The 56,700-nt window shown below is 45.9% G+C and overlaps 1 protein-coding gene across 3 annotated transcripts; it reads left to right on the top strand.

Annotated features, from left to right (window-relative positions):
- Positions 1 to 513: 513 nt before the first annotated feature.
- NIPAL3 (NIPA like domain containing 3) lies at positions 514 to 47,716 on the top strand. Of its 3 annotated transcripts, none has more exons than XM_058553237.1 (12): positions 514 to 577; positions 3,843 to 4,188; positions 20,436 to 20,504; positions 22,132 to 22,303; positions 25,137 to 25,196; positions 28,652 to 28,797; positions 31,620 to 31,716; positions 34,101 to 34,236; positions 36,148 to 36,236; positions 37,722 to 37,785; positions 39,543 to 39,637; positions 43,852 to 47,716. In XM_058553237.1, the coding sequence occupies exons 2-12, from the start codon at positions 4,096 to 4,098 to the stop codon at positions 44,049 to 44,051; spliced, it is 1,221 nt and encodes a 406-aa protein (XP_058409220.1). In that variant the 5' UTR covers positions 514 to 577; positions 3,843 to 4,095; the 3' UTR covers positions 44,052 to 47,716. The 3 variants fall into 3 exon arrangements, with proteins under 3 accessions (XP_058409220.1, XP_058409221.1, XP_058409222.1); XM_058553238.1 differs by having other exon boundaries at positions 516 to 602; XM_058553239.1 differs by lacking the exon at positions 3,843 to 4,188 and having other exon boundaries at positions 522 to 602.
- The last annotated feature ends 8,984 nt before the right edge of the window (positions 47,717 to 56,700 follow it).

A 56,700-nucleotide genomic window follows, 5' to 3' on the forward strand; every position in this document is an offset into this window, starting at 1 on the left:
TTACGGGAAGGCAGACAATAAGAGATATATATGGCCCCGAGGCTTTTGCGGGAACCAGATCTTGAAGAATGTGAAGGATTTGAATACACGGTGAGAGCGTGCAGGAGCAAAGCCCGGGAGACGGCCCTAAGGATAGGAGGAAGGACACCTGGCAGGCTGCCCCCCCGTCGGACAGGTGGAGACAAGCAGTCACCTGAGCTCTCCAGCACAGCCGGAGAGGGGAAGCGCGGTTCGTTCCCACGCTCTTCCCGTGGCCGCTAGAGGGGACCCGCTCCAGGTGAGCGCAACGCTCCGGCCGGGCGCAGCCTCCGCAGGTCTCTCCCCCTTCGCTTCAAGCAAGCTTTGCGGCGCAGCCAACGCCCGGGGGCTGTCCCGCCCACCCCCCTCGCCGCAGCCACTGGCCTGCGCGAAGTGCCCGCCAGCTTCTGACTGGCAGGCGGCCTAACAAATTAAGTCGCAGCCTTTGAAAGCAAAACACTACAGCGTCCAGGCAGCTCTCAGTTCGGAAGGAATTAAGGAGGCTGTGCCTCCGGGTTGCGCGAAGAGTCCGAGTCATTTCTCGGGAATCTCTGATAAGGTGGGCCTTGGCGGAAACGCTGCCGGTGAGTAGTGATTAAGACGGAGGGAGGGGGGCCTTGAATTCAGCCTTCGTTTCGGGAAAAGCGAAAGCATTTGTAATCACCTAACGTGTCCTAGTAGAAATACTCTTCCTTCCTGCTGTCACCAGCCTTGTCGGTTTGGGTCTCGTCGCCTCAGAATGTTTTTCCCATTTTTGCCTCGAAGGTGAGAGGAGAGGGGGCGTAGGTTTGCCTTTATAAAGGTGATGCCAGGCTTTATCAAATCAGGAAGTGAAATGGAGTAACGTTGCCAGAATTATTCTTCTACACGATAAGAAGAATATTCTGGCGATAGCGGATGGTGGAGTCAGCAGGTGGATGCGGCGAGGCGTTCTTGACCTGTGCTGGCCGCTGGAAGTTGTAGTTTCCAGCCCAATGGGAGGAGACTGAAGAGTGTAAGCCTTAGTGAGCCAAAGCCCAGGAAAGGGAAAGCTCTTTGCACGTTACTGGCGCTCACCAGCCTTAGGAGGAATCGTCAGGTGGTGGGAAAGGGCCTGTTTTATTTTTTCAAATAAAGCCGAATTCTGATACGGATCCTACTCTTAGCAGCCATGAGCTATGGTTCTCTCATCTGTAAAACCTGCTCTGTGGGTTGGTGAAATAATTCATTGAGATAAGGGGTGGGGGGTGGAGTGGAAGCAAGCCCCTCGTGAATTGTTTTTGCGTCCTTGAGTCAGTAGATCCTGTGCCCACTGATGCCTGTGAGGGCCTCAGAATTAATGGGCGGCTGGCAACACAGAGTTGGCTACTTGCCTCTTGGGCATATGTTAGTCATGGAAAAGTGCTTTGAAGTCAGGAAAAGAGAGTCACTAGGCAAAAAATGTGTGCCTTGTAAGGGAGGACAGCTTGCAAAGAGTTCTTCCAAGGCCTTTAGTCCAAACTCCCACCCAGCTGAAGGAGAATCTTCTGTTTTTGATGTCTCAGAGGCCTGGGGGTTCCTGAGGCAGAGAGGAAAGCTGCTTTTTTAAAGCGAATTAAATGACAACCACCACCCAAAACAGAAACCCACCTGGACAAACCAGCTGGGGTCCAAAGAAGGTTAGGAGGCCTGGATTCCCATCACCCACTTGGCGTGTCTCCAAGGCCCACATGCTTTCTGTGACATCCTGTGGGTGGGGCTGAGTATATCTGTTATATCTCTGGCTTTGTGGTTGATTAGGCGTGAGTAAGCCTTTCCGTTCTTGACTGTGAAGTGGCCACAGTGCACCAGGTGCACTGCCTTTAGCCAGTCAGTAGGTACGTATGGAGGTCACTGTGCCAGGTTCTAAGCTAGATCTCCAGAGGGAGCAAGTGAACAGCGGATTCAGCAAACACTTGCCCAGTTTGTGCTCCACGCCCCCTTCAGCTCCAGGTTGAAAGCCCCCCAGGGAGCCCTAGGCCACTCTTCCTTTCTAAGGCTATTATGTTAAAAATGTTAAAACAGGGATACACAAATTTAACACAATGGTGCTTTTCACACACACATAAAAGTATAGTGAAGAATAATTATGTTTTTCACAAAGTTGCAGACAGATATTCATAGGGCTTTACAGGGAGCTCTGGTTATGGGATGTGAGTTATAAAGTTGTCTGATGAGTGTACCTCCTGTATGTATATATGGAATGTGTAACCTCATCTGGAGGCAGCAGCAATAATTTAATTTCGAGGCTCTTTGAAAAAGTGAGATCTGGACCAAATGGTCTTCATGGCTGCCCCGGTGCTTCACCCTGTGTCTGGTATCTCCTAGATGCCCGACACAGTGTTAGCCCTATTTGAAATATGACTGTGCTCTTCACACTGGGAACCAGAATACCTGGGCCTAGGGCTAGATAACAGAAGGAACTGGAAGCTACAGGAAAGGCAGGAGGCAGCCTTCTGAAGCCTCAAGGCATAGCAGAGACTGTGTCTGTTTGGCACATAGCAAGCCCTCAAGAAATATTTGTTGCCTTAATGCATGAGAGAAAGAAAGGAATATTCAGGGGCTGGCCCAGTGGTGTAGTGGTTAAAGTTTGCGTGCTCCGCTTTGGCGGCCCAAGGTTCACACGCTCCGATCCCAGGCACAGACCTGTGCACCGCTCATCAAGCCATGCTGTGGCGGTGTCCCGTATATAAAGTAGAGGAAGATGGGTGTGGATGTTAGCCCAGGGCCAATCTTCTTCAGCAAAAAGAGGAGGATTGGCAACAGATGTTAGGTCAGGGCTTATCTTCCTCACCAAAAAGAAAGGACTATCCATGGGTAAATTAAATAATTAAACTGGTAAGAATAAAATTAATACTAATAATAGCTGCCATTCATGTAGCACTCTTTCTGTGAGAATTGCATCAAATTCTCACAACAACCCTGTGAGAGGAATATGTGTGTTTTGCAGCAGAAGAAACTAGCTGGAAAGTTAAATGACTTGGCCAAGGTAAAAGAGGTAACACATGACAGATCAAAAAGAATGTAAAGTATTTTTATTTTAAAATAAACATAGATTTTGCAGTAAAATCCAAATTTGTATGATTTTTTTTTTTTAGATATAAGAAGACCTCCAAGTTAGCACTTGTGGTAGGGTGTTTTGGCTATGTCTCCCAGAACACTAGGGGAGTTCTTTCTTTTTTTTCTCGATTTGGTAGAAAAGTTTAACATGCACTGAAAATATCAGTCCAATGAAGTTAACGGGAATTACCATGATTGCTGGTTTTACTTGAGGTCACATTATTACCCCCACTTTACAGATGAGGCGACTGAGTCTCCCAGAGGTGAAGTGATCTGGTCACACAGGTTTTCCACCTCCCAGTCCAGTGTTCCCTCACCTGTGCTAGGCTGACCCTTGGTAGCAGCCCAGATCTTCCATCTTCCATGGAGATAACTTTTCTTCTCATTCTTTCTTTCCTACATTGGAACCCAGATGGTTCCCTTTTCGTGGCAGTGGGATTTTTTTATTTGGAGTCCTGGAGAAGTAGATATAGGCAGTATTCTACTTCTTATGTAGAGGATCCTATGGAAAAAGTCAGATTTAAATTAGGATATGATGGGAGGAAGGAAGCAGAGGGGGAGAGGAAAGGGAACTTTTAAGGGCCAGGGAAAAAGTTTTGAGATAGATGAGCCTTATCTTTATTAAGGGGCATGATATAAATTTTTCACTGGCTTCACTTCTCATGGCGATTGTGTTTTGTCCTAACAGTGTTGTCTTCTCGGGTAACAAAGCTGGGCTCAGCGTTTCATTGTACATGCATTTTTAATGTTCCTTCCCATCACCCTAGAGCCGCACCAGAATCAGGAAACACACCCTTGTCTGTCTGCTTGGGAGAGACAGAAGTTGGCACTTCTGAGTGAAGATGAGGAAAAGGCTGTAAACCAGCCAAAGGAGGCTTGAAGTACTCTCTGGGTGTGAGAAAGCGATGGCTGGTGGAAGGAGCTGAACACCCCAAGGAAAGATGGCTTCCAGCTTCAGTCCCGCTTAGCAGCAGCTCCAGCTCCCGAGGCAGGCCTGGCAGGATGTGCCATTAGACCATCATGGACGGAGCCCACGGTGCAGCCCTGCAGCTGCAGCAGCTCCTGCCCACAAGCAGTGCCGACTCTGCCAGCGAGGGCTCCTTCTCCTACAAGGCAAGAGCTTTTTTTGGTTTTGGGTAACACAGTACAGCATTGGCTAACAGACATGTCCGGGGTCCGCATGCCTATTGCTGGCAGAAACAGACAGGCAGGAGAATGTGTAATCAAAAGAAAAGAAACACTCATTAAAATACATAAAAATAGAGAGGTAGAGAAATATTTTACAAGGATTGCATTCCCACTTAGAAGATTTGATTTTTTAAAAATCACCTACTCCATAACTCAGAGACAACCTTTATTCATATTTCAGTATATGAAATATATATATATATATATATATATATCCTTCCTGATTTTTCCTGGTAGTACAAATTTGTGATCAGATTGTACATAAAGTTTTGAATCTTGGTTGTTTCACTTAACCTTGTTTGTGGAATATTTCCAGTGTCATTGAGTAGTGATTGAAAGCATGCTTGTTGAATGATTGCCCGATAATCTGTTGAGCTGCTGTTTTACAATTTTCTGGACAGATCCCCTACTGTTGGATGTTCAGATTGTCTGTAATCTGGGGTGACTGTAAACCCTGCTGCAGTGAACATCCCAGAGTGCATGCTGCTTTGCCATCTCTAAGATGGGTAGCCCTGGGAGAGGCAGTCTCTCCCCAGTCAGCGAGGTTACTAATGCCAGAGCATCAGGAGTACAGAAAATAAGAACATAAAGTTAATACAGTTGGCCCTCTGATGAATGGATACCAAATAGACAAATACAGAATCTAAGAAAACACAGGACACTCACCCTGATGAGATTTCTAATAAGTTTCCATGTTAATCACATTTAATTCTGTAACTGAATTATGGAAATATTTTTGTGCCAGAGCAAAGATAAATAGGTGTGATTCTACCAAAGAGCTTAAAAACTGAGGTGGGAGACAGGCATGTGAGCAAAGAGCTATGAGCTGGCTGAAGTACCAGTGGGATAAAGGGAAGAAGACCTGGGTTCCAATCCCCTCTCTGCTCCTTCCCAGCTAAGTGACGTTGGACACATGGCTGAGCCGGTCAGAACTTGTTAGGGGTAGAATGGTGATAGTAACACCTCCCTCCATCCCTCATCCCTCCGTGTATTGTGGATCAGTGAAAAGGCACCTAGCCCAGGGCTAGGCATGCGAGAGGTGCTTGACTCAGAACTGTCTCTGGTTACAAAGAGAAACAGATGCAGGTGCACAGAGCAGAGGAAGGTGTAGTTAATTCTGCCTGGGAGTGGGGAAGGGATTTTTAAGAGGAAGCTATCTCCTTCCTCCTTGATTTTGGTTACAAGGAATAAAAACCCATTTCAGAGAAGCTGAGGCAAAAGGGAAAATTATTATAAGGTTACAGGGTAGCTCATGGAAACCAGGAGCAGACAGGGCAATGGGACTTGGAAGGTGCTGGAACTCTTACCACCACCCTCAAAAGAGAGAAGATCTGATTGGCCCAGCTTGGGTCAGGTGTCTACATTGGTCCAATCGGTGGTGGCCAGGGGGGTGGGGTCACCCAGCAAACATGGTTTCTGGGGCTTCATCACTGTGGGGAGCTCTCAGAGAAAAGTGGTCCTGTGGGCCTAGCAGGCTGCCCCAAAGTCATCTCTAACCGTTAGGGAAAACATTGAGAGGCTCCAAGTCCAACTTGATCAGTGGGATGAAGTCAGGAGCAAGCAGTCTGCCTTGAGTTGCAGCCCTGCCCTCTGCCCCGCCCAGCAGAGTGGATTCTGGTTGTTGGGGGAGGGTGGTCTGTGAAAGAGAGAGGACAGATGGAGCTGCCATCCCAGCAGGCCCCTGACCCTGGAGGCTCTGCCTCAGCCTGGAGGAGATAGGCCTCAAGTTCTTCTGTTTAGCAAACAGGCATTTCAGCTGAGTACCTGCTCTATGGATGCCTGTGCTGGGCGGGGGGCGGGAGCTGTGTAGATAATTGCGATATCTCTTCCCTGAAGGAGCATACAGTCTAGGAGGGAGGTGGGGGAAGCCGTTTCCATAAGTATTTACCCTTCAAGACAGAATTTGCGGCAGAAATAGTGATACAGCAGAGTGTTAAGAACATGGCCTTTGGAATCAAAATAGAGATACAGCAGAGTGTTAAGAACATGGCCTTTGGAATCGAAGACCTGGCTTCAAACCCCAGCTCTGTCGCTTTGTGGCATTACAACTTGGGGAAAGCCTTGTTACTCCTCTGCAGGTCGGTTTTAAATCCATCCTCTGGGGTGGTCATTAGAATGACCTAAATGTGCAGCCTAGGGAACCGAAGCTGCCGGCACCTCCCCTGTGTTCTGCCTGAGGAAATCCTGCCCAGCCTTCCAGCTCCAGCTCAGGTGTCACCTTTTCCACGAAGCCTTTGTCAGTCTTCCTGGCAGGAAAATACAGTCCTTTATCTGCACTTTTATAGCCAATTCAAAATTACTACAGTAATCATTATCGTCATCATAGCAGCTAACCTTTGTTGAGTGTTTACTGTATGACGGGGACTGTGCCAATCCTCACAAAAGCCCCGTAAGATAAGTACCATTATAACCCCTTTTACATGTGAGGAAAATGGCACAAAGAGGTTAATTCACTTGCCCAAGGCCACACTGTCAATAGCTAGTAAAACTGGGATTCGAATCAAGTCTGTGCACTGCCAAGGCCGTTGGTTTTATCCTCCACTTCCTGCTGCCTGCTTGTGCCAGGCACTCTACGAGGCCCCTCTCTCCCTGACACTGGTTATTAAGTGTTGAGTGGCTGTCATGGAGGAGGTAATGCCTCACCTGCTGGAGAAGGGAAGCGTCAGGGAGCTGGCCTGCAGCCAGTTACAGGTGTAGCAGAGCCTAGTTGACCATTCTCCTGCATCCTTTGTATTTGAATGTGAGTAGCCCTTGGAGCCAGCCAGCACGCAGTTTATGCTTAACTGTTGGCAGTCTGAAGCCCAGGGATTGGGGGAGGTCGGTTTAAATAGCAAGTGATGAGGGGCTGGCCCGGTGGCACAAGCAGTTAAGTGCACGCACTCAGCTGCGGCGGCCCGGGGTTCGCTGGTTCGGATCCCGGGCGCGCACCCACACACTGCTTGGCAGGCCATGCTGTGGCGGCGTCCCATATAAAGTGGAGGAAGATGGGCATGGATTTTAGCCCAGGGCCAGTCTTCCTCAGCAAAAAGAGGAGGATTGGCAGATGTTAGCTCAAGGCTGATCTTCCTCAAAAAATAAATAAATAAATAAATAAATAGCAAGTGAGGATTGGTCTTGTTACCATGGTATTTCAATAGGGACAGATGTGAAGCAGACCTGGGAGCTGGAGATCTGAGTTGAGGTTTCACTTGGATCCCAGTATCCAAACAAGGGTTCCTGCCTCTGTGACCTTTGGCTGCTTTTCTGGGCACAGTTTATTTTCTTTCGGAGTTGTAGCTGGTAAAGGATCAATGTTGGATCAGAGAATATCAGAGCCAGAAGGATCCTGAGAGCAGTTGCTTATAATAATGATAATAATAAAAATGAAAACTGTAAAAATAATAGTAAAAGCTAGATTTGTTTTAGTATTTATTATGTGTCAGGTGATGTTTCAACATGTGCCTTATTTCATACAACACGACAATTCTATGAGGGTTTCCGATCAGCTCCGCTTTTCGGAGGGGAAGCTGAGGGTCAGAGAGTTAAGGTAGTTCCCCTGAAGTCACACAGCAGTAAGTGGCAGAGGCAGGACCCCAGCACACATCTGCTGGTCTTCAAGGTCCACACAGGGAAGGTGGGGCAGTGAGAGAACTGACTGATTTTGTGCCTCCTCCCCTCGATATTTGGGTCTGTTGAAGCCACAGCTTGAAGCAGCTGAGTCTGAAATCCTGTTTCCTGCACGTAGTTTTGCCCTCACCCCACCTCCCTCGCGAGTAACACATCCCATTCAGGGGCTGCACTGTGAGTACAGTGACCAGAAGTCCTGGTTTGTGCCTCATGTCCATGCATGTTAATCGAGTCCCCTTTCTTTCTCAAAATGGCCCGATTTGGACTATATATGTCCCAAATATAAGGTTCCTGATGCTTGGGAGGCCTCACTACTCCCTCACCTGTAGTATATTAGGGACCAAAGTGTGGGGAGACCTGTGTTCAGGTCTGGCCCTGCCACTTGCTCACTCTGCGACTTGGGCCAAGTCTTGGGCCTTCGCAGGTCCCTGAGACTCTCCAGCAGGGGCAGCCCCCGCTGAGGTGTTAGCCTCCAAACGCCTCCCTCCTCCCTGCTCTTCCAACTCAGCTGACCCTACCCAGTGAAGTGGAGAGACAGTTGGGAACCCGCTGAGGTGTTGCCTCGGAAGAATCCTCCCCATCTGACATTGCGGGTGAAGGAGCTCAAGAACCAACGATGCCGCAGGTGAAGACGCTGGCCTGAGGCCGCCTCAGGGCAGTTCTCACAACCGGCCCCTCAGTGGGAACACCGTTTGTTTCAGTCTGTACCTTTTCTTAAGGGACAGAATCACTGATTCTGAGGTTGAATCCCTGTTCTGCCTTAGCCGTCCACGTGTCCTTATGAGCACTAACGCTTTAAATAACTTCCGTGAGAACATGTAGGGTGGGTGGTCCAGAGGCGGAAGTTGCCCCGGCACCGCCTGTCACTTCCCCTCCTGCCCGCAGACCTGGCCACCCCCATTTTACAGTTTGCCAGCTCTGAGGTTTGGAGGAGGAACTCCACGTCAGGAGTCCTGCTGGTTGTCGCCCCAACTCTGCATCGTCCTTTGCCAGACGCTTGAGGGCGGCTAATAGGTGTGTGTTCAAACTGTGTAACCCCTGGGCTGGTGGGAACGTCTTTGTTTGACTTTAAATGCTCGTAAAATTGAGCCAATCACCACTTCACAGGGGTTTGGGGCGTAATCAGTGTTGATGAAGCCGTTTGAAACGGTTGGATGAAAGGGCGTTAGTTATATTGTGCTCTTACTAACCTGTCTGTCTGTAGCCAGTTATTATGCATGGAGATTAATATGCTTTTGGAAATGGCTCTTAAAAGAATCCTCAGCTGCCTGTGTCATTAGTGGGAATGTAGCACTTACAAGGTGGGGTTATTTTTTTCCTAATTTATTTTGCCACCTTTGAAGGACACCTCAGAGAAGTTAATGGGAGACAATGTGGAGGAGTAATTCCCATCAGGATACAGGAAGTCAGACCTCTAGCTTCAAATCCTCCGTCCTCACCTTGGGCAAGTTATTTCACTTCTCTCAGCCTTACTTTGTTCATCTATAAACTCCTTCCAACTTATGTGCTAAAAATAGGACTCATCATAATACCCACTTCTTAGGGCTATTTGTGGCCTAAAGGATACATAGAAAGGGCTTAGGGCCACGCCTGGTTTATATATAAATGCTCTGTAAATATCAGCCTTTATTATCATAGTCACCTTTTAATTGTGCTTTTTGGTTCTTAAATTGTGAGTTTTACAATTTTCATTTCTTGGTTTCACCCCTCACCACCCTCCTCCCTGAAATAGCATTGATTTGTCTGTATGGCCTAAGTGGCTTGTTTCCCTTCTTTGTCTCTTTCCTTCCACTTGGCGAGTTGTGAACAACACATTCTCAGGCAGCCTTGTGGATTTAGTCAGCATCTCATCAGAGGACAGCGTTGTCTCTCTGGGTAAAAATAGTATAGCAGCTACCAGTTACAGATTGAACCATAAGAAACTGCCACTTTTATAGGTCAAAGATGGTCACATATTGGCAGTCTCATATGTTTTACCTTAATGCTAAGTGCTTTCTCCAAATTATCTCAGGAAGTTCATACATCAGCCCTGAGGGAGGGGTGCTGTCATCCCAGCTAGCAGAGGAGTGTAGGGTTGGAAAACTTTTCCCTTCTTCCCTTCTAGGTTCTTTGACTGGTCTAATAATTAAATTGACGTAAGATAAATTAACAGGAGAAAAACAAATTTAATTTCATGTATATGGAGCCCCATTAAAAAAACATACGAGGGGCTGGCCCCGTGGTGTAGTGGTTAAGTTTGGTGCACTCTGCTTCAGCAGCCCAGGTTTGTGGGTTTGGATCCTGGGTGAGGACCTACACCTCTCATCAGCGATGCTAAGGCGGCAACCCACATACAAAATAGAGGAAGGTTGGCACAGATGTTAGCTCAGGGCAAATCTTCTCACCAAAAAAAAAAAAGAGAGACTCTCAGGCAGTCGGGCATTTGAGGCTTGTATACCATCCTGAGCTAAGGAGAAGAGAGTAGGGGTCTGGGGCTTCAAAGAGGAGAAAGATAATTCACAGGAAGATGAGAAGAGCAAATGTTTGGTAAACAGATGTTTGCCCTGCCATGCAGATAAGTCTTTCTGATATAAAAAGTTATATTGTCTCTTCCTGGTACAGGCCACCTATCCAAATTCTTTTAGACAGTTAAGGGAGAGGCAAGAAGCTTTTCCTGAGTCTGCTGAGTCTTAATTGCCCCCCGATCAAAACAATCCACTTGCCCTTTTGGGCTGGTGAATGCTGCTCCCACTCAGGAGAAGGAATGTAGGTTTAGCAAGGCACATCTCAGCCAGGCCGCCTGCCCTTGAACCTGCAGCTGTGTGACCCCCGTGTGTCCTCTGAACAGCCCTTGCTCGGGTCTTGGGTCTCTGCACAGCTCCTGGAGCCTGTTTCCAGCTCTCCTTTGTCTCCTGTAAAGATGATAAAGCAGCTTTCAGGTGCTGTTGGAGCCAGAATCCTTTTGTCTCCTACCTGCAGTTCCTGTAGAATGGCTGCCAGTTAACCCTTTTTAACAACTCCTCCTCCTCATTAGCACAGGTAGATGAGTCACTGGGCAGAGCACCTGCCTGGCCTGTGCCCTCTGAAGAAACACCGTGTTTCCTCACCCATTCTTTCAGACATCTAAAACGTAAAACTTTTCTTACAAGTTTAAATATTTGCAAAGTATGTAATTCCTGGTACATTTAAATACTGGTGTTTTTTTTAAAAAACTTACACACACTTAACTGAAGCCCCCGGAATATAAAGACCACTTGATGCCTACCATCGGCCTTCTGAGAAAGCTCTTCTTTTTTTTTTTCTCCTGGAATTTGTATTTCCTTCTCCTTTTGCCCACAGAATTTTATCCCAAAATTGTATCTATCTTTTAACACTTAAAAATGTTACAGACACCTGTCATACTTCTCTACAAGAAAGGCTGTAGAGTATGTAATCAAATTTCATTTTAAAAAATTTCCTTTGACATAAATCTCATAAGTATTGATTCAATCTAGAAGTTTCTTTTATGGATACAATTGAATTAAAGCAGTTGATTAATGCACTATAAATTTTGACAAAAATTTTAAGGAAAAAATAACATTGTATTAGAAATGAGTATGTGAATGAGAAGAATGGGGCTTTTCTTTTCAATATTCAAGACATATATTACTGGTTGCTAGAATGAGATAGAGTTTAGCATCAGTTCTGTTACAAGTTTTGGTTTTTATGGCTAGACATACTGAGAACCTCATTCATGTAAGAACTTGGAATAGAAGGAGTGTTGTTATAACAATATTACTAAATTCTTTCCACTCCTTCCAAGTTTTGTGCTAAAAAATCACATAGTGATAAGCTATTTTTATTGACCTATCAGCTAACAGTATGATTAGGGCCTCCTTCATTTTTGTTCAAAGCAAAGTACTAGACACACTTAATTTACAACAGGATTTGTTTTGTTTTCACAATTTCTGTGAAGTTTACCAAAAAGGCATTATCATCAATCATACTGGTGACTTTTTTCTCTTAGAGACACATTGGCTTAACGTGATATATCCAGAAAGGGTTGGGGAAATTGAAATAGTTCATTTTACTATACCTTTGCCTATATTGTATTGCAATACATATATTTAAAATTATAGCATATAATGCAAATATTTACTACAAATATTTGTGCCTATATTATAACTTATAAATTTAATTGTAATGCTTTGTCATGTGCTTGAGTATAGATATAACCTAGTCTAGTATAGTATACATGCTTGAGCTGCCGATATAACCTAACCAACAAAGCTAGTCCTTAATGTCCAACCATCAGTCAAATCAGACTCTGATTTCAGAATATCCCAAAAAGGGCCAAAGTGTCCCCTTTTGATGTCATGCCTTAACAGGAATATGTATGAGAGAGGGAAAGAAAGCAATTCTTTGAATGGGTATTTGTCACCAGAGAAACCTCCTGGGAAACAAAATTTCAGAATTCCCTGTGGTTTCCTGGTGGTTTTACAACTTGGGGCAATGTGCCAGAGTAAGAGTCTACAGGAGTGAAGGACAAGCCTTTCTTTGATGAAGTGGGAGAAAGCTATTGTGAAAGGTGAGACAGGGGAGCCATAGGGAGCTCGGAACAGCGTGGAAGGAAATGAGGATATGGTGGGCGAATCCCTTAAAACTGCCAGTGTCCGCAAACCCTTTGTAGAAGAAAGACTCTGCGGCCCCCAATCTGAAGAGTGTGGCCTTCTAGACCTTGCCACCTGGTTTCTGGTTTGGAAACGTAGTCCTAATCACGTCACTCAGAGCCTCCCTATTATCTCCAATCTCAAGACCAAACCCTTTGAGACAGAGAAGCCCTCTCCAATCTGGCCAGCCTGCCTTTTAAGCCTGCTTCCTGGACGCTCTGGTTTCCCCCCATCTTCCCTGGATGCCTGCCTCAGCCACACAGAAGCCCTCACCTCATGTCTCTCACAAGCTGTCACACACACACACACGTCCCCCTCTTATCTCTCAGTGCCTTGAGCCCTTTTCCCCTGGGTCTTATCCTTCCACGTCACCTTTCCATTCCTCAAAGGCACCTTGCTCATTCCCGCCTCGGGAGCTTCCCATGCGCTGTGGAATGGCTTTCTCCACCCACCCCCACACTCTAGGTCTGCAACCATTCCTCAAGACGTCTCCCCACACACTAGATCAGGGCCCTGTGCTTCTCCTCCGTAGCTCTGACTGCAGTGTGATTAAATAGTCAGTTGTTTAATATACACTACATGAGGACAGGGACAGGGCGTGGCGTGTTTACAGTCTGCATGGCTCGCATGAGGCACTGAATGAATGAATAAATATCTGGAATGCCATTCCTCCCTCCTCTGTATTTCCAGTGCTCTTGTACCCCTCTCTAATATATTGTAATATTTTAAGTGTCTGTATTCTGCACTAGCCCGAGAGCCATTGGGTCCAGAACCAATTCCCCAGTCCCTGATAATAGCTCCTATTTATTGAATACCTATCCTGTGTCAGGCACTATTCTAGAGCTTTATATATTACATAGTTTGACATAATAGTTAAAAGCATGGGCTCTAGTATCAGACTACCTGGGTTCTGATACAATCCTGCTTCAGCCACTTACCATCTACCTCTCACCCTCTGTGCCTCAGTTTCCTCACTGTAAAGTTTGGTAATAATAGTACCTACCGTATAGGGTTATTATGAAGGTTAAATGAGTTAATATATATGAAGCACTTAGAATAGTACTTGGCACGTAGTAAGTGCTCAGTAAATGTTGTTGTTTGTCATTATCATTGTCATCATCATTTCTAGTCCTTACAACAAGTCTGCTCTATCAGTTTCCAAAGGCTGAGCTCTCTCTGGTAGACCTGACTGCCTCCCACTAGCACATGCCTGGCACATAGAAGGTTCTCATGATGTCCTGTTATTGGCTGGTGGATGTTTCTAACTATGACAGCTAATATTTATTGAAAGCTCTGAGAAGTCCTGTAGTAGAGAAATCTGTTTCTCTGAACCCGCTGGCTTGTGCCAGGAACTGTGCTTTATCATTTCTGTGGGATTATCTCGTTTCATTCTTGCAGCCACCCTGGGGGTAAGTACTCTTAGTAACTATTTTATTGTTGAGGAAACAGATGCTCAGAGATATGACAAAGTCAGGCTGTCATGAGTGATGGAGGCTGGATTTAAGCTGAGGTCTACCTGACTCCAGAGCCTGGCCTCTGAATAACCACCCTCCCACCCACTTATTATTCTGGAGCAGTTCCTTAGGGGCATAGTGTCCTCCCAAAGTTTCCAAGAAATCCTGTCCCTTGCAGGTTGCCTTCTGCAGACCTCTTCAGTCCACAAATGTTGGTTGAGTGTGTTGGGTATGCTCACCCTCGGGCTGGGTGTCATGTGGAGGTTGGAAGAGGCGGCCAGGCATATTAAAAGAACTCAGATAATCACTAAGAAATTAACTCAAAAATATATAGTAAAAGAAGTGATAAGGGAATTAAAATGGTACAGTAGAAAATATATCTAACACAAAACAAGGCAGTGATGGAGGAACTGAGGAACACAAAGGGACATAAGACATATAGAAAACAAATAGCAAAATGGCAGAAAGCCTTCCTTATTGGTAATTCTATTAAATATAAATGAATTAAACTCCCCAATTAAAAGGGAGAAATTGGCAGAATAGATTTTTTTAATAATTTTATTTACTTATTTATTTTCCCCCAAAGCCCCAGTAGATAGTTGTATGTCATAGCTACACATCCTTCTAGTTGCTGTATGTGGGACGCGGCCTCAGCATGGCTGGAGAAGCAGTGCGTCGGTGCACGCCCGGGATCTGAACGCAGCGGAGCGCGTGCACTTAACTGCTAAGCCACGGGGCCGGCCCAGCAGAATAGATTTTTAAAAACATGATCTAAGTATATGCTATTTACAAGAGACTCGGTTTAGATTCAAAGACAAAAATAGATTGAAAGTAAAAAGATGTTCCATGCAAACAGTAACTAAAAGAGAGCTGGAGTGGCTATACTAACATCAGACAAAATGGACTTTAAGACAAAAATTGTTATGAGAGACAAAGAAGGACATTATATAATGACAAAAGAGTCAATCCATCAAGAAGATATAACAATTGTAAAATATATGCACCTGTAACTGAAATGAACAGCTTTATGAGGCAAAGATAAGTTTTAAAGAAAAGTGAGGCTTTGTTAAAAGGTTTGCAAACTGGGAAAGTACACCTCAATCTGCAAGTTGATAGGTGAGCCCCCCTTGGTCTTTGGGTGGCTGGTGTTTAAAGGCAAAAAGTGCAGAGTTTGCAAGGCTAAGGCTGAGTCCAGTTCTGATTGATTGCGCTTCCCAGCTACCATGTATCTTGTTCCCTGGGGCTTTCTAAATAGCCTAACTGTAGGAAAAGACTACTGCATTGTTCTCCAGCCATCTGGTGACAGTCAAGGTTAAAATGTAATTTTTTATTTCTGTCCAGAGTTCAGCTTTGAGGTGGTCATGGTAACCATCATGTTGACTCTGGCCTTGTTCTTATCTTTTTCTTTTATCACACCTAACAGAGCCCCAAAATACATGAAGCAAAAATTGACAGAATAGAAAAAAGAAATAGACAATTCAGCAGTAATAGTTGGAGACTTCCGTATCCCACTTTCAATAATGCGTAGAACAACTAGCAGAAGATCAGCAAAGAAATAGAAGACTTGAACGAGACTATAAACCAGCTAGACCTAACAGACATCTATAGAACATCCCACCCAACAATAGCAAAATACCCATTCTTTTCAAGTACACATGGAACATTCTCTGGGATAGAGCATATGTTAGACTACAAAAAAAATGTCAGTAAATCTGAAAGTTGAAATCATACACAATACGTTGTCTAATCACAATGGTATGAAATGAGAAATCAGTAACAAAAGGGAATTCACAAATATGTGGAAATTAAACAATATACTCCTAAATAGCCAATGGGTCAATGAAGAAAACACAAGAGAAATTAGAAAACACTTTGAGACAAGCTCATCCTAAAATTCATATGGAAATGCAAGGGACCCCAAGTGGCCAAAACAATCTTGGAAAAAGAACAAAATTGAAAGATTTCAATTTCTTGATTTCAAAAATTACTGCAAACGTACAATAATCAAAACAATGTGGTACTGACATAAGGACAGACATACAAATCAATATAGAGTCCAGATATAAACCTATACACCTATGTCAGTTGATTTTCAAAAAGGATGCTAAGACCTCTCCATGGGGAGAGAATGGTCTTTTCAACAAATGGTACTGGACCAACTGGATAGTCACATGTAAATGAATGAAGTTGGACTCCTTCCTCATATCATGTACAAAAATTAACTCAAAATGGATCAAAGACCTAAATGTAAGAGCTCAAACTATAAAACTCTTAGAAGGAAATATAGGTATAAATTTGTAACCTTGCATTAGGCAATAGTGTTTTGTTTTGTTTTGCTTTTTTAGTATCATCCAGGGTGCTTGGTTGAGACTAGGGCTAGAGAATCCAAGATGGCCTCACTCATGTCTGGAGCTGGAATGGCTTAATCAGCTAGCGGTTGGCTGAGAGAGCTGGGCCTCTCTCTTCTCTTGGTGTCGACCAGGCCCACTCATATATCTGGTCTCCATGTGGCCCCTCTCTCTCCCTATGGGTAGGCTGAACTTCTTTACATGTGGCTGGGTTCCCCTCTGAGCAAAAGTAGAAGCTATAAGGCCTAAGCTCAGAAGTCCCAGACCATCATTTCTGTCTCTATTGGTCACAAAGCCAACCGGGATTCAAGTGGTGGGGAGAAAGCCCCCTCCTCTTGATGGGAGTTGCGGTGTTTGCATACAGGGAGGGGAGAAATGGTTGGCAGCCATCGTTGCAATTTCTCACAAATGTTACCGTAACCCCAACTTTGGGACAGTATAGCTGTGAAAGTAAAATGGTAAAAGTCCTGCCTCTCCACTAGGCCTCCACTGATACCACCCCAGTGGGGAGGGGAAGGAGTGCTTCATTATTGCCAGATAGGAATAGAAGTACAGTCTCTACTGACGCTGTGAGGTGGGAGGAAGTGCCTCATCACTGGACACTGTCTCCCTACTTGGCCTTCTCTGATAGTCCCAGCAGGAGAGTTAAGGTGCCTTGTTACAGCCTCGAAAGGGTAGAAATCTTGGCTCCCTCTTGGCTTATGCTGGCATGGGTGAGGTGGGGTCATTTTATTTTCCTATGGTATTTGGAGTACAGCAATTATTATCTAGAAGTTTCCCATCTTGCTTATCTGCTCATCTCCTGCTCCTTTGACTAAAGAGAGTGGGCTTTTCTGGGGACTTTTTTTTGTCTGCGTCCATTGATATTTCCAGGTTGTCAGTTTCTTCAGCTCCGAGTGGGAGCTATATGAGGCAAAAAGAAAGCCCAGAGAACTCACCACCATGTCCTTCCTCAGGTCCCCAGGTCCCTAGTCTGTCTGGCTTCTTCTCTCTACCTTTCAGAGTCTTCTTATGTTTGCTTTCTAAATCACGTCCGGGCTTTTTAGTTGTACACAGCAGGAAGCATAGGAAAAAGTATGTCTACTCCATCTTGCTGGAAGCGGAAGTCCTGTAATTTACTTTTTAAATGGAAAGTTATAAGAGAATTTTATTGTACATAAACAGCATTGAAATATTTAAGAGAACTTGATTCCTTATATTCATAGGTGTAATTTATTAGACTTATAAGAATTACTTAGTTCCTTGATAAAGGTTTTGTTTCTAAAAAGCTAGATTCATGAGTTTGTTACTTTTATAGCAAATATAATTTTTAAACAAAAAACAAAATAATGCAGATAGCCATTTTTGTCTACAAAAGCCACCCCTCTAAGAAAAGAAAAGAAAAAATGACAACTTACGTTTACTAGGAGTTGGACTAATAATAAACATGTTCCCAAACTGTGTTCCATGAAGCACTGACTCCATTAGGCTTTTTGGTTGCAAGTAATAGAAACTAGCTCTTAAGCGAAAAAGACTGTGGGGCTGCTCCCAGAATCAAAAGAAGAGCTAGAGAAGCAGGCTTCAGGAAGGACGGGAACCAGGAAGAGTGCAGTGGTCTGGCTTGTCCAGGCCTGGCCTTGCGCAGGAGTGAGCCCGGCCTTTTTTCAGCCTTTGTGTTTCTCAGTCCAAGATCTGGATCCTAGAGAGAGAGTTTCTGACCTGCCTGGTTTGGACCAAGCTTGGGTCATGGGCCCGTCCTTGTCCAGGGGAGGATGGAGCACTGTGAATGACAGTCCCAACAAGACTGTCCAATGGGGAGTCTTCCACAGCACAATCAGGGTGCTATTACCAGAAGGAAAGGAAAGTGATTAAAATGTCAGGCAGGTAAGAAGCACAGACCCCTTTAGCTCTGAGATCCTGTGATCCTACAGGGAAGATATGGTGTCTCTTTAATTCTATTTAACTGAGAAGAGACAAAAATACATGAAACCACAGAGATGGAGAAGGACTGAGGGAGTGCAGCTCAGGCTGTGAGAGCCATCTTGGGAGGAAGTAGAAGCGGCTCCCTTGGGTCCCATGAGATGCCCCCAACGACCTCCCGTTAATGAGCTATTTTATCAAGTGAAGTCAGTCAAAGCCAGTTCCCCATCTGGCCTGATCATTCGCTTGGTTTCTGTTGGCAGTCTGGCCTGATCAGAGGCTTAGGTCAGGGCTGGAGAGGCCCGTAGAGGTTATCCGAGCCAGCACTTACATTTTCCAGACAGGGACTCACAATCCTGATGAGGGGAAGGGACTTGTCTAAGATAGTGCAGGGATGAGGCAGCAGAGCTGGAACTGGAACCCAGGACTCCTGGCTCCCAGCTCAGCGTCTTTCCTCTGTGCTGCAACGCTGCCTCTTACTGGGGGAGATGTCATGGACAGCCGTGGCGGTTTCCATCAGTAGGCCTCCCGCTCCCTCCTCCTGCCCTATCCCGCAGCCAGCTGCCCCTTCTCAGGAAGCGCCCTCAGCTGTCGAGGCCCTCAGCACTCCAGGAGAGGGAAGGGAGGGGGATGGAGGGTTGACTTCTTCTGTTATTCGTCGCTAATTATCTGTCCTTCCAGACAGACTGAAGGGCTGTGTTTTTATTGTTCACTGCTGATGCACTAGGGCCTGGCCCAGGCCCTGAAGAATGGGCAGGTTTCACAGGGAGGGCAGCTGGATGGGAGAAACCTCTTGAGCAAAGGGGGCATTGGGGGAAGCCTATCCTGGGAAGGGAGGATTCATATTTGACTAAAATAGAACATTTGTTTGGTGTTTAGTGGTGGAATAATGCTGCAGGGTGTTTTGGGGACATGATATGTGTGGTTTAAATGCTGAGCCAAGTACACTTTGACCCAGCAGTCCCACTTCTAACAGTTTATCCCAAGGGAATAATCTTCATAAATGCACAAAAATGTGTGTACTGGGATGTTCAATCACAGTGTTGTTTAAAAAAAGAGACACAGTCTAAGTATCCAATAATAGAGAAGCAATGATAAAATATGGCACATCCAAACGATGTTTGACATTTATTTGACATTTATTAAAAATGATGAATTAAATATGCCTGACAGGAGAATGTTTATAATATCTTAAGTAAAAGAACAGGTTCTAAAACAGATTTTAATCTTATTTTTATAAATTAAATTAACATTTCCATTCATATCTAAATTTATGGATAGAAAAAAAGTTTACAAGAACAAGAACCAAAATGTTTGCAGTAATTATCTCTGGGTTTTAGAATTACAGGTGGCTTTTCTATTTTGTTAGAAAACATTTCTTTGTTAGAAAAAAAGGTTCTTTTCATTTATATTTCATAGTTATTCTACAATGAATATGTGTGGTAATTGTTTTTTAAAGTTAAAAATGCCATGCCAAGGAATCTGAACCTTATTCTTAAGGTGACGGAAATTAAATTTTTGTAAATCAAATACTTGAAAATGCCCTAAGCAATTTAGCCAGTTAAAAGAATCTCCTTGAGACCTCTCTGGGAACACGAAGGCTCCATTGATAAAATGGCAAATTATATCCCTTCCTGTGTTTCTCCCATAAATTCTGATTTCTGAATGTTTTTTTCTTGAGCCAGACCCTGACAAGTCAATACATTAAGGGGACTAGTAGAGCAGATTTAGGCCTTTCACCATCAGACAAAGGATGGTGCCTTCTGGAAGTGTCCAGTTCAGGGCTGTGTTGTGAAACCATCAAGGCAGCCAAATCACCCTTGGGTAGTAAAATTCCAGCACAGGGTCTTTTTTTTCATTTTGTGAGGAAGATCAGCCCTGAGCTAACATCTGCCAATCCCCCTCTTTTTTTGCTGAGGAAGACTGGCCCTGGGCTAACATCCATGCCCATCTTCCTCCACTTTATATGGGACGCCACCACAGCATGACTTGACAAGCAGTGTGTCAGTGTGCGCCCGTGATCCAAACCAGCAAACCCCGGGCCGCCACAGCGGAGCACACGCACTTAACCACTTGCGCCACCAGGCTGGCACCCTCAGCACAGGGTCTTGAGTGTGGCTTTGTGGTGGTGCTCTTCTGGTTTGTTTTGGGACAGCAAACACTTGGGTTTCAAATGTGTGCTGGGGCCCCTTAGCTTAGGCCCAGCTCATATCTGCTCCTCTGAACTTTCCTTACAGGAAAACTTGATCGGCGCCCTTTTGGCGATTTTTGGACACCTTGTGGTCAGCATTGCGCTTAACCTCCAGGTAAGTTTCAGTCGCCAGCACTGTCTGGGGCAGAGATACAGCCGATAAGCCAGGATGTAGGGTGCAGGCCCAGCTGCCTCCTCACTGTGGGATGTTGCCTGTTCCATCCCTGGGCTGGGCCCAGGACAACACCTTGTGGGTTGTTCCAGAATGTACCTTGATTCTTTGCCCCCACTTCATCCCGCCATCACCCATAACACTCATGACAGTGCTTTCCATTACTTAAAAGTCTCTGGGGGTGCCTGGAGCAGCTGTTGTGGATGCCCCTCCCCAGATCCCCTTGGCCCATGAGTTCGCAAGCAGCTGTGGCTTGGAGTAAGCTGATAGCTTGGAGAGCTTCTCCTGAGGGCACACGGGAACTGGTTCCACTGGCATAGCTAGGAAGCTTGGTGTGTGTGTTGGGTGGCGGGTGTGGATAATGCCTTCAGCCAGTGGGGGATGGGAGTCAGTGGATAAATGCCTCAGGCTCCATCCTTGGGTAGGATGGTTCTGAGGTGAGTTCACAAGGTTTCTCAGAGGGTCCCCAGTGGGACTGAGGCCCAGTAGCCCAAGGCCCTAACTGGCCCATTAATGCCCTCTTCATTGATCCTTCTCCCTTCCCTGTCTCACTTTCCTTCTCCCTTACTTGTGTTTCCTGGAATCACCTCCTAAATCAACTACCTGCTCCTGAGTCCTTGTCTCAGGGGCTGCTTCTGGGAAACCCAGACTAAGCCTTGACACCTGCGGACAGCATAAATCCCACTGCACGCTGGCGAACGCCTCTGGTGGCGCTACTTGGCTTCCAGCTGCAGTGAGCCGCTCTCCCTCCCTGCAGCAGGCACGTGAACACGTGTACCTGGTACATCTCGGGTCCCACGCACACACGTGTGTGAGAGTGTTTCTGAGGCCACGTGGTCTCTTAGCTACTTGTCTGGTTCATTCTACAGACCAGCATCTCTGCTTCCGTATCTGCTTCTGTGCAGCCCACATCATGATCCTCCCCAAATGGCAGCCTTGGTCCTCTAAGTCAACATGACTGTCTAGCTTTCCTTAGTCACTGCCTCAGTTTCTGTGTCCCCAGTTCACATTTCCAGAAAAAAGAATATTGGCCATACTTAGGCCAGGTATCCACCTGAGGGGGAGCAGGGTCCACTGATGCCCACAGGGCTGCCTAGCAGAGCTGCCAGCACTTGCACAGAAGGGAGTGTTGCTGAGCGGGCATCCTGAACATGGGGACGCCGGGGCCTTGCAGTAAGAGGGAAAAGGTCAACTGAGGCCAGGCTGACGTGGGGGTCTTTAGACCACGGCTCCCACCCCAGACTGCACATTGCCTGTGATGTGTATTAGAAATGCACGTTTCCAGGCCTCATCCACACCTCCCCTGAGAGTGACTCTAAGGATGAGACACATGTATTTTTTCAAAGCTTCCCGGGGAATTTTTAAGGCTTCCTAGGCAGTTTGAGAACTTCTGTCTTAGAATAGCAATCTAGAATTTAGATCACTACTGCTTGACTGCCCTCTGAGTAAGGACTCCAAAAAACCTGACAAATCTTCCCAAATAGAAGTGAGGGGTAGGTTTAGGATACGTGCATTACAGCATCTTTTCCCCAAACATCTGGGCAAATTGCACTCTTTCTCGGATTTCTAGAAGTACTGCCACATCCGCCTGGCAGGCTCCAAGGACCCCCGCGCCTATTTCAAGACCAAGACATGGTGGCTGGGCCTGTTCCTGATGCTGCTGGGCGAGCTCGGCGTGTTTGCCTCCTACGCCTTCGCCCCGCTCTCGCTGATCGTGCCCCTCAGCGCTGTCTCCGTGATAGGTAAGACCAGGTGCCCCCTCCCTCCCCTGAGAGTCGCCGCCTGTGTGACCACAGGCGTGTGGTCACATCCAGGATCAAAGACACTTGTTAAACAATCCAGCTATTGCTTTGATAATAATAGCTCACACTTAACAAAAGGCTTCACACACACCGGGCCCTGCTCTAAGCACTTGGCGGATATTAGTTCTCGTCCTTCCGGCAGCCTTTTGAGGGAGATACTGTTATATCCCCATTTTACAGGTGAGGAAGTCGAGGCACAGACTGGTGAAGTTACTTCCCCCAAATCACACAGCTAGTGAGGGCAGGGCTGGGATGCAGACCAGGTTGTCTGGCTCCAGAATCTGTTTAAATTTTTTTTTATTTCTACTGCGAAAGGAAGATAAACCTTAACCCATTCATCCTAGCACCGTTAAGATAACCTAAGCTTTTATAGAGTTCAGATGTCTTCTGCCTCTAAGAAATGCACATCCAGCTTATTCTCTGATCTTTTTACATCAACAGACACCATTTTTAAAACATCATTAACTTTCTCATCTGCCATTTTTCTATGATTTTTGTAATCACTGAGCCAGTGTTTCAGAACATTTGAACCAACTAAAAGACAAAGGAGCTTTAATGTCCATGAGGTCATAGATAAAATAGAATTTGGAAAAGAATTCTTTTCTTCTTAAATAAAAGATGTTAGGAGATTAGTGAACAATAGCTTTTTATATATAGGAGCAGGGCCAGTGAACTCGCTTTGGAATGTTTCCTCCCATCTTGCTGGCAAGCACTTCACTGCCTAGAAACTTTTCTGCTCTTAAGGGAGAAAATCATATTTTGAGTCTTAATGCTCCTGGAATTAAGAGAGCCTCTTCTCCACCAGGGATGGCATATGCTTAGCAGTTATGTGCCCCTCCTGTACCCACGGCAGACATCACTAATCAATCACAGCATTCCTTCCTGGCGAGCCTAGATGGGGCCTCAGAATTCCCAGAGCTTCAGGCAGTCACTGCCAATTACCAGGAGTTGGCAAAGGAGCAGAAGCCTATTTGTGTTCCCTGATCCTATTAAAAACCCCTCTTTTTCTTGACCAGGGTTGGTAAACTGGCAGCCCACAAGATGAGTGAGGTCCAAAGACACACTGTGTTCTTTCCTGCACAGTATGTTTTTTAAATATAATTGGAATGCCTTTAGTTGAGGCAAGTGGTCTGCCATTGTCTGAACTTTTCCCTATTGTCCTACATCTGGCCTGCTTTCTACGTTTGTGTTATTGCCCAGCCTCAGCAGGTGTTTAGCTTCATCCTCTGCCCATTGCTGACCTCTCCAAAGGGCTCTCAGAACCTTTATGCACTATGAGGACTAAGTGACTGACTGACTAAGTGCTTTAAATGTTAGTCTTTGAATTTTGATAAAGATCAAATAATCAAATTCTTAAGAATAAGAGGCTGAATTATAACGGTGGGACTTCAGGTATCAGCCACAGGAAATTAAGGGGTTCTTAGAGCTTCTTAAGTCACCTAGTGAAATTAATATTAAAAATAAATAAATATTAGGGGCCGGCCCAGTGGCGTAGAGGTTAAGTTTGTGCGCTCTGCTTCCGTAGCCCAAGGTTCACAGGTTCAGATCCCAGGCACGGACCTACGCACCGCTTATCAAGCCATGCTGTGGCAGCGTCCCGTATAAGGTAGAGGAAGATGGGCACAGATGTTAGCCCAGGGCCAATCTTCCTCAGCAAAAAAGAGGAGCATTGGCATCGGATGTTAGCTCAGGGCTGATCTTCCTCACATACATACATACATAAATATTAAAAATAATAACTACTATTTATTGGGTACCTATTACTTATCAGTCACTGTTCCAGGTACTTAAATAATAATAATAGCAGCTCAGTTATTGAGCATTTACTGTGTGACACATGATTTATATATATCATCTCATTTAATTGCCCCTGTAACTCAAGAGGTAGGCATTTTCAGTGGGGCTGATAAACCGACTCAGAGAGAGAGAGAATGAGAGAAGAATACAAAGAAGAGGAAGGTGGGAAGGAACAGAAAAGTGAAAAAAGAGAGAAGGAAGACCTGATTTGTAGTGTTTTTTATCTATATGGTGTAAACACCCCCACTGCAGCTAATTTCAAGCTACCAATGGTTTCCTGAATATTTAACAATCAGCCAGCTGGTGCAAGCTGGACCCAGCACACTATTTCCTGGACTAGGAAACTGAGACCCCAGTAAAGTGACTGACCCCGGGTCACAGCCGGAAGAGGCAGAACTGAGAGAGTAATCCAGGCCTGTTCACGGTGCATGCCAGCCCCTTCCTTTAGGGCAGTCACAGGGAAGTTTGGATGAGTCTGCAACTGTGGCAGAGTCACGGAGAGAAAGGAACCAGGGGAAGATGTCGGAGGCAGGCCTTGCAGTGGAAGGAGCAAGAGCCCTGGCCTCTGACAGTCCTGGTCCAAGTCTAGCCTTCCCTTACCAGCTGCATGATCTCGAGTGGGTCCTTCACCTCTCTTAGCCTCCATGTCCCCATTTTTCACATGAGAATAATAATAGCACCCACCTCAAAGGATGAACATGCCAGAAATAACTTGTGTAAACTGCCTGTCGCACAGCAAGTACTGAACAGAAGATGCCCCTGGCCTTGTAAGAAATCCTCAGGACGGCTCAGAGAGGGGCCTCCCTTTCCAAGATGGAAAACCGGAAGGGACTGAGCTCTTGGGAGCATGAGTGAGAGGTTAGGAAGGACCAAGCTCCAGTGCAAATGAGCCAACCCAGAGGGCGTGGGGGAAGGGACTCAACCACGCATGTGACTGACGGCGGCCTCCATTCTCTTCCCTATGCTTTTTTTATAGCTAGCGCCATCATAGGAATCATATTCATCAAAGAAAAATGGAAACCTAAAGACTTTCTGAGTAAGTTCACTGATTTGAGCCCTGTTCTTAATTTTATGCTTGTGCTTTTTTCATTATAAAACCAGCTCATCCCAATTCAGAGATCATCTCTCTCCTGTTCCCTCCTGTGGTTCTATATTCCACCCTCCTCAGCCTCCTGAGAGCTGGGTTTTTAAATCGGTGGTTCCAAACCTGGCTACACATCAGAATCCTCCATGAGACTTTTTAGAATGGACTTCCATTCATTCTCATCAATCAATATTTATTGAGCATCTATTGTGAGGATTTTAGGAGGCCCAATAAAAGGCACCCTCTTCCCCTAACTAAGTTCTAAAGCAATGGAAAATAAACACGGAAGTCAAACTAAGGAGGTCGGAAGTCAGGCTTTATTAGTAATAAAATCCAGACTGGAGTGTGCAGCTTAGCTGTTCAGCCAAAGGAACTTGCTCTCACTCCCCACCCCTACACCCCAGCTCCCAGCTGGACCTTGGGCCGGCCTCCCAAGGAGAGATCTGGGTTTGCAGAGTGGAACACTTATGCAGAATTACTGCCTCACAGTCTGGGGCAGAGAAGGAAGGAAAAAGAGCTCAGCCTCAGTGTTTAAATTCTGTTGATTGATTAGCTCCACTCAGATGAGAAATGTGGACCAGTGGGCACGAGGTGGAAGTATCAGTCCAACGGAGGTCCCTCCACGTGCGAACCTGAGGAGTGGGGAAGGAGTGTCCCCCAAGACGCCTGCTAAGTGCCACACTCTGTTGTAGATACCAGGAATATAGCAGCAGGGCAGATGGGGTTCCTCCTCTCATGGAGATTGTAGTCTAATGTGTGTGTGTTGAGAGAGAAGGCATACAATAAATAAACAAGTAAACAACTAAATAAAATAATTTTAGATCATAATGAGTGTTTCAGAAGAATGGAATACTTCTTGATGTGGGACTGGAGAGATGGGGATACTTTGCCTAGGCTGGGCAGGATTAGACTCTGAAAAGGTGAAGAGCCCAGACCTAAATGATGCTAAAGAGACTGTCATGTGGAAGGAGCAGCAGGTGCAAAGGCCCTGAGGTAGGAATAGGCTTGGCGTGTCCAGGATCAGTAAGGCCAGTGTAGCTGGAGGGTGATGAGTAAGGGAAGGAGGACATGAGAGCAGAGCGGCATGGAGGACTGGATGATGGAGGGCCTTATAAGCCATGCTAAGGAGTTAAGGAGGGACATGATGGTGGGCCCAGGCTCTGTCCTCTGAGATTTTGAAGTCTGGGCTGGGGCCTGGGCATTTGCATTCTTATAAAGCTCCCCACGGTGAAGTATATATGTCAGCAACACGCTTTGAAATGTATCAAAAAAATAAGATGGCTTGATGAATGGATGGAGAGATGAAGAGAATGGGTAGATATGTGATAAGGCAAGTACCGTAAAATGTCATTGAAAATGTAAGTGGTGGGACTAAGGGTGCTCACTGTACAACTCTTTCAACTTTTCTGTGTGTCTGAAAAATTTTAAAACAAAATATCAGGGAGAAGAAGCTCCCGAGATGCTGTGGACACACAGCCGGGTTTGGGAACCACTGTTCTGAATCATTGGTGTAGAGGAAGAGCAAGGTGGAGCCAGGGGATGAAAGAGGAAAGAATCTTAGAAAAGAAAAACGCAGATGATGTAACAGATGATGCCAGGAAGACTGAAAGACTCAGGCTGATTTGCAGTAGTCCTGGTGGTGGGGCGAGGGGGACCCTGGGCTGGTTCTGAGGCCAGTGTAGAGGTTTATGTCCCTTCCAGGGTCACTCTAGGTAGTTCCTGAGTGAGAGCCATGCTAGTCCAGGCAGTGCCCTACGTAAATTGGAAAAAGATGGCCCTTCTGGGCATCTGTTGCCCTGTGGACACATGCCTTAGTGAGCAGAGCATGGGCTAGATTTTAGCCCTCCTCACTCCTTTAGCTAGAGGCCCTTGTGCAGTGAGCAACCTGCACAGCTGTCCATGGCTGCCCTGCCTAAAGTTCCATTAAATTCAGCAAACATTCGCTCAGTGCTAGACCTGTGCTGGACACTGCGGGCATAGAGATGAGTAAGATCTATACCTGCCTAAAGAAAACCTAAGACACAGACTTGTGTATCTTAGCACAGAACTTACTATGTGAAGTTTAACCATGGTTCATTCAATTATTGAACAATTGAACAGCCAGTTTTTGAGCCCTGGCTACATTTATGAGGCCTTTAATGAAAATAAAACACATTTAATATGATAGCACATTTTGTGGAGACAGTGGAATAGGTATAGTTAGTTCTATCCCAGAAAAATCCAGAGGCCTGTGGTCACCATGTGTGCAGCTCAGAACTCACAGCCCTTTTCAGCTTGCTTGGGCTGGACCTCGAGAGAGTTTTCACCAACCCTGCAGTGTTCAGCTGTGTGACAGGACCCTGGGGAAGAGTCAGGGACTCTTGTCCTTCACCCAGGGGCATGCCTCCTGGGCCACTAGCAGTCTCTGACAGGTCTACGGAGGAGAATATTGATGGTATTTACGTAGTTCCCTCGGGAGTAAGTTAAATAGCCGCTTGGGAAAGGGTGAGGTAATTTCAGAAAGGTACATAGGTAGGCTCTGAAGGTTTGCTTTTGAAGTTTTTTAATTTGGTTTTGTAGCTTGCGCATAAAGTGATTCTAGCTTTAAAATATTCCCTATAAATACACGTTGAGACCACAGTGCAATACCAGAATGGCTAAAATGAAGAAGAAAAAATAGGCAGTTTTCCTCTCATGCTCTACTGGTGGGAGTGTAAGTTGGTACAGCCACTTTGGGAAACCATTGGACAGGAACTGCTAACCTGAGCATCCACATCTTCTGTGACCCAGGAACTCCACTCCTAGTGTTATACCCAACGGAAATACATATCTGTGTTTCCAAATGACATGTACAAGAATGCCCGTAGCAGCATGATTTGTTATAAGCCAAGACTGGAGACTACTGAAATGCCCGTCAACAGTAGAAAGGATCAGTTGTGTTGTAGTCACACAATGGACCACTTACAGCAGTGAGGATGGAGGAGGCCCACTGCACGCCCCAGCACAGGTGAACCTCACCAGCATCGTGTCACGTGAACACAGACACAGGAGGACATACTGAGCGAATCCATTTAAATAGAGTACAAAACCATGCAAACCATCAGTAGTGGTAGAAGCCAAGCCAGTGTTACCCTGGGGCTGGGGGCTGGTGATTGGAAGGGGGATCTTGATGTCCTGCTAATGTTCCCTGTCTTGATCGGGTGCTGATTACATGGGTGTGTTCACTTTGTAAGAATTCATCGAGCCTTTGTTTGTGTGCATGTTACACTTCATTAAAATTTTTTAACATGTTTTTTAACAAGATAACCTATTTTTTAAAGTAAAGAAAACCCAAAAATGCAAACACCAAGAGGTGTTGCCCCAGAAGCGCATCCTGGCCTGGGGCCCGCCCCGCGGCGAGCCCTGTGACAGCCTCCCCTCCCCCGCAGGGCGCTACGTGTTGTCCTTCGTTGGCTGCGGTTTGGCCATCGTGGGCACCTACCTGCTGGTGACATTCGCACCCAACAGTCATGAGAAGATGACAGGCGAGAACATCACCAGGCACCTTGTGAGCTGGCCTTTTCTCTTGTACATGGTAAGAGAAGCCTCTGGTCCTTCCACCTGAGATGGCGAGAGGGGGGATTGAGTCCTAGAAACCAGAAACCTGAAGGCCCAGCAATAGGGGATTCCCACGAATCGTGACGTATTTCACAGCACTGAAGACCTTGCTCGTGGAGGGTACGTAGTTCGCGGGGAAATGGTGTTTTGTATGTCCTGAGTCATGTCTGAAACTGCATGTATAGTATGACAGCTTTATTTTTTAGAGGTATTTGTAGGTGTGTGCATATAAAGTGTCTAGAAAGGACACAAATTCCATCAGTAGTTTCTCTGGGAGATGGAGTTATGAGTGAGTTTTTATTTTGTCTTCATCTTTATGTATCATCCAAAACTCCTTTGGTGAGCATTTAAAACTTTTATGGTAAGAAAAAAAGTTAAAATTGTAAACAGTTATAGAATGTTATTTATTTATTTTGGCCCAGTATCACACAGCTGATAGAAACACGGGAGACACTGGAAACTTCCGTCTCCTAAACCCCCAGCCACAGCCCCGGTTATATCCTGTGCTAGGTCTGCGAATAGCTAACCGAGGAAAAGATCTAAGGTGTTTGGTAAAGCTACTGGTGTACTCCTGTTCCACGCCTGGCACCGTGCTAGACACTTTTTTATGTATCATCTCAGATTCTGTCAACAGAATCTGACATGATAGAGTACAAAAGCAAGTGTTTTTCTCCCCATTTTATGGATGAGAACACTGGGGCTCAGGGAGGTTAGCTAACATGCTCAGAGTCCTGGAGAGCAGAGCTGGACTTGAGGCCGGGCCCGCATGGCCTCAGGTGCCGCCTTCCTTCACTAGGGCCTGCTGACGAAGGCGTTCGCTGTTTTCCCTCTGACGCGAGCAGCCTGGGGCTGCTCCAGAAGCCCCGGAATATCCTTTCTCCTCAGACTGCCCACAGGCAGAGGATAGAGCTCCCCAAACGGGGGTGTGTCACCTCCCTACCCCCAGCCAGCGCCAGCGTTCACCTGGTCGGGGTGGAGAGATGTCCGCAGGACAGAGCCGAAGACCCAACCCTTCAGGAAAAGCTCTACCCAGAACGCAGACTTGTCTCTCAGGGACTGCTGGCCTTGGCCAAGTCGCTTAACCGGAAGCTCTGACTCCTTCTCTGTAAGCTGGAAACCACCCAGCAGTTGGCAGGGGCTGGGCGACTGACTCAGTTTGTTTTCCTTCATCATGTCTGTCAGGCCGTGCTGCCAGCTAGAGAGATCTGGCTGAGTCAAATTCAATAGATATTTATTGAGTGTCCACTATGTGCCAGACACTGTGGATATAGCACATAAATGCGACGTGCTCACAGAACTGAGGGTCTCTCAGAAGGCGCCAGCGCCTACACGGCCACCTTGCGATAGAACACCAAGTGCTATTCCAGCATTGACCTAGGCATCACGAGGAATGACTGAAAAATCGGGCCCCCCCCGAATGCACGCACGATGGTTGGAGATGTTGATGAGTAACTTTGCATCTGCTTGATGGAGTATTCAGTGGCAATTAAAGATAATTATGACAACTTCACAAAACATGAAAATTGTTTATGGTATCTAAAAATGGCCCTATACAAAATTGTGCGTTGACTATGATGACAAGTAGATAAAATGTGTATTCACTGTGACAAAGACAGGAAGAAACAGGAAAATGAAAACAGCTGTGTTTTATGGTCTCTAATTATGAGGAATTTTTAAACATTTTCTTTTCAAAATGCCGATTAATGCTTCAAAATTGGTTTTTATAACAAATAAACTGTGATAGGAGGTTGGAGTAGGCACATGGAGCTGAGCCATTGTCGAGTTTTTCTGCTTCCGTTTTGCTGGGAGCTGGGGCTGGCTTTACTTCCTGGAAAAGTGTTGCGAAATGTCTGTGCCTTTCAGGAGTAGAAAGGACAGGCCGTTGATGCAAGGGGGGGAAACTTCTCAAACACCAGACTTGCCGTTGTCTAATAGTGAGATTCACTGACTGAGCACCTTCTAGACGCCAGGCACTGGGCCTCCTGTCTTCAGGCGGTGCAGCCCAGCGGAAAGCACGTGGGCCCTGGAGCCGGACTGTCCAGGTTCAAATCCCGGCTCTGCCGTTTACTAGATTGCCGTAGTACCTGCTTAATAGAATTATTGTGCTGATTTAATGAGTTGAGTATAGATAAAATGCTTTCAACAGTGCCTGGCGTATTTCTGAGTTTAAGTGCTAGCTGTACTTATGGCCCTGTAAGGTGGGAATTATTATTCCCGTTTCACAGAGGAGGTAACCAAGGTTTAGAGAAGTTAAGCGACTTGTCCAAGGTCACACAACCAGTTGAGAAGCAGATCCAAGTTCAAGCCTGGGCCTCCCTGAGCCCAGATGTCCTGTTCTTTCTGTTCTACCAAGCCGCACACATCGGCGCTTGGTTAGGGGACAAGGGGCGTGTGTGCTCGTAGACTTAACCAAAGAGCTCTTCTCCTCGGTGGACAAGCGTCTGCCTCTCTGACTGACCCCCGGTTTTAAGGGGGTTGCCCATGGAGCAGTGAGGTGGGAAGAAACCTTGGTCATCCAAACAGGGTGGATGTGAGGCCAGTAGGTCGCCCTCAGCCCTCCCACGAGGCGGACTCCTTCCCGGCATTGTCCAGGGGTTAGAGAGATTCGCTCAGCGGTCCCCCCTTTTCCACAGAACATCTGTCAGGCGTTGGGGGAATGCTGGGTGTTGTAGTTCCCTTTCGTCTCTGAGGGTTGTGCCTGACGAAACCAGCAGCATAGACTCTGGGAGCCCGCCAGGGTCTCCCGGTCCCGCCTGTCTCCGGGGCCCCGCTGACGGCCCTGCTTGCGGCTCTCCGCAGCTGGTGGAGATCATCCTGTTCTGCCTGCTGCTGTACTTCTACAAGGAGAGGAACGCCAACAGCATCGCCGTGATTCTGCTCCTGGTGGCGCTGCTCGGTAAGCGGGGCTCCAGGTGATGAGCTTTTGCCACCACCAAGTGGCACCACAAGGAAACGTGGGTTTCGTTTACAGAGCTGTGGCCTTGGGACCCAGAAGCGCTTGAGGCCGGCTCAGGTTGGCCCGTCCCCTGCGGCGGCTGCAGGAGCTGGGTCCCTGCTGACCGCAGGCGGCTCCCGCCGGTCCCGTCACACTGCTGACCGCGCTCAGCGTTCTTGCTCAGATCCCGAGTCTCCTAAGGGCCGGGAGTGGTGCTGGACACCGGCTGTGCGGTGAACAAGACAGAGCCCGGCCTCGGATGCCGCCATTCCAAAGGGAGCAAACGGCAGCAAACAAGTAGGCAGATACACAGATAATCTAAGTTCGGGCAACAACTAAGAGAAGAAGAAGAAAGCAGAGGGTGAGGTGGGTTAAGAGGTCATTTCAGAGAAGTCAGAGCAACTTCCCACAACTGAGTCCTTCAGGGTCCGTGTAAAACCTATCAGGTTAGGAATTCATTCTGGATTCAAAGGCAAGAATTAATTTCTCTCTCTCTCTCTTTTTTTCTTTCCTTTTAGAGATAGTGGTGCAATGGGGGAAATGGCTCCTAAATCAATTGAGGCAAGGCTCTAACCCCGCAGAGAGTTTGATATACTAAATAGAGCTGTGAGAAATACCTGTTCTTCCTGAAGGAGACGTGGAGGCGGTGGGGGTGACCCCCCACTGCTGCCTCCTAGTGACTCTCCCCCTTTAAGCCACACTGTCCTCTAAAAGGGGCAGAAGAGAGCACCCGGATCTCAGGGGGAGAGGGGATTAAATGTGATGAGCACAAGGGCCCAATATGTGTCATTTCCCTTCTGTCCTTCCCACCTCGAGCCCCCACTCCAGCAATCGGCCATAAACCACAGAGTTATGTGTCACCATAGGACACAGTTCCATCATTTTGTTTTCAAAAACAGCTTTATTGAGATATAATTTTCATACCATAAAGTTCACCTGTTTAAAGTGTACAATTCAGTGGTTTTTAGTATATTCACAGAGTGTGCAACCATCATCATAATTGAATTCTAGAACATTTTTGTCACCCCAGAAAGAAACCCTGTGCCCATTAGCAGTCACTCCGCATTCCTGCCTCCTCCCAGCCCCTGGCCAACCACTCGTCTACTTTCTATCTCTATAAATTTGCCTTTCTGGACATAGGATATAAAAGGAATCACACTATGTGGCCTTTTGTGACTGGCTTCTTTCACTGAGCGTAATGTTTTCAAAGTTCATCCCTGCTGTCGCATGAATCAGTAGTCCGTTCCTTGGTGATCCTGTTTTCAAAGTGGACTGGAAGATCACAGTCCCAAAAAGTTCTCTCCTGGCGAGTAGGAAGGCCAGAAGGTTCTGAGGCACACTGGCCATTCCCCTTCTGTCCCCTTCTCACTAACAAGGGCAGCCTGATGAAAATGCTTGCCTTAACTGGCCGGCCATGTTTGAAAACTGTAGTCTAAGTGGCTGAGGGCCCCAGATGTTGCTGTGTGTGACGGGCTGTTGGTAGGAGAAGGCAACATGAGCAGAAGTTGAGAAAAATAGGAAAGCAGAGCATTTCGGCCAGAACAACGGGCTTCATTTGTACCATTCTTGGGAGTTGTTTCTTTGAACTGCTGCTTTGGCATGGGGATCAGACAGTTTAGAGTTAGAAGTCATTTCTGCACCACCAGGTGAAGCAGTGGTCTCCGTAGTGAGGTGACCAAGATGGCCCACTGGGTGTGTGGGAAGAAAATATTAGAACTGATATTTTTACCTCCACCTTTTAGATGATTCTTCCTGCACATTTTATAATGTACATATCATATAAGCCCAGTGTTACACGACTATAATTTTAAAATAAATAAACATATATTTGAAAAGTATGTGCATATGCATAGGGGTATGCATTCCAAGCATTTGGAGACCTCTGGTCTAAAGACGTGTTTTTAAAAATATAAATGAGTAAGCATTAAAAAAAAAAAAAAAAACTCGAGCTCTTTACAGGCCATGTTTTCCTGTGATTGCCATGAGAATGATACTCACAGGAGGTTAACATATCCATTCAAAGATTGTTTTGGCCTCCCAACATGTTCCAGGCACAGCGCTGCCACTCGGGTCCAGAGACCGGAACTCAGTGCCCTTTCTTGGTGGAGTTTAGAAGTGACATTTGGAAATACCTGTCGGAGTTTTGCTTTCCTCTCTTCCTTCGTGGGAGAGGCACAAGAGATCTGATGCAAACAGCATCTTCTCACCGTGAAAACCACTGCGTTAGCTCTGCCAGTGTTCCCTCCATCTTTTTCACCAAGTCCTTTGGGGTTATAAACTGACTTTCAAGGTCTGACTCCCTCCCTCTCCCTGAGGCTCCCACACATCCTTGTCACCTTCTGCAGGCTCGATGACAGTGGTGACGGTGAAGGCTGTGGCCGGGATGCTTGTGTTGTCCATACAGGGGAACCTGCAGCTCGACTACCCCATCTTCTACGTGATGTTCGTGTGCATGGTGGCGACCGCCGTCTATCAAGCTGCGTGAGTTACAGATTCTTTTCCTGCTGGGTCTCGCCACGTGGGTCTCTTCTGTTTTCCAGGCCTGATTACATTTGGAAAGGCAGAACATTCAAATGCAGCCTGTCGCCAGGGTTTGGCATCCACTGTGGAGAGAGAGGGGTTGCTAATTTGCTGAGTTGTCACGTGGAGGGCTCTGTGAATGACGCTTGAAAGATGAAGCCTGGAGTGGACGTGTTTTTTCGCTCTGCCTCAAAATATGAGAAATACGTGCTCAGAGGCAGCCTCACTTCCCACCTGCTCCAAGGCAGGCGTCCGTCTCAGGGACTTCAGAAGAAGCTGTGTGTCCCCATGAGGCACCAATTTGTCTGCTAGATAGAAAACAGAAAGTTGTCATTTCTTGTCCTCAAGAAATCTTCCCAAGTAGAAGAGTGAGGTCATCGTTTCTCTCTCAGGAGCAGAAGTGCTGAGGGTAGGCCTGGGCCTTGTTCCCGTCTGAGCCCCGGTGCCCAGCAGAGGGCCTGGGAGGGCATATGAGAGTCCTGCGTGGGGACGGGAGGTGAACTGTGCAGGTTTCAGTGTGGTACGTGAGGCTGGTTCGCCCTGGGCAGCTCAGGCCCCGGACTCCGGCAGCCTGGCTCACCGTCCACCAGCAGTGGCCTTGAGGGGATGGTAGGAGTGACCACTACTGAGCAGGTGCCAGGTGCAAGCCGGCTCTACTGTCACTGCTTTCACAGAAATTTGTGAATCCATTTCATCCCCACAACACCCCTTCGAGGCAGATGATAGTATCCTCATTTTGCAGGTGGGGAACTGCAACAAAGCGAGGTTAAGGGGCCAGGAAGTAGGGAACTGAGATTTGAACCCAGGGGTCTGGCTCCCCAGCCCACGACACCTTCCCCTCAGCCTCTCTAAGACACAGATTCCTCATCCGCAAATGAGAATAACAACAGGCCCTACCTAAGAGAGTCACAGAAAGCTCTCCGCACAGTCCCCAGGATAACATCCAGTAAAGATCGGCTTCTTTTATGAGGATTATTACCATTGCTGTGTCCATTCTTACTATTCTCTGTCCTCCTGCAACAATTCCAGTCGTCACCGCTGAGCGTCTGCCACGTGCAAGGCTCTGTGTGCTCCAGGAGCTACAAGACGAGTCAGATGCCCAGCACTCTCCTGGGGAGTTTCTCGCTCACCAAGTCAGCACACATCCACTGAGGGCCTACTGTGTGCCAGGCCTGTGCTGGGCCTCCCCACACAGAGGCATGACAGTAGTCACTGTCTTCCAGGTGCTCACAGCCCCGGTGGGGGGACAGCCCGGTAAGCAGGTGATTACACCTGAGTGGGCAGTATGTTACGGTGTAAGCAACTCTGCAGTAACTAAAATACCACGCAGAGAGTGGACAAGGGATATGTTCCAAAGTGATGGAGTGTTTATCCTAGGTGGAATGATTTGGAATGACTCTAATTTTCTCTCTTTTTCCTGTATTTATTGCAGTGAGCACATTATTTTTGAGTTAAGAAGAAAATTTGTTTAAAAAACTAATTGCAATGATAGGCAAAATGTGATAAGTGCTCTAAGAGTTTCTTGGAGTGTTTAAGAGAGCGGGAGTGGCTCTCTTTAGTGGGGTGGGGATGCAGGGGACACAGAGGTGAGGAGAAGGGATTTCCCGTGATGAGAACCATGTGGTTAAAGCTGAGAGACCGGGAGTGCACGGCCCGCTTGGGGGGTGGGGACAGGCCTCAGGCTATGTGTCTAGGGGAAGGATGGGAGCAAAGTGTGGACCCCAGACCCAGAGATACACAAGGATGGCATCTTTATGAACCAAAGGAATGTGCGTCATCTTCATGCTTCAAACCAGTCTACTGTCATCAGCTTTCACCTCAGGCTTCCCAGCATCCCCACAGCCCACTGACTGGGGTGCTTTTGTGTTGAAGGTTTTTAAGTCAAGCCTCGCAGATGTACGACTCCTCTTTGATTGCCAGTGTGGGCTACATTCTCTCCACTACTGTCGCTATCACAGCAGGTAAGGGTGGCCGATCGCTAGATTTCTGTCTTCTACCTTAGCAGCCTACGTTACCCCAGCGTGGAGGGCGGAGGCTCCCTCTCTGTCAGAAGGCCAAGTCCACTGACTTGTTCTGTCCATTGGAGATGCATATGGTTTCATGGAGAAAGTACAAGATTTAGAGCCAGAGAGATCTGAGTTTGCGTCCCAGCACAGACACAGAGCTGAGTGGCTCTGGGAAAATCACTTAACCTCTCTGAGCCTCGGTTCCACATTCATAAAATGGGAGTAATAACACTTACCTCCTAGAATTGAAATATGTACAATCCAAACGTCCCCTACTTTGTATTGCAAGGTTTCTTTGATGATTTTTGTCGTCATCTGCTAGCTCCACAACCTCCGTTGGCCAAGTGAACACAAATTTCTTCTATATGATTTTTAGAGATCACGAGCATATGAAGTGTCTGTATCATAACAGGTGCTCGATAAGCCATCATTATTATTTATGCCCCTTTTCTTCTACCCCACCTCCAAATTTTTTTTTTCTTTTTCTTTCTGAGGTGGCTTCAGGGGCTGCAAGTCTATCAGTTTATGTTTGTTTGTTTTTTAAGTGGCGATGGTGACTAAAATCTTCAAAGTATAAAGGCCAATAAGAACGAATGTGCCTGGCCTGGCCTTAAAGCCATATGCTTTGTCCTGCATTTCAGAGAAGTGGTGCCCAAATCCTGCTCGCAGAGGCGGGAACAAGCAGGGCACACAGCCTACCAGGGCCTGTGCTGTGAGCAGCACCAGGAGTTGAGTGGGGCATTGACGCAGAGCAGCCGGAAACCTAATGCAAAGATTTGAGTCGTGGTCAAGAACTTTGGTCCAGTCAAGGTGAAAAGGAATAGCAGACACCAAGGTTGAGTCAGAAACAGAAGTCGAGGCAAGGAGTCAGGAGCTCAGGAGTACAGCATGAAGTCTGTGGAGGTTAAATGACCTAGACAGACTGGCTGCAGGGTGAGGGTGGCAGGCCCAGGTCACTCCCACGCCGTAGGCGTAGACCTGCGGGCTTGACATCTGCTGGCCACGTGAGGTTAGAAAGCTCTGACAGCTTAAAATGAAGCCTTGTTCATCCATCTTAAGAAAGATGGGGGAAAGGAGTGTGTGTGAAGGCTGGTGGATAAGGTCTGCAGCTTACTTCATAGTATTGTTTCTTTGGGGGAAGCTGGGTGAAGGGTATATAGGAATTCTGTACTGTATTTGTGAGTCTAATATTATCTCAAAATAAAAACTTGAGAAAAAATAGATGGAGATAAGAGGGGCCTGGGAGGGGGAGAAAGAGAAGACAATCTGTTCCCCTAAATGGCTTTTATTCCATTCCTCTAATATTTTACTAGGCGTAGGCATAAGATTTTTTGGTCGCTTTGGTTTCCTGCAGGAAAGAGAGCTTAGCCCAATCCCAGGCAGACTGGCAAGTAGATTTGAAAACAGCTCACCCATGTCTCCTGTGATTTGCTGCCACAGGTGCAGTGTTTTACCTGGACTTCCTCGGGGAAGACGTGCTGCACATCTGCATGTTTGCGCTGGGGTGAGTTCCGCCCGCTCTCTGGCCCCGGGCATTGTGTGTAGAATTCAGGCAGCTGCCTCTCTCCCCCCATTATTACTTCAGCCTCTCAGGCAATCCTTTAGAGCCAGTGGAGCCGCTGGGATTGGAGCTTTGTCCCCGGAGGTGAGCATTTACCCCAAAGGGCTTTATCTCCTTCCCCTTTCTTCTCTTTTGGGCTTTAATTTCCTTGTCATTTCTAAAATATCACATTTTGACTCATGAAAAGACACTCGACCTCATCTCAGATCAAAGAAACGCATATTGAAGCTACATGAGACACCATCATTTTGCAAAAACTAACAGGATTGATAATATTCCAAAATGGCAAGAGGATGAGAAGACCAGCTCTCTGCCACACTGTGAGAAATTCTTTAATGCGGGAGGACAATTTGGCAATATCAATAAAAATTTTAAATGAGACTACTTTTTGATGCACCATTCCATTTCTAATCATTTATCTTAGAAAAATCATTGAAATGGGACACAGACACATGTATGAGGCTATTTATTAATTTTAAAATTAATCGTGTAAGCAAATAATTGGAAGCAACCTAAATGCCCAGTGGTAGAACACAGGTTAAATAAATTATGGTGTATCCCTGTAATAAAGCACCATGCTGCCATTTTGAAAAATTGAGGCCAGTCGTTAGGTGCTGGCATGGAACCAAGTGTAGGATGCATTAAATGGAAAAAGTTACATATTTTTATGTTTATTCTACCCTATGATCCAGCAGTTCCACATCTAGATATATACCCACAAGGAATGAGCACATATATCGACAAAATGACTTGTACATGAAAATTTATGGTTAGCTTGATTCATAATATGTCCAAATTGGATACAACCCAAATGTCTTATCAACAGGAGAGTGCAAAACAAATGGTAGTATATTCAGACAATGGATTCAACACAACGGTTAAAAATAATGAACTACTAATACACACAATAAAGTGGATGAATCTTAAAAACGTTTATCGAGTGAAAGAAACCAGGCATAGAAGAGAAACCATTGCATGTCTGAACTCACAAGAAGTTCAAGAACAGGCAGATCGAATCTGTGGCATCCTCTGGGGAAGGGTGAGCGTGATTGGGAAGGGGCACAAGGAAACGTTCTGGGATGGAGGGGATGGAAATGTCTTCTCCACTGATCTGGGTGGTGGTCACACAAGTGAATACACAGGTAAATTCATCCAGCTTTATATTTAGGATTTGTGCATTTTACTGCATGTAAATTATACCTCAATTTTTAGAAAGTGTGCTTGTTTATCTAAGCTCTAGGGAAAGGAAAAAGACACAAAAAAGATTCTGGAAGAATATATGCCTACCTGGGGGAAGTACAGGGCCTTTCCAATTGTTACTTTCTCTACTCCTGTATTAAATTTAGGCCATAAAGAATTTTTTTAATTTAAAAAAAAAGAAACCTTTTTAAAGGCAAGGTTCTGAGATGCGGGCTAAGTGGAAATGAAGAACCACGCGAGTTTAGCCCAGGAGAGTCTGATTTACTCAGATGAAGGTTTGTGTGGAGTGGAGGGCGTGTGGGCTGCACTGCCTGTTATTATTCATCTCGAGTCTGCTCCCTGCTGACCTCAGGCCCAGCAGCCTCTCCTGCTCACCAGCGAGACCCCCGCTGCAGCCTCAAGCCCTCTTTTTACCTTTTTCCCGTTGCCTGGGTTTGAAAGTCTCCCTCCCCACCTCACTCCGGCCTTACTTCTCTTCCTCCCTTCTCTCTCTTCCTCAGGTGCCTCATCGCATTCTTGGGCGTCTTCTTAATCACACGGAACAGGAAGAAGTCCATTCCATTTGAGCCCTATATTTCCATGGATGCCATGCCAGGTAACGCTCAAACCCCATGTGTCCTGCTCGCCAGCCCATCCATACAGAGTGACTGCTACTTCCTGTTTAAAAAGAGGCAACCAGCCGCGGGGTTTGCTCCAGGGAAGGTGTGCTGTGCCGTTATGGTGTGACTGTCTTTTTTCTTTTAATCTCCATGTGCAAAAGAGGAGGCAGTGGCTGAGGCGCCTCAGTTGGTTTTGAGCACATCTTGCCTGTTCCCATGTCTGTTGTCGGGTCCTTTAAAGATGATCCTGATTCACACTGGATATAATGATGATCTGCAGCACCAGGCTTCATGTCTGCAAAAGGAATTCATTGAGTTGGAGTGGAATGATCAGAGAGGGGAGGGAAAATAGGATGAATGAAATTCAGATAGTATAATCTTATTCCCTAGATTCCACAAAGGAGTGGATTGTTCTGGAAAGCCTAATTTCCCAGAGAGCTGAGGGTTCACACTGAGAAGCACAGGTTCAAAGGTCTTTAAGCCATGACAGTAACGTAAATGTGTGAATCAGCCGAGTGCTGCACAATAGGGAGTGGTGGGGCCTGTGGAGAACTGGAGAGTGCCTGTCCAGCCTAAAGGGATTCAGATTAGAAAAATTAAGACATGGGACCTGCCCATCTAGGTTTACTGACCTAAATTCTATAGGGTGCCAGTGATCACCAGCTTTCACTCTTTAACTCAAAATTAATTTTTATTTTAGACACATAAGATGAAACTCCCTCCAAAACAGAATCTCCCACCCTTCATTAAGACAGTCTCATGAACAACATATACTCACATTGATGGCATAGAGTGCTGCCTAATAACTTTATTAATAACTCTGTAATGCAGATGTGTTCTCAGGGCTGACTGAGGTGCCCCTACTTTAAATGGCCCCAGGGTTTGTGTGTCTACTTTTTATATTATTTCCTCATCTCTTGCTATTAAGCTATTGTCTGTCATTCTTGTTGTTACCAGCCTGCCTGTGTATAGCAACTCGGTGTCAATCTTCTCATTTGACCCAACTTGTTCGAATTGTGTATAAAAGTAAAATAAATAAGCTCTGAGTTGGGACCTTAAGGTTTCTCCTCAGAGTTAAGTGCATGAGCTCTAGTGCATGGACTTTTTAAACATCTAATCTGGCTGCTCAGATGCCTTTTTTGCTTACTTCCTTGTTTCTCGGCTGTGTTCCGGATAGATGAGGGCGCTGGATAGCTGAATTCCAGATAGGTGAGGTGTCAACTCTTGTGTGTGTGCTAGTATGTGTATGTATATGTGTGTTTGTGTGTTAATGAACTGTGTATGTGTATATATCTCTATAAGTATTTGTATATGCATATATATAGTTGTATTTTCTGGTAGAAAATAGAAGGTAACCTAAGGTAATCTTAGATATCAACATGCCGTGGTCTGTTTGTGGATGTGGCTCTCGCTTCCTCTTTGTCCACTATGACCAGTGGGAAGTCAGATGTTGAAGAAAGGAGACCTTGCCCTGTTGCTGTGGCATGTCAGGACCGTTCTGAGCAGACTTGTGTTCTGTACTATGAAGAGCATGGGCTTGGAGTTCAGATGGCCTGGATTCAAATCCCAGCTCTCCCGCCTAGCCGCTGTGTGACCCTGGGCACCTGTCTGGCTCTCCCAAGGCCTCTGACCCTCACTTGTAATTGGGATTCCTTCTTTCAGAGGAGTGGATAATATGTAAAGACCCCTTTCACAGTGTCTGGGACATGGTAGATGCCTGGTTAAATTTGGTTTCACTTCCCTTTTCTTTAAGAAACTTTGAGGGCCGGCCCCGTGGCTTAGCGGTTAAGTGCGCGCGCTCCGCTACTGGCGGCCCGGGTTCGGATCCCGGGCGCGCACCGACGCACCGCTTCTCCAGCCATGCTGAGGCGGGGTCCCACGTACACCAACTAGAAGGATGTGCAGCTATAACATAGAACTATCTACTGGGGCTTTGGGGGAAAAAAACATAAATAAAATCATAAAAAAAAAAAAAAAGAAACTTTGAAAATGTCAAACACTTGTTTGACCTGATGACAGGTAGAACATGAGGAATAAAACTGCTTGGACAGATTTGCTCTTCTAGCTGCTTGGTCTCTCCGGTTGGCATCAGGACCTTGCTTTTGCTTTACCTAGATTCATATCTTTACAACAGACCAGTAGCCACTGTTCAAGAGGCATTCAGATTCCAAAAATTCACTACCTGTCACATTAAGTAATTCTGGCACCTGTAAGACTTCTAAAAGATGAGGGCGAGAAGAGCAGGCCCTGATGGTTAGGAGCTGGCGGGGCACTCACAGCTGGGCCTTGGTGTCCCTGGCTGAACATTAACAATTTCACAGAATATCAACATCAGACAAGGCCACTCTGTGACCGTGATGGATCAAGATACAAACAGGACCGCTCAGTTAGCATGTCTGAACACAGACAAAACATGAACGTTGTCCAGACAACAAAAAGGACCAGCCATCCCCCTGACGTGAGTGACAGCTGCTGCTTTACCAATCTCAGCCAGCCTCCATCTAGCCGTCTCCCCGTCCAGATTATTGTTATTAAGATCCCCAGTTACAGAATGATCCCCACTTCCTGACAGCATCTAATTCAAAGCAAAGCCCTGCTTCCTTAAACCCTCCCCAAAATCACCTCACACTGGCCCAAATCCTATGTTAGTCTTTTCTAACACCCTCTTACTGAGGCACCCCACACTTCTCCATGGTGTCCATCTCCCTCATTGCAAGGACTCCATAAACCCAAATTTGTTAGACTGTAGGTGTGTTCCTGGTGGTCTTTGGCTGGAGAGCATTGACCAAAAGCTAAGCCATGCCCGGAAAGCCAACTCTCTTCCCTGAGGAGCAGGCACCCCTCATCCTCTTCCAACCCCCACCCCCAAAAGTCCAAACCAGAGACTCTTAAACTATACCCTTCAAATGACCATCAGCTAAGGCTTGTGCAATGTGGAAGCAAAGGGACTTCCTCATGCTGGGTCTTCCCAGGCCATTTGCAAAGTGGAGAAGAGCATAAGCTTTAGTGTCAGATCCCAGCTCTGTTTCTCATTAGCTGTGTGACCTTGGACAAGTTTCTACACCTCTCTGAATCTCTGTTTTCTTATGCAGAAAATGAGGACAGTAGTATATCTCTGTCATAGGATTTGGGGGGATTAAATACAGGTGTATAGGAAGGCCACACAGCATTCCAGTTAAGAATGTGGGCTTCAGAGCTTAAACCACCCAAGTTTGAACCCTGGCACTGCCACTTACTGTGACGTCAAGCAAGTTACTTAACCTCCAACTGCCTCTTTTTCCTTATTGGCAGTTGTGAGGATCAAATGCGATAAGACTTAGATAACTGTTCAGAACAGTGCCTGCCACCAACGGAGCATTCAGTCCACGTTAGCTATTACCACTATTGCTGTTGTTACTATCACTATTTAGAGCACTCGGCCCGGTGCCCAGGGCATAGGGAGCAGGCAGATGTCGGCTGCTATTATCATCATAGTTCCATGTAAGACACTTTGCATTCAATGTCTTATGACTCAACCTGGGGGCCAGAGAATTTGAGGAGTCTTAATTCCCTGCCTGGAAAAGAGTTGGCCTCAGAGAAGACCATGTCCTGCCTGATGAGGAGAATTGTAGAATAAGGTTAAAGGAATTGATGGTGAAAGTCTTAGCCCTCAAATGTAGGTAGACATCCAATATCAGTGTGCCCAGAAGTAATAAGCAAAATCGCACTTTACCCTTTATGTGGATCAGGGATGTTAATGTTAAAGGTAGAAACTCTCCCTCTGAGCATTGTGATGCATCTGTCACCATCACGTGTCTGTGACACAAAAGTTACCCTCTTCTCAACAGCGTAATGAAGTTTTCTGGATCTTGATTTCATTCAGCAGAAAAGTGTTGGCATCTACCACGTTCACAGCACAGCGCTGGTTCCACTCCCCCTGTGGCCCAAACAGACATTCCCACCTCCTTCCCGGCCAACCGATGGTTTCTCTCAACAGTGGCTGGTCTGGGTGCATGTTTCCTGAAGATTCATGCCTGGTTGCTTAGCAACTGTAATAGTTCTGGTGTATATTTATGGGTGTTCTTTTTTCAATCTAAAGCATTCAGGAAATTGACAATGCACATGATTAGCTCCCAAGCACTATAATTAGTGTGGGTGGGATGGAGGAAGATACAGCCTCCTTTGGCCCCCTTACCACATAACGATTTGGGGAAAATGGATTTCATTTCAGGTATGCAAAACATGCATGACAAGGGGATGACAGTCCAGCCTGACCTCAAAGCTTCTTTCTCCTACGGGGCCCTGGAAAACAATGACAACATTTCTGAGATCTACACTCCTGCCACGCTGCCCATCATGCAAGAGGAACACGGCTCCAGAAGCGCCTCTGGGGTTCCCTACCGAGTCCTGGAACACACCAAGAAGGAGTGAGCCCCCCTTGAAGGAGATTCGCCTTCCTCCATTTATAGCTGCTCAGGCCATGCTGACCGTGGTTCAACCCTTGATTCTAAAACTTGCCTTTTAAGTCTTATTTTTTTTAACTGAGAACTCTATGGATGGGGATCTTGAAAAGCCTTTGCTGTGGCAAAGGATGTGTTATCTTGGTCTTGGAAATTTCAAATGTTGGGGCTGGGGGTTGCGGGGGTGCAAGCAGTATTCCAGGGGGGTGGCACGGAATGCAGCCTCTGCCTGGGCTAGCCCGGCTGGACTTGGAAAGCCTTTATCATCCTCGAGAATGTAGCTGAGCTTCCTCAGTCAGTGACCCAAGGTTGCCACATTCTTCAGAGCTAAAGCAAGGCAGAGATTCTGCTTTTCCTTTCCAAATCCAGTGACAGGCTGGAGACCTCTAAGTCTAGTCTTCCCCCACCTCACGTGCAGGCCGGATCTCTTCCCATCTCACTCATGATTCCCTGTTTGTGATAACGTTTGTGTCGCTCTCCCATGGCAGAGTGGGCCAGCCCTGGTGGAACGTTCTGTCATTCGCCTGTAGGGAAATGCACTTTGCCTTCCAATTGTCTGTGTCCCCCCAGTGAAAATGTGCTTGATGTGTTTATATTGGATCTGCTCTGCAAACTAATTTGTTTTTGGTTCTGTGAACTACATGATTGCTTTTTCTTCCCCCAAAGGAACTGGGAAGTTGAGAGAAGGGGGAGAATAAAAAGGACAGAGGCAGGGGTGATGATACCTCAGCCCATAAAGGAAGAAAAATCCCTTTTCATCTTCTAAAAGGTGACTGCATCACTTATAAGAGGAGAGAGAGAAAATCTGCATGTTTTCTGTGTGTTTTCCTGCACACCAGTGCCCTCTGGGAAGACGGGGGGCGGTGCTCATTCCAGAGACAGCCTCGCTCATCTCTCCTCCATCCTCTCCTTTGTAGAGCAACAAACCAAGCTTGAATGATGGCTTAATTTCCCTGGAGTGGATGGGGACTCTGGGTCCTCCTCCCTAGGGCACGTCTGGGAGAAGCAAGCATTCTCAGAAATGGGGCTGCTGCTTTCCTTCTGGCTACGTGCATGATTGTCTTCCCCCACACCGACTGTATGCTTTTGAGAATGGCAGGTAAAGGTTTGCAAACTTGAACGAGCATAAGGATCCCCTAGGGAGTTTATGTGAAATGCAAATGCCTATACCCCAACCATAAATACTCTGATTAAATGGGACTGGGGTGAGGCCCAGGAGTCTGCAAGCTTAACTGACAGCACGGGTGCTTCTGATGCAGGTAATCCAAGGATCACACACCTTGCACGCCTAATAATGGAAAGAGATGGACTGCTAAAAGCCCCGGGGGCCCACGCACACCTGCGGGAAAGTTGAAATTACTATTTCTTGTTTCCTCCTTGGGGTTCTTTCGGCAGGTTGAATAATCCCCATAGGATCCGTGGCATTTCTCCATCCAGTGATTACTACTTAAATCTACGCTTACTGCTTCCCTAGGCAGCCGTTAATAGGCAGGATAACAGTGTTAATAGACCAGTGTTGATAGATCATTAACTTTTATGGATTGTGCTTAATCCTGATTTAGTACCTTGACTTCAAAAACTGACATCTGTTGCCTGTGATAACTACTTCTGTATTGTGTCTTAACCACTTCCGTATTGTGTCTCCCATGCCTAAGAAGGCAACCGACAGTGACCTTTTTTCCTTTAGGACAGATATCAGCGTAGTTCAATGATATTTATGAGGGGTTTACTATGTCTTAATCATTTGGATGGTGAGGGCTACAAAGAGTAAGACGTGGTTCCTGCCCTCCAGGCAACACGAATAGCCAGGAAACTATGGCGGCCGACTGAGTGCGATAGCCGCCACAGAAAGTGACAGTTGTGAGGCCCTGTTCAAGGTCAGGCCCGAGCCCAGAGTCGGGTGTTCGGAATTGGAGATGATTTGGGCCCCACTCATTGATAGGTGGTAAATCTAGCTAGATTTGAGCAAAGCGTAGAAAGTAGAGTGATCACCCCCCAGGCAGAGGGGCCAGCATTTGCAAAGACACAGAGATAGGGAGGGGGAGACGGCAAAGAAAGGAGAGCCAGGGAAGGTGGTGGGAGATGAGGCTGGAAAGATAAGCAGTGGAGGCCGAATCCTGGAGGGCCTTAAATGCCTGGCCAAAGAGTTTAAAGTGTATCCTAGAGGACACGGGAGCCGTTGATGGTTCATGAAGAAGAGAATGACAGGATCAGCCCTGATTGGAAAGGAGACCTTATGCAGTGTGGAGGAAGAATCTGAGGGATAATAATTCACTTTTCACAGTCAAGCTGCAAATCTGTAAGAAAAAAACACAAAAGGGGAATTACAATCCAGCTTCACTGCTATTCAGATTTTCCAGGTGATTTTTCTAAGGTGGGCGGGGTGGGGGTGTGAGGGCAGAGTGGATGAAGGGAAGGTGAGCGGGGAGGCCATTTATGTTCAAACCCAGGTGATCAGTTGGCATATTATGTGCTCCCAACCTTACTCTGCCCCCTTCCCTTTTTCTGTTGTGGGCCTTTTAGCCTCGAGCCAGTGGAGAATGAGACGAGTGGATAAAAGTGCAGGTCTGCTGAAAATCATGGGTTTAATGCCACCGAGGCACCGCTGCTGGGGCCTGGGCAGCCCTTCTGCCTTCAGGTTTGGGGCAATGGCGTCGTCCTAGGAAGCTGAGCTACAGGAAGGCTGAGCAGAGAGCTGCATGGTGGTTTCCTGAGTGGAAGGCGGGGGCAGGTCACCTGGGTGCTCGAAGAGCAGCTGATATGGGGCTACGGTCTCCAGAATTCTGCCTCTGTCTTGGGCTAGCTTCTCCCAGTCTTTGCCCCCAGGTGTAAATGGACTGTTTGCTGGTGGCAGGTACGCAGCACTTGCTGTTAGGACAGGAGTGGAGGAGGGTGTCCACTTTCCACTCTCAGCCCTGATCTTTATTTTTCCTCGTGGCTCTGACACCGCCAAGCCCTCTCGAATGCTCCAAGCAACATTAAATGTCACCCCTCCATCCTTCCTGGCAGCCAGTACCTAAAGCAAGATCACCAAACTTGGGTTTAAACTTTCCAGTTGTTCTCTGGTCTTCCTCTCCCCATCCCACTCTGTGCCCCTCTGGAGAGGCTGGGACTTGGGGTTTCCTGATCAGACATTAGCACCAGTTCTTCGCAGACTGGTGCCTGTGGGTTTTGCTGAGAGCTCAGCCCGCTCCTCCCCCTGACCCCTTCCATGAAGCTGCAGGTCTGATGCCATCACATTAGGCTTCAGGTCCTGTGGGGGTTTGCAGAGAGGAACTGAATGCTGAGTAAGGAAGGGAGGACTGACACCTCCACTGCTCTTCTGGTGGAAACTGGCCAGCTGGACGGTGCTGTGTGGATACAAGCCATCCGTCAGGGTAGTGTTGGGGCACCTCCACCCTGCAGCCTTGTGAATTCCAAATCTGGCTCAACCCCGGCGGACAGGCAAAAAAATGTACTGTGTGTTTCTGAGAAGCTATGTAAATGAAGTCACCTTAGAATATATATTCTATGTGGATGCTTATATTTTGTTAACTTTGTGACTAATATGGCATGTCTTATTTTTCAAAAAATGTGTGTGCTAGTTGCAAATAACATTATGAAGTGGTATTTAATTAAAAAAAAATCTATGTGCTACCTACTGAGTTTGTCTTATTGTTGGCTAACACTTTCTAGAGTTGTCTAGAACAGCACTGTCCAATAGAACTTTCTGCCATGATAGAAATGTTCTATGTGTGCTGCCCAACCCGGCGGCCACTATCGACATGTGGCTATTGAGCACTTTCAGTGTGGTGAGTGCGACCTAGGAACTGGATTTTTTGTTTTATTTAAGTTTAATTAATTGAATTTAAATATCCACACATAACTAGTGGCTGCTGTACTGACAATACAGATCTAGAGATGCCCATGAATGCAGTTAAGGCTGAATTAACGCATTTTCCCCCCTACAGTGGTTAAGAGCACAGACCCTGGCCATACTGCTTAGGTTTGATTCCTGGCTCCACCACTTATTAGCTGTGTGGCATTGGGCAAGTTACTTAAACTCTCTGTGCCTCATCTGGGAAACACAAATAATAACAGTATCTACCTAAGGGTTATTGTGAGGATCAGATGAGTTAATAGATGTAAAGTCTTGGAACTATGTCCAGCATCCCATCAGGAAGTTATATTATATTGAAGGAATGGTTTCTCTGTTTATTTACTTATTCATTTTTAAATTATATAATGAATGCTTGTGATTTTTCTTAATTAAGCAATTCTAAGCACACATGTCTCTCTTCATTCTAAGTTTCCAATCTACAAAGGCAGGTGTGACGTTGCCTAAATATTTATTTATACACACATACACAGAAAGAGTCATATATTTACTCATACATTTAGTAAGCACTTATATGCCACACACTATATTTAGACATCATATACATCTCAATTCACCTTTATAACAAGTCCATGAGCTAAGTTTTAATATTATCCCCATTTTGCAGATGAAGAAACTGAGACTCAGGTCACATAGCTGATAAACAGCAGAGCCAGGATTTAAGGCCAGAACTACCTGACTCCAAAACCCGAGCTCTTCACCCCTCTGTGCTGCCTTCCTGGTGTGGCTGGATCTCGTGGGGTGAGGTCCACCACCCAATTAGGACTTGACCTCTGTCTGAAAAGGAAAGGGAAGTACAGTTCCAGGTAGGATGCAAACTTGAAAATCAGGAGGTCATCAATTGAGTCTGTAAGGACCACGTTTGCAGTGGCACTGCCATCCAACTTTAATCAGGCAAGGAAATAAAATTCAGTCTATCACAGAGTTAGAGGGAATTTAATCATCCATGAGTCTCAGACTCTTTGATTTCATGAAACAGTGCAATTTAAAAATAGAGATTGACAAAGGATTACCAATTCTTTGTAGTTAATCTACAGAAATTATGAATTTTTTTTGTTTAACAGTTTTTACTATTTATTAGTTTTTACTTTTTGATTTATGGAATCATAAAATTTCTAAATAGAGATTGCCAAAAGGTTAACTTTTTTTTGTAGTTAATTTTGTTCTCTTTGATATTTTTCATTTTTTATTAGTTTTACTACAAAATAAATTCAGCTTGCTTTGTCCAAACAAAAAAAGGAGGAAAACGAAGTCCAAGTCCTGTTTAGGAGAAAGATTGCTTGGTAAGCAGCACCAGTGTTCTTTTACAGCCTTATTAAATATAATAACGTACCAAGCATTCAAGTGATACATATAAACAATGCAAGCCACAAAACAAATATTTTCTCATTGTGACGCTTTAAGATATTCATGTAAGAACACAATTAGTTCTGTGAAGACTGTCCAGGTGCTATAGACTGAATATTTGTGTCCCCCCACAATTCATATGTTGAAACCTAATCCCCAGTGTGATGGTGTTTGGAGGTGGGGGCTTTGGGAGGTCCTTAGGTCATGATGGTAGAGCCCCCATGAATGGGATTCCTGCCCTTATAAAAGAGACCCCAGAGAGCTCCCTCATCGTTTCCACCAACTGAGGACACAGTGAGAAGACTATGACCCAGGAAGCAGGTTTTCACCAGATATTGAATCTGCTGGCACCTTGATCTTGGACTTCCCGGCCTCCAGAACCGTGAGAAATAAATACATGCTATTTAAGCCACCCGATCTATGGTATTTTTGTTATAGCAGCCAAAATGGACTAAGACACCCGGTACAACGAGAGAAGATTCATGTGGCAGAGAAAACAGTACCTTCTGCCCTCTCCTGTTTACACTGAAATGTGAATCTTCAACGTTGCACCCTAGAAACTTTTATGCACTTAATTCTCAGGATTACTGCATAAATTACAAAAAAACCCCACAAAGTCTGTCTTTAACTTTCCAAATGCCTGTGTTTGTCCTTAAAAAAACAGCACCAGAAATACAGCTATGCAGCTGTCCTTCACCCTCTGATCTTATAAAGCCCAGCTATGTAAGCATCACAGGATGATTCAGGAAACTTGAAAGTCTTATATTGTCTTGTACTTATTGAAATATCATCTCTCAAAATTTTCAAGTCACAAACATTTCTCTTCATATGAAGATGCTAAGCATCTTTGCACGTATTTATGTACTATTTGTTTTCCTTTCCTGTGAACTGTCCACATTCTTTGCCCATTATTCTACGGCTCTGTTGGTCTCTTATTGATTTGAAGGTGCTATTCGTATTTTGCATCTATTAACCGTTTGTGATATGAACTGCAAATATTTCCCCGAAGTTTGTTATTTGCTTTCTGATTTGCTTATAGCATTTTTTTTTTGCTCTGAGAAAGTCTTTGTTTTGTTTTATATATAATTGAATTATTTCTGTATAAATGTTCTTTATATATGCAAACATTTTTATACACATAATTGAATGCATTAATCTTTTCTTTTATGGCTTCTGGATTTTGAATCATAGTTTGAAAAGTCTTCCTTACTCCAAGATTATAAAGCAATTCTCTTGTGTCTTCTAGTCTTTTTATGGTTTTGTTTTACATTTACATGTGAGAGCCTCTGGGACTTTGTCCTGGCATACAAAGCAGAGTATGGAGCCAACTTTATTTTGTCCAGATAGCTATCGAGTTATCCCAGTTCTATCTATGGAATAGGCCAGCTTGGCCCTGATAAATTGAGATGTCACTTATATAGTATGCCAAATTTCATTATTTTCTGGACTTTCCACTCTTCCATTGAACTGTCTGCCTATTCATTCACCAGTAACACACTGTTTAAATTATTGAGGCTTTTAATTGAGGCTATGCTTTAGTATGTGGTAGGGCAGGTCTCCATTCATTGTTCTTGTTCAAACTTCTTATTTTGTCAAATAAGGACATTGAACGAAAAAAATACCCTACTATACTATCATTTCATTAAAACAGGACATTCACACCAAAATAGTAAGAAAGGCAAAATCCCACAATAAAGAATAATCCTTTAAACTGAATAATTGAGCTTTATGAAAAATTTAGGAGAGTGTCACTATTTGCCTCATTTTGCTGCAGGCCTGTAAGGTGAGACCAGCATTAGGGAGCCAAAGTTGGTTTGATGTAGCTCAAAGTTGGTGTTACACATGTGAGGGAAGGGGGGCCCCAGAGGAGATGTCACTGGCTAGTGAGTTGCAGACACAGGACAAGAACCCAGGTCTTATGATCTCTCGTCTCATCCTCTTTCCAATGCATCATTAAGTCTTCCTACATCCTACACCCACAGAACTTTGCCCCTGCACCAGGTGCTGTTCTAAGTACTTTACGTGCATTATCTCATTTCATTCTCACAACAGCCCTGCAAGGGAGCTGTTCAATCCTTGTTTTACAAATACAGAAACTGAGGCTCAAAGAAATTCAGTAATTTGCCCAAGGCCACTTGGTCTGTAAGCGGCAGAGTCCGGATTCAAACTCAGATATAACTAACTCCAAAGTCTGTATATTTTTAAATCCAGTCCTTGATATATCAATAGACAACAATTCTTTTAACCTTTAAATTATGAATTCATTTTTTAGCATAGAATGCAACTTTCTCTGAGTCTGGAGTAGCATAAGAGCTTTAGCTTGTCAATCTTCACAGCTGCCCTGGGACAAGCCATCTTTCTTTCCCTCCGCACACTTGGTATATAATTTCTTAGGTAGTTATTGTTTCACTCAGGACCCAGTCTGGAGACAGAAAGCACACCAGTTATTGGAACAGAAAATTTAATATAAAGAATTGGTAACTAGGTATACAGTTGTTCACTAGGCAACTGAAAAGGTACAGAGAGAACCGCCAGGTAGTGACTGTAAGAAGCAGCTACCACCCTGAGAGCTGGAGGAAGACAGAGAAGAGGCTGGAATTATTGGTGGGAGGAAGGGCCCTGCGGCGCTGAAACTGAGGCTGATGCTGTGTCTCTGAGCTTGACGGAGAGGCCGCATAAAACTGGGATTCAGACCCATGAGGGTCTGTATAAGCCTGAAGACTGCGGATGAAGAAGACACTCCCTGAACTTAAGTGGGAGAGGAAAAAAATATTGAATCATGCCAAAAATATCTATTTGAGGTTCCTGTTCAATACAGAGCCTAAGCATCCCAATTCACCTCCTCTCCATCCCAGAGCAGCTTTGGGCTTAGAGCCAGTGGGTACCAAGAACAAGTGTTCTACGGGCAGCAATCCGAGGGATTAATTGGAAGACTATTTATAGACCTTATGGACACAGCAGCATTTGCCCCAGATGGAGCCCTAAGAATTACCGTAAGCGGTGGAAGAGATTTGGCTCTGAATGGCCCATGGTGAGGACAGTGGGGCAGAGAGGGAGGCAGGACAGAGCTGAAGAAACTAATGGCCCTCCATAACGACCAGGAGGAAAAATAAGGCAAGACGGCTCTGCAGGGTTGATAAACACTGCAACACTCTATCCCTAGAGTCAAGTCCTGCTCACTTTTGCCTGCATCCTAGGCAGCGTGCCGGCACCTCACGCACACGCCTTAAGGGGAAGCTGACAGACAGACCCTGCTCACTTTCTCAGAGACAAAAATCACTCCTCATGTTCAGGGGATGGTAAGCCTTTGGGTAAACAAACCCGCACAACTGCAAAGGAAATCCAACCAACTAGCCCAGTAAGCAACACAGTTCTTTATTCATAAATGGGAGTTGTCCGCCAAGAATCACAAGGCATGTGAGGAACTCCATGAAAGAGAAAGACTAAAATTAGTGAGATGAAACACGAATGGCAGGATAATGTGGACAAAGAGGGCAATGGTCCACAGGGTTCATTAAATTATCATCGCTATTTTTATATATGCTTGAAATTTTCATAATAAAAAGTGAAAAAAAAAAAAGCTGGTTTTGAGCACTCCTGCATACGGCAATGAATAAAAGACTTCATACAAAGGAGTCAAATAATGAAGCAAACAATACAAAGCGTGATGAATATTATAATTGAGGGAGTGATGGGGAAATTTCACAGTGTCAGGACTAAGGAAGAAGTAAGAGAGTGGAGAGAGGGAGTTGGAAGCTGTGGAAGGCGGCCCTGGAAGGGGCGGAGAGCAGAGTATGTATCTCAGCCCCAGAGCTGGGGCCTCCCCTGACCCTGCGCCCAGGGTGACCACCAGGAAAGAAGAGAGTTCAGAAGAAGGCAGAGACGACGACTTTCCCATCTAAATTAGGATATCTGTAGGGCCAGCTGCCTAATTTACAGGACCCAGTGCAAAATGAAAATGCAGGGGCCCCTTGCTCAAAAATCAGGAAAAAATACCATTAAAGGGACAATTTTTTTTTAATTTTATTTATTTGTTTTTTTCCCCCAAAGCCCCAGTAGATAGTTGTATGTCATAGCTGCACATCCTTCTAGTTGCTGTATGTGGGACGCGACCTCAGCATGGCTGGAGAAGCAGTGCGTCGGTGCACGCCCGGGATCCGAACCCGGACCACCAGCAGCGGAGCGCGCGCACTTAACGGCTAAACCACAGGGCCGGCCCTAAAGGGACAATTTTTTACCACCCATGTTTATTTATATAAGAGCACTTAACTTGTACGGGAATCACTGATATTATACAATTCATATTTCGTAGCTGGTACATGAATATGTGTTTTGTTCTTACCAGAAGAGTGGAAACCCTGAACAAAACTAACTCAACTGTTTTTATTTCTTTATTGATACACACAGATTCCGCCAACATTCTCTGCCTCAGCTTACTGATGAGTAAAGAGGAACTGAAAAGAGAAGGAATCATGGGTGGCCCTATCTTTCCCTTTCCTTCTAGGTCATCATTTTCAGTGTAAGTGGTTGGCAGGAAAGTAACGCAAGTAAGAAAGACATGATGGGCATCCTTGTCTGTTGCCTCCTTTCCAAGTTTGAAGAAAGTTTGGGTTGGAATGGAAAGTGTGCCCTCTCCAGCAAGTCAGTCCTTCTCCACTCCCAGCCCGCCCTTGCCCCGCCCCCCACCGCTGACTCACAGACGTAACAATTACCTTATATTGGCTTTGTGACGCCTCATGGATCCAACAGAATTCTGTGTTCACGGGGGCGTCCTGGATGCTATAGGCAAATGCGGCTGCAAACAAAGCTGGACCCTCAGACGGCACTTAACTTTCTTGCTCACGGGCCTGCAGCATTGTTCCATCAGACTTCGCTTACAGACAGAAAGATGTTCAAAGATAGAATTTTATTAAGCATTTCAAGACAGCAAAAGCAGAGCATTAAACCAATTGTGAGGCCCCTTTGAGAGCGGGGCCCCGTGCAAGTGCACAGTTCACACTTGCCCGGAAAGCAGGCCCTGGCTATTTAGGGGCTCTCCCAGGACCCCACGTGGTGCCCACTTAGGTGGACTAAAAGTAACCAACTGATAGCTTCTCAGTGTGAAGGATGCTCCCAATCCATATCAATCCGTGCCTCATCTAGTGAAAGAGAGCAAACTCCTATAAGTTGTGGGTATCCATTCTGATCGAAATAAATCACAGTGACTCAAAGAAAGAAAGAAAACAGACTCTCCTCTGTGCACATTTCCAATCTGCTGCTGCCATCTTAAAAACTGAAAACTTGTACATTCAGAAAAGGCTCAAAGCTGCACGGGGTACTTTCGAACTAAAAGAGCAAGATAGATGTCAGGACCCTAAGTCATTTCACCCCAAGGCAAATCACCTAAAACCAACAGCTTGATCAGCCTAACGACCCACTTGGATAAATGTATCTAATTTACGTTTCAATTTTAACCCATACAGCCTAGCCTTACTAGACCAGGACTTTGGCTAACTATACTTTTCCTTTTTATACCCAGATTATTATAGCATAAGCTTCTAATAGCTGGAAATTAACTCCCTTCCATGTGACATTCTCTCCCCCACCCCCATCTTCTCCTTTTTTGAGAGATTCTCAGGGAATGTTTCAGCGTACTGTGTGCTCTGCAACATCTCTTTGGTTTTCCACTCTGATCTTCTTATCTGCCCGTGACCTCTGCTCTTGTAGCCTCTTTGAGACCAGAGTCAGCATGGTCAGCTGCCCCCTGCTGGTGACCTCCAACTGATACACATACCCCTCACCCTCTCTGGTCCTAGAAAGGAAACAGTCCTTCACATGGGCCTCCCCTTCAAAGCCTGGGACAGGCCCTCAGCAGCCCCTGGAAAGGCTTCTTGTGAGCCCACAGGTCCAAACATAAGCTCAGGAGCCCTTCACAAGCAGGAGTCTCACCTGGCTCCAGGTAGGCCTTCACCCCACAGGGCCAGCTCCCCTCCCCCTTTCTCCTCCACCAGGAATCTCCAAGCACCTGAGAATCCTGACCTGACGGATCCCACTGGGCCCAGAAGAGCAAGTCTTTCCTCAAGAACTTGATTTACATCTGCCTACTCAAAAAAGCCCAACTCAGGGGCTAGAAGAGGCCAGAGAGCTGGCTCACTCTCTCCCGTGTGAGGATACACAAGAAGACAGCCGTAAATCAGGCAGGGGGCCCTCACCAGAACCCAGTCATGCTGGCACCATGATCTCAGACTTCCAGCCTCTGGAACTGAGCAGTAAATTTCTGTTGTTGATAAGCCGCCCGGTCTGTGGTATTTTGTTATGGCAGCCAGAACTGATTAAGACAGCAAATCAGTAAGCTCTTTTCTCTAGGCTCCAAACCCGCCCTTCGAGGGGATGGCTTTGGGATACTGGGGCTGGAATTCTGCAAACCACCTTTCTGCTTTGCCAGCTGCTCCCTGGTAGGGGCCTGTGAGGGAGACTGTGAGGCTCGGGAGGAAGAAGGGACTTGCTTCTCCCTCCCTATTTCCCGCTCCTATGCACATCACCCCAGCAACACTTCCTCACTCTGGTAGAGCAGCAGCTGAAACTGGTTGTGCAGTTCTTTCCAACTCGTGCACAACCAGCTTCACGGCAACCCCCTCAGAGACATCAGCACTCTCTTCTCAGAGGTCTGGGTCCCTCCTCTTATCTTTTTTTTTTTTAACATCTTTATTGACATAATTCACATACCATACAATTCACTCATTTAAAGCGTATAATTCAATGGTTTTTGGTATATTCATGGATATGTGCAACCATCACCACAGTCAATACTAGAACATTTTCATCACCTCAAAAAGAAACTCTGAAAAGAAAATGCATTGGTGAAGATGTGGAGAAACTGGAAACCTTTGCACTGCTAGTGGGAACGTAAAATGATGCAGCCATTATGGAAAACAGTATGGTGATTCCTCAAAAAATTAAAGATAGAATTACCATATGATCCAGCAATTCTATTTCTGGGTACACATGCAAAATAATTGAAAGCAAGGACTCAAACAGATATTTGTACATTCATTTGTATGTTTGCATTATTCACAATAGTCAAAAGGTGGAAGTAACTCATGTGTCCATCAACAGATGAATGGATAAACAAAATGTGCTGTATACATATAGTGGAATATTATTCAGCCTTAAAAGGAAGGAAATTCTGACACATTCTACAACACGGATGAACCTCGAAGACATTATGCTAAGTGAAATCAGCCAGTCACAAGAGGGCAAACACTGTATGATTCCACTTATATAAGGCACTTAGAGTAGTCAGATTCATGAAGACAGAAAGTAAAGTGGTGGTTGCCAGCATCTAGGGGGAGGGGGAAATAGGGAGTTATTGTTTAACGGGTACAGAGTTTCAATTTGGGAAGATGAAAAAAGGTGT

This window comes from Diceros bicornis, chromosome 13 (assembly GCF_020826845.1).
Source record: "Diceros bicornis minor isolate mBicDic1 chromosome 13, mDicBic1.mat.cur, whole genome shotgun sequence".
Classification (NCBI taxonomy): domain Eukaryota; kingdom Metazoa; phylum Chordata; class Mammalia; order Perissodactyla; family Rhinocerotidae; genus Diceros; species Diceros bicornis.

Excerpts from the sequence above, each read along its gene's own strand:
- NIPAL3 (XM_058553237.1), top strand. The coding sequence starts at position 4,096 with ATGGACGGAGCCCACGGTGCAGCCCTGCAGCTGCAGCAGCTCCTGCCC. Across the intron at positions 28,798-31,619 it reads GGCCTTTTCTCTTGTACATG|CTGGTGGAGATCATCCTGTT; the intron begins GTAAGAGAAGCC and ends GGCTCTCCGCAG. Across the intron at positions 39,638-43,851 it reads TTCCATGGATGCCATGCCAG|GTATGCAAAACATGCATGAC; the intron begins GTAACGCTCAAA and ends ATTTCATTTCAG.